This window comes from Pleurodeles waltl, chromosome 11 (genome assembly GCF_031143425.1).
Source record: "Pleurodeles waltl isolate 20211129_DDA chromosome 11, aPleWal1.hap1.20221129, whole genome shotgun sequence".
Classification (NCBI taxonomy): Eukaryota; Metazoa; Chordata; class Amphibia; order Caudata; family Salamandridae; genus Pleurodeles; species Pleurodeles waltl.
In genome coordinates this window covers 493,873,306-493,945,394 of record NC_090450.1, presented here as the reverse complement: position 1 = coordinate 493,945,394, position 72,089 = coordinate 493,873,306, and the positions used below count along the sequence as shown (strand labels likewise).

Here is a 72,089-nt window from a genome sequence, read left to right as displayed (position 1 = left end):
CCAGGGTGTTCCTGAAGTCCCTTGACTGAGGCTTCCTTCTGGTCCAGTTGCAGCTCAGGGGGAGCTGTTTTACTTGGTTTCAGACGTCCACTGACCAGTACCTGGGATAATGGCACGACTCAGCCACTGGAGGGCGCAGTGCCACCAAACTCGATTGTCCTGGCTGCTGATGGTGTGTTGTCAGGCCTGGCTGCAACTTTTGATTCAGGAGATATTGTCCAGTCAGTGAAGTGACCCTCACTAGCTTGTTGGTTCTTGCTTTGATGTTAAGTGGTGCCTCCACTCAGAAGGGAGATCTGGGGTGATTTGTGAAGCCTGGAGGTCCCCTGGGTTTTATGGGGTCAGTCCCATTCAGCTTCTCAGCAGCAGTGATTTTCAGGTCCTAGGTGCAGCAAGCAGGGTTTGGTGCCTTTTCTTGATGCAACAGGTCCACAGTTCTCTTGCTTTGGATCTTCTTTGGTGCTAGTCTTCTTTGTCCTTTTGAATCTGATTTCTTGGCCTATGGGTGCCCACTAAATACTGAATTTAGTGGGCATTTTAAGGGGAACATGGTAGTGTCCATTGGGACAGTTACCTTTGGGTGGCTACCCCCACTATAGTGACCACTTCCTGTGGGAAGGGTCAGGTCCCTAAACCTCATTGGCTATTTTTCTCCATTCGAAGATGGAGGAAACTGAATTTGAGGGTCCATCTAGTAGGCAACACTTTAGGGGTGGTGCATGCCAAGTGAGGCCAATCCTCCTACCCTTTGTTCTGTTTCCTGCCTTTGCTCCCACCAAAAGTGGGGGTTTGCAAAGGGGGATTGTTAGACCTGTCCACTTTTTGATGCCTCTCCCCTGTCTTTTTGCCTTCGGACCTCCTGTTTTTATGTTTTACTGGACTCTGTTTTTGCTGGTTTCTTGTCTCCGCGCACTTTACCACTGCTGACCAGTGCTAAAGTGCAAGCGCTCCCTAGGCAATTGTATTGTTGATTGGTTTATTACTGACATGATTGGCATATTTGATTTACTGGTAAGTCCCTAGTAAAGTGCACTAGTGCTGTCCAGGGCCTGTAAATCAAATGCTACTAGTGGGCCTGCAGCACTGGTTGTGTCACCCACATTAGTAGCCCTGTAAACATGGCTCAGACCTGCACTGAAGTGTCTGTGTGTGCAGTTTGAACTGCCAATTCAACTTAGCAAGTATACCCACTTGCCAGGCCTAAACCTTCCCTTTTTATACATATAAGGCACCCCCAAGGTAGGCCCCAGGTAGCTCCATGGGCAGGGTGCAGTGTATTTAAAAGGTAGGACATGTACTGGCGTGTTTTACATTTCCTAACCGTGAAATACTGTCAAATTCGAGCTTCACTGTTGCAAGGCCTATATCTCTCAGGTTAACATGAGGACTGCCTTTAAATACCTTTCAAGTGCAGTTTCCCTGTGAAAGCAGATAAAAATATGGAGTTTAGGGTCTCTGAACTCACCATTTAAAAATACATCTTTTAGTGAAGTTGGTTTTTGGATTGGGAGTTTGAAAATGCCACTTTTAGAAAGTAGGCTTTTTCTTGCTTAAACCATTCTGTGACTCTGCCTGTTTGTGGATTCCCTGTCTGGGTCAGTTTAACAATTGGGCTATTGTGAATTCTCTCTGGACAGTGTCACAAAAGGGTCTGGGGGGTAGCCTGCATATCCTGATGGGTCATCTGAGCTAGAGGGGAGGGAGGAGAGGTTGCTTACACCTGAAAGAACTGTGCCTGCCCTCACACAATACAGTCTTCAACCCCCTGGTGTGTGTCCGGGGCCTGGCCTGGACAAGGAAGGATCTGGCAAACATGTGAGACTTTGCTTTGAAGTATGCCAACTCTAAAGGCAGAAAGGGGTATAAGAAGAAGACCCAAAACCCCAGAATTTTAGAATCTTTCTGGAATCAAGAGGAGCTGCTGCCCAGGAGAAGAGCTGAAGAAGGAGTACTGCCCCTTTGCTGTGTTGCTTTGCTGCACTGGCCTGCAGTTGCTGCTTCTGCCTGAAAAGAGTGCAAAGGTTGAACTTTGCTGTGTGTCCTGCTTGAGAGAGTTCTCCAAGGGCTTGGAGTAGAGCTTGCCTCCTGTTGGAAGTCTCAGGCACACCAAAGACTTCAGTTTCCTCAACCTGCAGCACTGAGAACAGTTTGTTTTGTGCTATTCAAGAGGAAAAACCAAAGCAACACCACCAATGAAGCCATTGGCCTGCACACTGACCTGCCCACATCGCACAGAGTCTCATTGCCCTGCTTCGAACCGTGACCTTGGTCTCACCGACACCATCATCAGATGACTACACCGAGCCTCTGCTCGCACCGTGACCTGTGGGCCCGCACTTCGGCATCGTCTGCTCATACCACAGCCTGGGCATCCCCGACGCTGCCGCTCCTGCTGACAGTGGTGCTGCAGCCTGCACCGTGGCCTGTGGACACAGCTTGTGAGGTACACAAAGCACCGTGCCGTACCGCAGACCCGGTCCACTGATGCCAGCATCATTGACACCTGTTCCGCCACCAGGCATCCTGCCTGCACTGTGGCCTGTGGACACAACTCGTGAGGGTCACGCACCGCTGGCTTGGGTCTACAGACAACAGCACTTCAGTAATGACGACGACGCTGCCTACATCGAGACCTGGTGACAATGAACGTTGCACCGCCCCGCTTCACACCGCAGCCCTGGTCTCACTGACACCACTGAATGCTGTCACCGAGCCACTGCCTGCACTGTGACCTGTGGGTACCGCACGTCACATCGTTCCGATTCGCACCGCAGCCCCGATGCCATCCATACCAGCGCACCTGATTTCATCAGCCCGGAGTTCGATCCCAGAGGTGCGTAACTTCAAGAGCCCGACAACTCCAACACCGACTCCACAATCGACACTGCGACGCCAGTGAAGCCACTCTCCAGAGCTCACCACGAGGATCGCAACACCCCACAAATCCAAGGTACTGTTTGTGGGTCTTCCCACACCCTAGCTGGCCTGCGACACCCCGGCTGGCCTGAACTGTTGGTTTTGTTGCTCACAACGCCGTGATAGACCCAGGTGGAGCTATCAACTTAAAGGAACTGTGTTTTTAAGATAAATCTTAAGAGATTAATACCTTTACACTGTAAGTTGGAATTTTATAGTTTTGAGCTTGTTTTATACAGATAAATATTGGCTATTTTTCTAAAACTGGTGTGGTGTCCTTTTGTAGTGTTTTCACGTATTACTGTGTGTTATGTGCAAATGCTTCACACATTGCTTCTGAGATGAGCCTGACTGCTCATGCCAAGCTACCCAGGGGGTAATCAGGGGTTATCTAAGTGGATATCTCCCTGATCCCCTGCAAAGAGAGCCTAAGGCTGCTGAGCCAGGGACAGCCTGTGTGCTGGTGGTACCCCAGCGCTTCAGAGCATTCCTACTAGGTTTGGGTCATGATGTGCCTCTGGCAGGACATTTGGGGCAGGGCAAGACCTTTGACAGGCTTGTCACCCACTTCTATTGGCCCCAAATGAGAAAGCATTCAGATGCGTTCTGCAGATCCTGTCAGATTTGCCAAGGCAGTGGCAAAAGTGGAGAGAAAAGGAAAGCCCCCCTCCAACCCTTTCCTGTCGTAAGTAACCCTTTTGAGTGGGTTGGCATCAACATAGTGGGGTCTCTGGACCCCAAGACAGCCTTAGGCAACAGGTTCATCCTTGTCCTGGTGGACCATGCCATCTGGTACTCGAAAGCCATCCCTCTGAGGAGAGTGATGGCACCCATTGTGGCCAGGGCACTGATGGGAATCTTTACCCTCGTGGGTTTCCCCGAGGAGGTGGTATCTGACCAGGGTACCAACTTTATGTCTGTGTAAACAAAGGCCATGTGGAAGGAATGTGGCATGAACTACAAATTCACCGCTCCTTATCACCCCCAAAGTAACGGGTTGGTTGAGAGATTCAACTGAACCCCGAAAGGCATGATTGGGGGTCTGTCAGACTCCAGGAGGCATAAGTGGGACGTCCTCTTACCATGCCTTCTCTTTGCCTACCTGGAAGTACCACAGAAGGGGATTGGCTTTAGCCCCTTTGAACTGTTGTATGGGCACCCGGTCAGAGGATCATTGAGTCTGGTGAAAGAAGGCTGGGAGCAAGCTCATAGGAAACCACTCCAGGATGTATTTAGCTACATGCTGGCCTTCAGAAACCAGACCGCACGCTTCAGGAAGCTCGCTCAAGAGAATCTAGACGCAAGCCAATAGGACATTAAACACTCGTATGACCAGAATACCACTCTGGTTGAGTTTTAGCCTGGCCAGAAAGTGTGGGTCATAGCCCCTGTAGATCCTTGTGCTTTGCAGGACAGGCGGTCAGAGCCATTCAAGGTGAAGGAGCACAAGAGTGACGTCACCTACCTGGTGGACTTACAGTCTCCAAGGAACCCCTTGAAGGTTCTCCATGTGAATCACCTCTACCCACACTTTGAGAGGTCTGAGTTGATCATGCTTCTGGATAAAGATGATGGGGCGGAAGAGGAGAGTGAACCTCTCCCTGACCTCCTGTCTGCCAAGGAGCATGATGGGTCAGTAGAAGGCGTAGTCCTCTCCCCTTCTCTGACTCTAGAACAGCAGAGTGAGTGTCGCCAGTTACTGTGACACTTTGCCACTCTGTTCTCATTCATTCCTGGTGTCACACATCTATGCACGCATGATGTGGACACAGGGGACAGTGCCTGTAAAAACAAGGTTTACAGGTTGGCTGACCGAGTGAAGGCCAACATCAAGGAGGAGGTCTCCAAGATGTTGGCTTTAGGGGGTGATTAAGTTCTCCAGCAGCCCTTGGTCCAACCCAGTGGTTTTGGTACCCAAGCCTGCTTCACCGGGTGCCACGCCAGAACTTCGGTTCTGTGTTGACTACCGGAGGCTTAATGCAGTCACCAAAATGGATGCCCACCCCAGAGCTGTTGAGCTCATAGACTGGTTGGGGGAAGCCAAGTTCCTCAGCACGCTTGCTTTAACGTCTGGGTACTGGCAGATTGCCTTAACTGAGGGGCCCAAGGAGAGGTCAGTGTTCTCAACACCAGAGGGGCACTTCGCATTCCAGGTCATTCCCTTTGGGTTGAAGAACACCCCTGCCACCTAGGGATGTAAGATGCTGCTAGTGGCAGGTTTGGGGGTCGAGTTTCAAGGGCGGTAAGCGCTTTGAAGCTCACTACCAGGACAGTGCACATTCCTGAGGGAGAGGGTGTTAGCTCTTCCAGCCAGGAAGGGCATTGTCTTACAAACCAGAGAGGCAGGCCTCTCCCCCAAGGTTTGAATATTGGCTGTCTGGAGGTGGTAGCCGAATAAGACCATTCAGAAACCATGCCAGGATAGCTAGCTTTTACAGGGGGCACCACTATTGTAGTCCCTGGGTACATATAGGGATAAATCCAATACTGGCACCAGTTTGGATTTATCATTCTGAGTTGTTTGATACCAAACAACCCAGGGTTCAGAGTGGCCATAATGTAGCTGAGAAACTCGTGTTCACTAGTGTCCAGCACATGTATTTAAATGGATGCTCTGTTCACTCACTATGTCCCAGGTTTGGCAAGGACTTAGTGGGGGCATATTGCTCATGTAGCTATCCCCTCACATATAATATGGAGCACCCTGCCTTAGGGCTGTAAGGCCTGCCAGAGGGGTGACTTACCCATAGTAAATGCAGTGTATGGTGGACAGGGCACACAGGCAGTGTGCCATGTTGAGTTTCTATTTTAGGTTTGCACCAGGACACTCAGCCTGCAATGGCAGTGCTGGGTGCATCTGGATGCATGGCCCTAGAGTGTGGCACAATCAGTGATGCTGCCCCCAGGGGCCTACCCACAGTACCCCATGCCCGGGGTACCTAGATGCCCCTTTGCAAGGGACCTATAGTGGTAGCTAAGGGTTTATCCAATTGTGCCAATTCATCACAACAGATTTAGGGAAAGAGCTTTGGCCCAGGGAACCTGGTTAGCAAGGGCCCTGGCCACTACAATTTCTAAAACCCATCAACATCAGGCAAAAAGTGGAGGATAACCATGTCAAAAAGAGGCCCTCTTTCACAGTTCGTGTACCTGGGAGTTTAGCATTTGTGTAGTGTGGGGACGTACAGAGATGCCATGCCTATAACTATCAGTAGGCCCTGTTTCTTTAACTCTAATCAACGGCCAATGTGCTCTTGACAAAATACGCCTGTTAGGCCTCTCACAACTGATGTTCACGTACCTGGGAGTTTAGCATTTGTGTGGTGTGGAGGAAGTACAGAGAGTAGCATGCCTACAACTACCAGGAGGCCCTGTTTCTGTAATTCTGACAATCAGCACTTTGCACTTCTGACCAAATACACCTGTTTGCCAGCTCACAACCAATGTTCATGTACCAAGGAGTATAGCATATGGGTAGTGTGGGGGAAGTACAGAGAGTGACATGCCTACAACTACCAGAAGGCCTTGTTTCTGCAACTCTAACCAACAGGCCTTTCTGCTGTTGACCAAATACACATGTTTACCATCTCATTATTGATGTCCATGCACCTGGGAGTTTGGCATTTGTGTAGTGTTAGGAAAGTCAGCAAGTGACATGCCTACAACTACCAGGAAGTCATGTTTCTGCACCTTTAACCAAAAGGCATTTGTGCTCTTGACCAAATACACCTGCTAGTCATCTCATAACTGATGTTCGTGCACCTGGGAACTTAGCATTTGTGTAGAGTGGGGGAAGTAAAGAGAGTGATATGCCTACAACTACCAGGATGTCCTGTTTCTGTAACTCTAACCAATAGGCCATTGTGCCCATGACCAACACCTGTTTGCCATCTCACAACTGACGTTCATATACCTGAGAGTATAGTATTTGTGTAGTGTAGGGAAAGTCAGCTAGTGACATGCCTACAACTACCAGGAAGCCATGTTTCTGTAACCCTAACCAAGAGGCCTTTTTGCTTTTGACCACATACACCTATTTGCCACCTCACAAATGATGCCCATGCACCAGGCAGCTTAGCATTTGTATAGTGGGGGAAATACAGAGAGTGACATGTTTACAACTACCAGGTGTAGGAGGCTGGCCTGGCTTGTAGTGGGTACCAAAGGTACTTACACCTTGTGCCAGGTCCAGTTATCCCTTATTAGTGTAGAAGAGGTGTTTCTAGCAGCTTAGGCTGATAGAAGGTAGCTATGGCAAAGCAGCTTAGGCTGAACTAGGAGACATGCAAAGCTCCTACTATACCACTTATATCATATGCACAGTATCATACGAAAACACAATACACAGAGGGCCTGATTACGACCCTGGCGGTAAAAACCGCCAGGGCCGTGGTCCGCGGGAGCACCGCCAACAGGCTGGCGGTGCTCCTTTGGGCATTCTGACCGCGGCGGTACAGCCGCGGCCAGAAACGGAAAGTCAGCGGTGTACCGCCGGCTTTCCGCTGCCCAGGGGAATCCTCCATGGCGGCGCAGCTTGCTGCGCCGCCATGGGGATTCCGACCCCCATACCGCCATCCTGTTCCTGGCGGTTTCGGCCGCCAGGAACAGGATGGCGGTATGGGGTGTCGTGGGGCCCCTGGGGGCCCCTGCAGTGCCCATGCCAATGGCATGGGCACTGCAGGGGCCCCCCTAAGAGGGCCCCACTTAGAATTTCAGTGTCTGCTTAGCAGACACTGAAATTCACGACGGGTGCTACTGCACCCGTCGCACCCCTTCCACTCCGCCGGCTCCATTCGGAGCCGGCTTCCTCGTGGAAGGGTGTTTCCCGCTGGGCTGGCGGGCGGCCTTTAGGCGGTCGCCCGCCAGCCCAGTGGGAAACCCAGAATGACCGCCGCGGTCTTTTGACCGCGGTACGGTCTTCTGGCGGTTCCTGCTTGGCGGGCGGCAAGCTTGGAATCACCCCCAGAGTTACTAAAAATAAAGGTACTTTATTTTTATGACAATATGGCAAAAGTATCTCAGTGAGTACCCTCAGTAAGAAGGTAAGTACTATACACAAGTTATATGTACACAAACCAAAATTAGGTAAGTAAGAGCAAGAAAAGTAATGCAAACAGTGTAGAATTACAATAGGTTGCAATAGGCAAGCATAGGTATAGGGGCAACACAAACCATATACTCCAAAAGTGGAATGCGAATCACGATTGGACCCCAGACCTATGTGAGCTTGTAGAGGGTCGCTGGGACTGTAAGAAATCAGTAAGGGTTATAAAAATACCCCACCCCAAGTCCCTGAAAAGTAGGAGTAAAGTACACCTACTACCCCCATAGAGCACAATAGTCGTGATAGGGGAATTCTGCAGGAAGAACAAACACCAGCAGTGCACTGACAACGGATTTCCGGACATGAGTACCTGTAAGACAAGGGGACCAAGTCCAATAGTCACGACAGTGTCCGGGGGGGGCAGGAGCCCAGGAAACCCCGGATGAAGGTGCAAGGAAGCTGCCTCCGGTTGGAAGAAGCCTGGAGTTCTGCAAGAAAAAAGAGAACTAGGAACTTGTCCTTTGGAAGATGGATGTCCCACGTCACGATGAAGCTTGCAGAGGTATTCCCACGCAGAAATACCGCAAACAAGCCTTGCTAGCTGCAAGGTTGGTGGTAGAGGCTTTTGGGTGCTGCTGTGGCCCAGGAGGGACCAGGATGTCTTCACTTGGAGGAGGAGACAGAGGGGGTGCTCAGCAACTCAGAGAACCATCACAGAAGCAGGCAGCACCCGCAAAAGTACCCCAACAGGCACTTAGAAGAAGAGTGAACCAGAGTCCATGCGAAGTTACAAAAGGGAGTCCCACGACGTCTGAGGACAACTCAGAAGGATGTGCACTGCAGGGCGGAGTGCTGGGGACCCAGGCTAGGCTGTGCATGAAGGAAATCCTGGAAAAGTGCACAGGAGCCGGAGCGGCTGCAAATCACGCGGTACACAGCTATGCAGTCTAGTGTGAGGAGGCAAGGACTTACCTCCACCAAACTTGGACTGAAGAGTCACTGGACTGTGGGAGTCACTTGGATAGAGTTGCTGTGTTCCAAGGACCACGCTCGTCAGGATGAGAGGGGACCCAGAGGACCAGTGTTGCAGTCTTTTGGTGCCTGCGTTAGAAGGGGGAAGATTCCGTCGACCTACGGGAGATTTCTTCTGAGCTTCTGGTGCAGGGTGAAGGCAGGCTACCCCCAGAGCATGCACCACCTGGAAACAGTCGAGAAAGCCGGCAGGATTAGGCGCTACAATGTTGCTGGTAGTCGTCTTGCTACTTTGTTGCGGATTTGCAGGCGTCCTGGAGCAGTCAGCAGTCAATCCTTTGGTAGAATGTGAAGAGGGAGATGCAGAGGAACTCTGGTGAGCTCTTGCATTTGTTATCTCAAGAATTCCCCAAAGCAGAGACCCTAACTAGCCAGAAAAGGAGGTTTGGCTACCAAGTTAGGAGGATTGCCAACCAAGAGAGGTAAGAGCCTATCAGAAGGAGCCTCTGACGTCACCTGCTGACAATGGCCACTCAGAGCAGTCCAGTGTGCCTCCAACACCTCTGTTTTCAAGATGGCAGAGGTCTGGGACACACTGGAGGAGCTCTGGGCACCTCCCCTGGGAGGTACTGGTCAGGGGAGTGGTCACTACCCTTTCCTTTGTCCAGTTTCGCACCAGAGCAGGGCTGGGGGATCCCTGAACCGGTGTAGACTGGCTTATGCAGAGATGGGAACCATCTGTGCCCATCAAAGCATTTCCAGAGCCCGGGGGAGGCTACTCCTCCCCAGCCCTTCACACCTATTTCCAAAGGGAGAGGGTGTAACACCCTCTCTCAGAGGAAATCCTTTGTTCTGCCTTCCTGGGCCAGGGCTGCCTGGACCCCAGGAGGGCAGAAACCTGTCTGAGGGGTTGGCAGCAGCAGCAGCAGCAGTGGAGACCCTGGAAAGGCAGTTTGGCAGTACCTGGGTTCTGTGCTAGAGACCCGGGGAATCATGGAATTGTCAATGGTATTGGGGTGACAATTCCATGATCTTAGACATGTTACATGGCCATGTTCGGAGTTACCATTGTGACGCTATAAATAGGTAGTGACCTATGTATAGTGCACGCGTGTAATGGTGTCCCCGCACTCACAAAGTCCGGGGAATTTGCCCTGAACGATGTGGGGGCACCTTGGCTAGTGCCAGGGTGCCCACACACTAAGTAACTTAGCACCCAACCTTCACCAGGTGAAGGTTGGACGTATAGGTAACTTATAAGTTACTTATGTGCAGTGTGTGAAATAACGTGGACGTTATTTCACGCAGGCTGCAGTGGCAGGCCTGTGTAAGAATTGTCAGAGCTCCCTATGGGTGGCAAAAAAAATGCTGCAGCCCATAGGGACCTCCTGGAACCCCAATACCCTGGGTACCTCAGTACCATATACAAGGGAATTATTTGGGTGTACCAGTATGCCATTGTGAATTGGTAAATTTAGTCACTAGCCTGTAGTGATAAATTTGGAAAGCAGAGAGAGCATAACCACTGAGGTTCTGGTTAGCAGAGCTTCAGTGAGACAGTTAGTCACCACACAGGGAACACATACAGGGCACATACTATGAGCACTGGGGCCCTGCCTGGCAGGGTCCCAGTGACACATGGACTAAAACAACATACATACAGTGAAATATGGGAGTAACATGCCAGGCAAGATGGTACTTTCCTACACCAGGATACCCTGTTTCTGTAACTGTAACCAACAGGCCATTGTGCCTTTGACCAAAAACACCTGTTTGCCATCTCACAACTGACGTTCATACACCTGGGAGTGTAGCATTTGCGTAGTGTGGGGGAAGTACAAAGAGTGGCGTGGCTACAACTACTAGAAGGCCCTGTTTCTGTAACCCTAACCAACAGGCCTTTCTGCTCTTGACCAAATGCACCTGTTTGCCATCTCACAACTGATGTTCATGCCCTTGGCAGTTTCGCATGTGCATAGTGTGAGGGAAGTCAGCAAGTGACATGCCTACAACTACCAGGAGGCCCTATTTCTGTAACATTAACCCACAGGCCTTTCTGCTCTTGGCCAAATTAGGCCTGGACGGAGTTCGCAGAGTTTTGCTATGCAGGACTCCATCAAGTGCTGGAAAAGCTCCTCAGCACTTCGCAGAGTCCACAAGTGGCAGAGTTTGGGTAAGTCACTCTGCTTTTCAGCACAGTAGCTTCCTCAACGCGAACTGCAACTTTCTCACTGCGAGCGTTTGCGGCCTACTCTGCTCGCTCACATTCAGAAATCTTGCTCTCACTGGCCAGCTCAGCAATTTCTCTCTCTCACGCTCACCAACTTAACGTTGGTGAGCACGAGTGAGAGAAACAAACACTCCACATCACTTCACAGTTTTTCGGAACTCCTTGCAGAGCGCGGAGTGGGAAAAACTCTGCAAACTTTGCCGATGTAGCGGAATTCTTCACCCACTCCTAGACCAAACACCTGCTTGCCATCTCACAACTGATGCCCATGCACCTGGTAGTTTGGCATTTGTATAGTATGGGGGAAGTCAGCAAGTGACATGCTACAACTATCAGGAGGCCCTGTTTCAGTATCTCTAACCAACAGGCCTTTCTGATCTTGACCAAATTAGGCCTGGGCGGAGTTCGTGGAGTTTTGCTATGCAAAACTCCATGAAGTGCCAGAAAAACTCGTCTGCACTTTGCGGAGTTCTGTGAGTGGCAGAGTTTGGGTAAGTAGGTCAGCTTTTCAGTGCAGTAGATTCCTCAACATGAGCTGCAACTTTCTCATTGTGAGCAGATGCAGCATACTGCGACAGCTCACATTCAGAAATCTCGCTCATGCTGCCAACTTAGCAATTACTCTCACTCATGTATGCCAACTTAACGTTTGTGAGTGTGAGTGAGAGAAAAAACACACCATGTCACTTCACAGACTTTTTCAGAACTCCTCGCAGAGCGCTGAATGGGGAACACTTGGCAAACTCTGCTGGAGGAGTGGAATTCTTCACCCATTCCTAGAGCAAGTACACCTATTTGCTGTCTCACAACTGATGCCCATGCACCTGCCAGTTTGGCATTTGTGCAGCGTGAGGGAAGTGAGCAAGTGACATGCTACAACTACTAGGAGTCCCTGTTTCCCTTACTCTAACCAACAGGCCTTTCTGCCCTTGACCAATACCTGTTTGCCATCTCACAGCTGATGTCCATGCGATACGGACTTTGGCATTTGTGTTGTGGAGAAAGTCAGCAAGTGACATTCCTACAACTACCAGAAGGCCCTGTTTCTGTAACTCAAAGCTACAGACCAATCTACACTTGAACAAATAAATCTGTGTGCCATCTCACAAAGGATATTCACTCACATGGGAGTCAGCACTCTACATATCATGCTCAGCTCAGAAGTGTGTCTGTCTAACTAGCTTGCTCTTGTCCCGGTATCCCAAAATGAGACTATTAAGGACAGGAATGACACCTTACCAAGTTTGCACATGAAGTATTGATAAGGCATCAGGCTGTTTCATAAGATTGGTAGTGGCAGCTAACACATTGACTCAGCACTGCTTATATGATGGCTACAGCTACATCTACAACAGCATTGTGTGTTTGCCTGTATCTCACACAACTTGGATTTGGAATGGTCCAATACATGTTACCTCTCCTCTGTGTTGCCTTATATGTTTGTAAGATGTCAGCTTCATTCCCTCATCTAAAGTGCAAATGATCAGCAATTTTTGGCTCAAATGTAAGAGGGCCTAGCGTCTCCTTGAACCACATAGGCATCATTTTTTATGATGCTAATGAGGTTCAATAAGGCCAACTTTTCCACGCCAGATTTACATAGTGGCGCAATGCACACATTGCACCACTTTGTAACCCCTTATGCCACATTATGCCTTCGCCAGGCATAATGTATGCAAGGGGGGGGGCTTTTCCCTGTTAGGTCGACCTAAAAAGTGGTGAAGTGGAATCTATGAGATTCCACTGTGCCATTCTAAGCAACTATTTTTAATGCCTGCACAGAGCAGGCATTGAAAGGGGGTGCACCTTTATTTATGGACCCCTATGTACCTTGCAGGATCAGCACCAACATTTTTGGCTCTAATTTTGCAATGTACTACAATAGCGTCAAAAAGTTTGACACTACTGTCCCTAACCTGCGCCATGGTGCACCATCTGTTTAATATGGTGCACACATGGTGGCATTAGGGGGAAGCCGATGGGCGCAAGAAAAGTGGCACTGCATATAATGCAGTGCCACTTTTATTATATTTGGGCCTCAATAAGCTGCTTGAGTCTAATAGCTTCTGCAAGCTTCACACATGTCATGTCAACAACTTCAATACCATGGTAACATAGTACAATCAGCAAATCTACCACTTAAGATTGTCCAAGGTCTCTACTACAGTGGCACAAAATCTTTGGATTTTGTTTACACATTTCCAAAAATAACTATGAACACTGTTTCTCAACATGGTGAGCTGGCACAACACCTGGACAGACACACTCCACTAACCAGACTCCCAGCCCACCTCTGGATGAAGCCCTCAGTGTTGACGACACTCATGGACATACATATGTGGATGGTGGTCCAGGCCTATCTGGACAACTTGGTCAGATGGCAACAGAGAGTCTCACTGTGCCCAAAATGACCCCTTCTAACCCAGTTACTTCAACATCGCAGACAACAATGTGCCCCCCAAACTGTGTACCCTTCAGCCCTAGATCCTGAGGTGCAAATCCCAACTCCTGACGCTGAGGCTCCAAGTCCTAGTTGGAGAAGGCACCCAGTGCCAAGGGCACAGATTCGAGGGGGTAAGGTCAGTGGGAGGTATGCTGTGGGCCGGCAGAGTTAGGCCACTGGGGATGCTCCTGGCCAGGACACCATCAGCCAAGTCTTGGGGGTCTCTCATGTATCCCAAGGGGTGATGGGCCAGATGCTAACAGGACTCCGAGAAATCAATCAGCTGCAGAGCGACATGAACCAATTAATGAATGCACATAATTAACATATAGGCACCCTAACAGGGGTGCTGACGGACATCCATGGAACCCTGAGCAGGGCTTTCGTACCAGCATTTAACCCTACTTGTGGGCCAATCACATTAAACCCAAGTACATCTTCAACAGCCATAGGAAGAGAGTCCCTGCCTGAGGAGCAACCAGTCTCAGACTACCCTGCCTCTGCAGCACATGAAACCCCCCACCCACGCAAGCGGGGATGCCCATGCAAACATCCTGGGGGTGCGGATGGCAAGAGACTCAACACTGTCAGCAAGAAACCTCACTGTTAATGTCCTCCTTTGTGAGTCACACTCTGTGGGCCGATCCTGAACCCCTTTCATTTTGGATGGGAGGAGTACTCTGGACTTTGGATTTCCAGTGGTGTGGCATCTACTCCTATGATTTCATTCACCATGACTGACCCCTTCATTTATCATTTATGTTACTTTATTAACACATGTTTGTTTTCACCCTTAGCACTGAAATAGATCACAAGTCACAAAGTCATAGTCTGCTGTCTTAAATTTCACATTCAGGCATGTAGATATGTAAGAACATGTGAACCATATAAGCTACTTTTTGAAGCAGGGATCTGTTGCATGCAGTGAATGTTTCACTTAGGATCACTACCATGCCACACTAATGCCTACATACAAGTGTCTTGTCAAAGAAGAGTTTTATTACATTGTCAAAATCATAGGCTGTCAAGATGTCAGAAACCAAGTAAATCATACATGTTTGAATCATACTGTGTAAGTGTTCAAATATACAGGGACTGACCTCCAAAACATGGAAGGAAGGGATGTATCAGACATTGTCCTGTAGAACAGGCAAAAAGGAATTTAGCTGATGTCATCAGCTGGAGCCATGTCGCTACATCATAAAAGGAATCCAACATCATTTAATGCAAAAATCACACAGATGGCAATACAACAGTTCATGATCATGCGGTCCTTACAATCCAGTGATCTGCATCTGGTGGTATGACACAAACAAATGCCAGTGATGTGCCTCAGGCACTTTAGCCTACAATGATGAAACACATCAACAGGTACATAGAGTTCATACAAAAAGAGTGTTTAGCCAATGTGAAGGGAAACTAACATGAATTAAGTCTTTGATGACATATTGTCTGCCCACATGATCACACACATGATGCATCATGGCCACCACATGACAAGGAACAAGTACAATGGAATCTTGCTAACTTCCATCCTATCATTGTGCACGCTGTGTAGGTACAGGTCTTGTACACCCAAAGTCTGTGATATACATTCCCAGGAACAATCCATGCCCACTTCATATGTCCCAAGAGCATCATATCCTTGCCAATATCACAACTCTGAAATGTTCAAATGAAGATGCCATGATGAAGATACCTACATAAACATAAAAACAATGAGTAGAGTTGTCAAACCATACATATGACACAATTCGCATAGCAAATGTAACTAAAATGCTGTCCAGAAAAAAAAAGACACAAACAAAGCAGCATCAACAACATGTGATTGTGTCTAAAGCTTCCTCAAAAAACATCCTTTGAAGATACTGCAAGAGCTTTGGATTCCTAACATTTACAATAATTATACTCCTCACATCATCACAACAATAGTCCATTGTACAGTCAAAGTTATGAGGTCTCATGACGTAATTACACTCATGAGAAGAAACTGTTGATGAGATCTTGTTACAAATCAGCTCCTTCCCCTTCACCACTATCATCATCATTTGGCATTTCAGGACTCTTACCTGGTGGCACCTCAGGCTCTCTATCCTCTGTGATGTAAAGGATGTTATGGAGCATGCAGTAGACAATGGTGATTTGACACACCATCCCGGGTGAGTAGAGGAGGGGTCTCGAGTCTTCTCCAGACAGAGAAATCTGGCCTTCAGGAGCCCAAAAGCCCATTCCATTGGTTACTGTGTTCTTCCACGGGCCTCATTGAAGCCGACTTCCCTTGGCGTAGTTGGATTCCTTAGCACTGTTCACAACCAATGACCGTTGGAATATGCTGAGTCTCCTGTTTTGTGATCAAGCATAAGAGCTACAATGAGTCACACACTTCCTGATCATAGCACCTGACATTGCACACACAAAGTTAGAACAGATGTTACTAACCAACAAACTAGACCCTCTCCAGTTCCAGCTGTGACATCAGCTGGGGTATGGTGCTGTTCTGCATTACAAAGGAATCATGGGCTGAAACTAGGAATTGGGCACACAACGTTGGAAATGTACGAGTCTAACAAGCGGACAACTTGCAAATTAATAGAATGGAAGTTCTTCCTGTTTTGATAGACTTGTTCACTGGCAATTGGTGGCACCAATGCAATATGTGTGCCATCAATAGCTCCCACCACATGTGGGAGGTGACCAAATCCATAAAAGTCAACCTTCACATTGGCTAAATCCTCACATGCAGGGAACCTGTTATAGCTGTCAAAGTGTTTCATCATTGCTGATAGCATGTTTCTTTAAAACACCACTGGACATGGGTTGTGACATACCACCAGATATAGCCACTCTATATTGAAAGGACCCTTTGTCCAGGAAGTGTAGTACTACCATGAGTCTCACAATGGGTATTATACGTCAGATTAGTGTTTTCTGACATGAGATCTAGCTTCAACTGATGGCATCAAATCTGGATGGTTTGCCTACTCAGATAGAACTGCTTGATCACATCACTTTCTTCCATGGTCTGAAGGTCTGGAAATGGATGGTAGACTGGAGGTTGTCGCCACCTCCCTCTCCCAGGGTATGTATTTGTGGAATCAAATGAGTTGGAGCATTAGTCACTGTTTCAAGACCACATATCTAATGAGTGACACCAAAGAACATGTGACAACACATTACTGACTGAAAATACAATACAACCATAACACATCAGAACAGTCTGATACTGAAGGTCCAGCTATAATCCCTATTGTTGTCTAAACATGTGTCTATAACATTTATGTACACATATCACACCTATCTGTGCCTCTTGTGCTCCTTGCTATTGTAAAGTATGTAGTGACGCAAAAAAAAACATCACCATTGTGTTATAATGCACCATACTTCACTGATCATTGTGTCGGGGAATTTACACATCAACGGACCTTTACCTATGTTGAGATGTTATCACACATTTATGGGAGTTGTGACACATTTAACAATCTTCAAAACTGTATTTTCAGCTGATACAATGGCAGATGCCTGACCTCTATCATTGGACCTTGGGAAACTCCCTCGGCCGGTAAAAAGTCGAGTGCGCGGAGGGCAGTTTCAACCGCAGCGGACACAGCCATAGGTTAACGTTGTGAACTGTGGTTCGGGTTAACTCACCCCAGGAACATTTTTAGAAAAAGATGGTAAAACTGTGAATGTTCAGCTCACTCTCCCACATGTGTACAAAGCCAAAGGTGATACAGATACTTAAGAAAATGCAACTTCCCATGGCCTACCATTTTGAAAACATCTTCCTTAAATTCAACATTTTATTCCTGTCTTACAGGACCCATCCCAGTCATATGTCATGACTGAAAGTCTCCTTGGAAGGTGCACAGTGGAAAAATAAAAATAGTTGCACAAATATCACAATCATAGGCCATAAACATCAGAGCTACATACAGTATGGGATCAAACACCAGTGATATCACTCAGGTTATGAAGATATACAGGTTCAGACAGCATCAATGTTACCCCAGTTTTGTTCTTGGGCCAATGGCTGTGCCCATTAATGTTTTTGATCACGTACATGGTGTACATGTACACTGCGTTTTGGAAAATTACTCACTTCTTCTGACGCTTCGGCCATCAACACCTCCACCACTTCAGCTGCTGTGTGCCCCCTCTGGGAGCAATCATGCCAGGCCAAGAAGGTGAAAGGGCCCCTGTCTTCTCTCCAGAGGAGCTGGAGAGGCTAATGGAAGAGGTTCTTCCCCTGCATGGCCAGCTCTATGGCTCACCAGAGGAACAGGTAAGTACCTCATTGACAGACAACTTTTGACTCTGTTCAACACAATCCTTCCCTTCCTCACAAGTTACGTTGTGCCTCAGAGTCCCAGTGAGTTATTTAGATGCCTGTTGTCACAATCTGTGGTCCATACATGGGATGTGCAGGTTGTGGATTGTGGAGCCCTGTACTCTGTGTGTTAGAACTACCCACTATGCTGTGTGATGTGTGATAAGCCCTAGATCCTCCTTGTGTTGCATTCACATATCTATACATGTATGCTTTACAGACAGATTATGATATATCTTATGGTGGTAAATTACACAGTAAATGTATTAGTATTACAGCATGAGCTGTACATGTATACTGTTTCAGTCAGTTGAGGATGTTAGTAGCAATGTGGAAAGTCCCACAGATTACTCAGCCCAGATCTGGCCTTGGCAAACTGTGGTATGAGAACAATGTACAACTCGCTGAGCCCTTCAGAGTACCACACAACCCTGAACTCACATATGGGATAGCCACATGATGTACTGTCATGCATGGAAGTGATGGATATGTGATCGTCATGTAGGTTATGTATGCTGAGCATGGAGAGGACAAGGCCTTTTCATAGTATGGAACATAGCCCAGGCTGGTGCACAGTAACTGTGGCTATCCAACTGAGGTACTGGGCTCACTCCTTGTAGACCCTCAGATCCTTGGATGTGGCCAAAATGAGTCTCCATAAGCAAGATTTGTCTGGAATGCTTTTACATTGCATACATGAGGAATGGGGACTGAGATAACCACCTGACTTGGTACTTATTTCCATTGAACCTCATTGTCAATGTGCATCATTGACTTATGACAGGCCGCTTACCTCCACAGGTCTGTTGTCACCTTTCCATAAGTCATGTTTGTACAGTGCAGGCCTAGGGCATAAATGTCAAACACATATTGCGAATACTTGATTAACTCATGGGGAATCATGACATGAGAATTACTAGCTTTGTAACATTTAACCAATCAGACCAAACATACCTAGCTATTTTGGATGTCATTGATGTCGAAGTTCCAGATATGGTAAAATGTGTCTCTTGTGATACCAGTACATACCACACAAACCAACTCAGAAGTGGTAGGAGATCCCATTAGGAAGGCCACGTGTCCACACATCCACAGAGAAATAGCTTTCAGTGACACCTGTGCCAGCCCTTTATTTGTCAACTAAGTCTTAGAATGTAGTCTGTACCATGGGGGTTGCCTGTGTGAACTGTATGCAGCAGATCATTGTGCCTGGATGTAAAAGTGTCTGTACAGTAAGGCGCAAGTAGGTTGCTTTTTAGAAGGTCACAATGGTGTGTTGTGCTTCATGGTGGCTTACATCATAGTACCTGCTGCTTGGCCCTGGGCTACATAATGTCAGTTGGCTTGCTCAGTCAGTGTAGGCCATGACCATGGTTGTGGATAGTCAGAAGATGACTCCAAAAGTGTGTCTTTATGTCCCTGTACTTATCACTATGTGTGCTTTACACATGTAGTGTGTTGACAATTTAAAAAGTGCTTGTGCTAGGTGATACAAAATTGTGTGTTAAACAGCCAGTTACCCTTAAATATTTCAATTGTGACCTCTTAATTTGTCTACTGCATCTGTACAGGTCAATGTCCATCAGAAGCAAGGGATTTGGAGAGCCATCGACCGGACGGTGCGGACCACAGGGGTCTATCAATTGCAGAGCGTCCACTGTAGGAAAAGGTGGGAGAACCTGAGACACTGGGCCCGGCAGATCATGGAGATCTAGCTAGACGTTCCTCCCAATGTGGGCATGGCGCACACCGGATCATGACCCCCTTGATGGCCCGCATATTGGCAGTGCATACCCCGAGTTTGATGGCCATTTAAGGGGAGCACAGAAGCTACAAGGACGTGAGTCCTGGGTAGACTCCTACCTGTTACGTTGCCAGGTTGATGTGTTAGAGGCAGCCATCTCCCCATGAATATTGGAGTGGCTCATGTGCGATAGACAAGATGCTTTGGTGTTTGTATAGGTATGGTCGTTGGTGCATGTTACTGTGCCTTGGCTATTGTCCAAGTGACCAGGGACACAACAGAGTGCCATCCACTTCCAATATACTGTCTTGGCCAGACACATGGCTGAGTACAGTGGTCAATCATCTCATATTGTTTCATGTTGTGGATGTCAACTGTACCCAACAATCCCCCTGTCTTCAGTGTGTCATCCCCAACATCAAACAACATGCTGTAATTAATCACTATACTCAGCCATGTGTCTGCTCAAGTGAGCATAGTGGCATCTGTAACCAACAGGCCACTTGTCCTCAGTGTCAAGAGTGCTGGTACATCACAACTGTCTCTGATGTGATGGTGGCCATCATACATGTGACATGACATATACTGTCCTTTGCGTGCAGTCACTGAGCAACATTTTCCCTAGTTAAGTAGGGAATGTATTGTTACATGATTAGGGTAACATCATTGCTGGCATCAGTATTTGTGCCTACATGTTGGCATGTGTACCATGAACTTTAGTAGTATCATTTCCACTACTGTTTCACACATGATCTAGCTGTCTTCATGGGATGATGTCTAATCCCATCATATATGTGTATATGACAAAATCTCTCGGGAAATAGTTTTACATGATGGGTATAAAGTTCATGTGGTACCACAGACAGGAGTGTGTCAACACTGTTTGTTGGGTCACACATAGCCTAAACCATTGCTTCATGTCATTAACCATGAACAATTGCAGAAGTAACGAAGGATATAACAGGCAGATCTACTGTACTTGTGCATTCCCATGCCATAGCTGTGGAATCATTTGGCTAAGTGCTTTGCACATATTATTTGGTAAAGCCTCATTACCTCACTGTTGACATGCATCAGAGAGGGATATGCAGAAATGACTGATTCATATGTGAGTGTGTACACTCAATAATCCTTTGGAATCTGTGTGTGCATGACAAAAAGGTACAGTGATGTTAAAGGCCCTCTTCAGATTGTGGAGATTCCCTGAGCCACAACAACATTCAATGGACTATTGACTTTCAGTTATGCAATGTTAGAACTGTGTTCTCAGCAGTTCCAATCGAGGTGATTTTCCTAGAACTAGCTGATTCATTGTCCTGTGGATATTCGTAGACAAATATCCCAGACATTTTAAACATATTTTCTCTGTCGTACATTTCTGTGCAAGGTGTGTTTTCTAGCAAAGCAATATTAGTATTTCTTCCCTGAGACTATCTAGACAACGTACATATTGTGCAGTTAGCATTGGTGAGGTTTTCCAGTGTGAAATGAGTGTTTCCATGTCATCTTCTTCCGCCTGCTATACTTCTTACTGCAACATATTGGAAAACGGTAGTAGTGGTCAGAGAAAATGCACCTCCTAGTAGTGTCCACAGTAAGTATAGGAATATGTCTACTCCAAAATGGTGCTCTATGGTCCATTGCCCTACTACCTAAGGCAAAGAATTATCATATATAGGAGAATATATACAATGTATAAAAGATATAGCTGGAACCACAGCACTCATAACACAAACATTTGTAAGTGCGGAAATAAACTCCGATGTAAACAGTACAAGGTATAAAGTACAGTAATCCTCTCAGGATTCACAAAGTGATTTATTCGGATTGGCAAGTACTGCTCTTCATTCCACCTTGGCCATGCATGTTCCTTACCTCATCCATATTCGTGACTACTTTGTCTTATTTTTCCATACTTCGGTCGAGACATAGATGTGTACTTCGTCCTATTTGTAGTATTTATGTAACACTTTTTTCTTTAGTATTACACATTTTTTCTTTAATTTTTCTCTCTCCTTTCTTACAATCCTTTGTTTATGAGTTTTTCAAATTTCTCAACATTTTTATCTTTTTACCACACGTTTATTATTGCTCTCTCTTCCGATTTCTTCTTCTTATTCATTTGATTCTTTATGACTCCTGCACACAACATGGCCGCTTCCATTACCTGCCCCTTCTTATCTCACTCGCATTAGTCCCTTTACTCTTTTTGACACACAGGACCTGTGACGTCTTGACGTCACTGGCCCGTCGTGCTCCGAGTCCTTTTTCACTGTTTACTGCTTTCACTTCCTTAACCCCTTCGCTGCCAGGTCTTTTCCCCCTCCTGTGCCAGTCCTTTTTTTGCCTATTTGGGGCAGTTCGCGCTTAGGCCCTCATAACTTTTTGTCCACATAAGCTAACCAAGCCAAATTTGCGTCCTTTTTTTTCAACATCCTAGGGATTCTAGAGGTACCCAGACTTTGTGGGTTCCCCTGAAGGAGGCCAAGAAATTGGCCAAAATACAGTGAAAATTTCGTTTTTTTCAAAAACAATTGGAAAAAGTGGCTGCAGAAGAAGGCTTGTGGTTTTTCCCCTGAAAATGGCATCAACAAAGGGTTTGCGGTGCTAAACTCAGCAGCTTCCCAGCTTTCAGGAACAGGCAGACTTGAATCAGAAAACCCAATTTTTCAACACAATTTTGGCATTTTACTGGGACATACCCCATTTTTGCAATTTTTTGTGCTTTCAGCCTCCTTCCAGTCAGTGACAGAAATGGGCATGAACCGGGAGCGGTTGCCGGGGGAGGGCGCGGAGGCGGTCGAATCTCCCTCGGCCCCGCGGACACGGCAAAGCTGCTGCCAGGGGGGCTGTAACACTCTCCGCCGGAGCGGAGAGCCACCTGCCACCCCGAAGCCTTCCCAGCCGACCCGGAGCCGGTCGCGGCGCACCGCCGCGGAGGAAATGCGCCCTGCGGGGGCCGGGCGCGCCCGGGCGGCGGTCCCTCGGAGGGGATCCGCAGTCCGGGCGACCGACCGTCCCGCTGTGTTGAATCCTCCGGGCGGACTGCACGGACCCCACCCGTTTACCTCTCGACGGTTTCACGCCCTCTTGAACTCTCTCTTCAAAGTTCTTTTCAACTTTCCCTTACGGTACTTGTTGGCTATCGGTCTCGCGCCCGTATTTAGCCTTAAATGGAGTTTACCACCCGCTTTGGGCTGCATTCCCAAGCAACCCGACTCCGAGAAGACCCGATCCCGGCGCGCCGGGGGCCGCTACCGGCCTAACACCGTCCACGGGGTGAGCCTCTATCAGAAGGACTTGGGCCCCCTGAGCGACGCCGAGGAGTCGGTCTTCTGTACGCCACATTTCCCGCGCCCGCCGCCGGGCGGGGATTCGGCGCTGGGCTCTTCCCTCTTCGTTACTGGGGGAATCCTGGTTAGTTTCTTTTCCTCCGCTTAGTAATATGCTTAAATTCAGCGGGTCGCCACGTCTGATCTGAGGTCGTAGTCGGATGCCGAAGCAGCGGGGGCGCGGGCCAGGACCACCACCACCGTCCACTGGGCTGCAGGGGACGAGAGGGGGGAGCCGCGGCCAGCTCACACCCTTTGGTTATTTTTTTTTCCCCACGGATCGGAGGCCAGCGGATGGCCCTCCGCCGCCCCACGGGGGGTGACCGGCCGCGGAGGTGGGCGCCCGAGGCGGTGAGCGCGGGCAGCCGTGGGACACCACAGACAGCCACGTGCGGCACGCAGCCAGGCGCCCCGGGACAGGCCCGGGGCGGCCCGGCGAGCCCAGCCCGCCCTCCCGCCGAGGCGGGGTGGCGAACGCTGGGCGCGCCGGCCGGCGTACCTCCGCGGCAGGACCCAGGAGCGGGGGGTCGGGATCCTGCTGCGGGCGATCGGGGGTGGTCTGACCTTGGAGTTGGGGGGACGAAGGGAGCGGAGCTACCCTGCGACGGCCCCAGCCGCGCCCCGGGAAAAGCCCCGGGGCGATTGACGATCGAGCGACCCTCAGACAGGCGTAGCCCCGGGAGGAACCCGGGGCCGCAAGGTGCGTTCGAAGTGTCGATGATCAATGTGTCCTGCAATTCACACTAATTCTCGCAGCTAGCTGCGTTCTTCATCGACGCGCGAGCCGAGTGATCCACCGCCAAGAGTCACAGGCAACTTTTCTCAACGTTCGCCCACCTGCCGGGGCAGGAGAGGCGGGAGGAAGGCGGCGCCGCCCGTCCGCCGACCACGCGGCGTGACGGCCCGGCACCCCGTCAGGCTTCCCCTCTTGAGAGTCAGCCTCCACGATTCCAAGAACGTTTCCAGGCGCTCGGCCCGGGAGCCTCCTCCACACGCGGGCGAGGGGTGTTCCCGGAGCGGCTCGGGGCCCGGGCAGCCCCGCCGCCGCCAGTCCCTCCCGGAGGACCGGGAGGAGCCGCGCGAGTCTTCAAAACCCTCGGCCCGGTCGACGGGCCAGGGTACCTGGCAACGAGGGGGGGGGTCTCGGCCCCACCTGCACGCCGGCCGTCCGCCCGCCGGGGTCTCGACCCCTGCGGGTCGTGAGTCCCCGGGCTCAAGGCGGGCGGCCCGAGCCGTGCCAGCCGGCTGGGACTAGCCCACCCACCTGCCCTGGTCGGGTGGAGCCACGGTTCCCTCGCGGGCCCCGGCTCCTCCTCGTCCAGGCCGCCCTGCCGCCCGAGGACGGCAGGACGTTCGGGGGTGGTCCCAGCCCGGGGTGGCACTTCGATTCGGTTTTCCCTCCCAGGGTCGTGCCGGGTGGGCGTGGGTTCCGTCTCGGGAGGGGCTTCACTGCCTCTCCCGGAGGGTCCGGAGCCGGGGAGGCGCGCACGCGCCCCCCTTCCGCTCCCCGGTCCCTCCCTCGCGAAAGGGTTGGGTCCTCCTGGCCGGAGGAGCCCGCACCTGCGCCTGGTCCTCTCTCCCGGGCGCCCCGGCGGCCGCGGACCGCTCCGCCAGCCAGGGATGCGCCAGGGCGAGGGCCGGGCCCTGTGCCTAGGGGTGTTGCTTTCCGGGAGGCAGACGAGGGCTTTCGGGCTGGCGCCCTGGGTCGCTCGGGCCGCTCCGCCGTTAATGATCCTTCCGCAGGTTCACCTAAGGAAACCTTGTTACGACTTTTACTTCCTCTAGATAGTCAAGTTTGATCGTCTTCTCGGCGCTCCACCAGGGCCGTTGCCGACCCCGGCGGGGCCGATACGAGGACCTCACTAAACCTTCCAATCGGTAGTAGCGACGGGCGGTGTGTACAAAGGGCAGGGACTTAATCAACGCAAGCTTATGACCCGTACTTACTGGGAATTCCTCGTTCATGGGAAATAATTGCAATCCCCAATCCCTATCACGAACGGGGTTCAGCGGGTTACCCGCATCTGTCGGCGAAGGGTAGACACACGCTGATCCGTTCAGTGTAGCGCGGGTGGAACCCCGGACATCTAAGGGCATCACAGACCTGTTATTGCTCGATCTCGTGTGGCTGAACGCCACTTGTCCCTCTAAGAAGTTGGACGCCGACCGCTGGGGGTCGCGTAACTAGTTAGCATGGAGGAGTCTCGTTCGTTATCGGAATTAACCAGACAAATCGCTCCACCAACTAAGAACGGCCATGCACCACCACCCACAGAATCAAGAAAGAGCTATCAATCTGTCAATCCTTTCCGTGTCCGGGCCGGGTGAGGTTTCCCGTGTTGAGTCAAATTAAGCCACAGGCTCCACTCCTGGTGGTGCCCTTCCGTCAATTCCTTTAAATACACCAACAAGCCGTCGCACGGACCTATACTCACTTACTAGTTTCACTTCTGGATGTGACTTCTCCGCATACAGGTAAGAGAGCGTTCCGTTACTCTTAGGCTCTCTGACTTTGTCGGAAGGCTTTACTTAATTACATAACCACTTGTTGATTATTTTTCTTCGGGATAGCGTTATCTCACCTCCCTTAAACAAGACATGCCGGATCCCTCGAGGGTTTGTTTTTGCCTTAATGGGACCACACTTATTTTTGTCTTTACCGTCTATTTAACATTATTATCTTTCTAATCATCTAGTTTCCACCATCTTTGTTTGCTCTAGCTTTTGCCTGTTTCAGTTCGACTACCATAAGTTCTTAGAAGTGCTTCTCTATGTAATTACGGCCCGATTTTACGTTTAAATAGTTTCACTCTAACTGTACAGTCTCATTTTAAATTTGACTTTATCACCAACACCCGATATGGGCGTACCAAGCACATGTATTCTGATTAAAATATCCTTTGTCATCTCACTTTCTCTGTATACTCTTTTAGCTTTATGTAGTACCTTCTATCCATGTTTTTTGCTTGCTCTTAGGACTTACCATGGTCCCATATCGGATCCTTTGATGACGATCTTTTCGTACCCTCAGAAGGCTCATTATACAGTTTCCAATAATTTTCTATACTGGTACCTTTTACCTCTACATTTGCCCAAGTTGGAAAGAGGTATTTTCAATCATTTAGCTTTCATTATTACCCTATTTGAACTTTTTATACTATTAAGTATCCTTAACCATTTATTATCTTTCAAATTTTGATTATTACTTCTTCTCTTTCTCTCCGTCTTGATCTTGTTTACAGTGTCCTACAATTTTTTTATGTAGTTGGACATTTATTCTAGTCTTCATTTTGGGTAGGTTCGTAACATTGCATTACTTTTCTGTTTTTTCACTATCTATGGGTGGTTTCTTTAACTTTTTGTTTGATGGCTTTTTGGACCTCACACCCTTTACTACTCATCTCTACTCTCACTGTGTCTATTTCATGTGGTTTGGTGTTTTTTCATTTTTTTCCCTACTCAGACTTGTTGGAGATTCCCACACTGGCACTACAATAAGTTTTCTTGGTGTATAATTTTTTAGTAACTTCAGAAAATCGTTTTTGGACATTTTGCCTTCAATTTATGCCTAATCACCATTGTCATGTCTGTTTTTTCCTTTTCTCTATGGGCAAGTTATCTTTTATATATATTGCTTCTGATCTGATGTAGAACATTTTGTACTTAAATTGGCTTTCATTATTATTGCACCTTCTTACTAGGTTACTATTACTCATGTATACTACGTTTCTTACAGCCTTGAAAAAGTCACCGTGTGAAGAAACACGTGTTGGCTGTTTATGAATACATCGTTATCACATTGCCGATCCGAATAAATCACTTTGTGAATACTGAGAGGATTACTGTACTTTATACCTTGTATTGTTTACATCGGAGTTTATTTCCGTACTTACAAATGCTTGTGTTATGAGTGCTGTGGTTCCGCTATATTTCTTACTGCAACATGGCTGGATTATTTGCCCATCAATTCCTCATTTTTTTTGTTTGAATCTTTTTCATGAATTTTCAAAGAGAAAATACAAATGCATTTCATGTACGTCAGTTACTGTATGGGGGTTAGAGTTACAACATCTGGGGCGTATCATTTACGTGTTCCTTTGCCTTTCAGTCCTTTTGGTTGGTAGTAAATCCAGTCTCTATTAGCAGTTAGCACATGCAATCAGGGCAATGGTATAGGAGGACTGAAAAATATATCAAATGCCGCCAGTTTACATTATCAGTGTGAGAAAGACAATATATCATTGCATCTCCTCAGTAGGTGGCTGTCGCACATCACACAGTAAAGGATTTAAGATTCAGCATAAATTTCATATACAACAACAATACAGCAACATAACAAGAACTTTGGCTTGAGCCTGTTCCCCGGTCACCCACTCCACCCTTCTCCTTCCATAAATCATTACATCTACGCTTAGTCATTCAATCGAAGCATACCAGTCCACCAACGCAAGGCCCCATGTCGCTTGTCCCACCCAGTCCCACCCCCAGAGGGTGGGAGAGCACGGCACGCCGCCCAACAGGGGCACTATCGATCCACCACTCCTAACTAACCCAGCTCCCCGCAACCAGCGCAATCACCGCATGCGCCGCATCTTCGTCAGATCATTACTCCGGTTCCTGGAGTTTCTGCAACATCACATCCTAGCTGGAGGCCAAGGGAAATTTCCGCAGCCCCAGGTTGTCGTTCCTCTGCAGCGCCACCCCCCTCTGCCTCTGCCCATATCATAAACGACTTCCTCCATGCATCTATCAGAAGAGGGCTTTGCAGATTTCCATCTCTTGGTGATGAACCACTTAGCCGTTAAGAGGCCTAGATCTAGAAACCTCGTGGATGCTTAATGCTTTTTAGCTCTGGGAAAAAGGCCCAAGATACATGCCTCCCATGTGGTTAGTTGCAGGTGTGTCGTGCAAACTGATAGTTGTGCCAACACTGCAAGCCAATAAGTACTTAGTGAGGGACAGAACCATGTGCAACAGATTGGCCGTAACTAACGCCCAGCGAGGGCATGCTGCATCTGTGCGCTGAAAGTATTGGTTAATCTTCGCTAGCGTAAGGTACGCCCTACGTAGGATATAGAATTTGGATCAGATGAAAGCGTGCATTGTGTGGCACATTAATGTGGCTTTTCAAGGCAGCTTCCCATTCCTTATCCGTACAGGGCCTATCCAGGTCGTCCTCCCAGCCAGTCCACAGCGAGGCACAGGTGTGTACTGTGTGTGTTTGAAGTGCCTCTGTGAGCCATCATACTAAATGGCTACCATCCCCTATAACATGCAAGTATTGTATCAGGAGGTGCATTGGTGGTTCTCCCCAGTGTCGAGAAAGCGAGGCATGCAGGGAGTTATATAATAGGAACTCTCCCAGCGAGAGGTTTGCATCCTCCGCCAGTGTATCAAATGGGGTTAGCATTCCCTCGGTTTACAGGTCTTGCAACGTGTGCAAGTCTGCAGCATGCCAAGACTCCAGCTCATCTGAAGTCATGCATTGCGTTCCCCATGGTGTGCCCAGTAGGGCCAGTGCCAGTGCATAAGGAGTAACTGCGTGGGTGAGGCACAGACTCCGACAGTAACAATGGTGAGCCACATCTACCAGGAGCAAGTTTGGTGCTTTAGCCCGTGCAGCCGGGTGGAACAGATGCAATACCTCCGAGAGTGGCCAGGGTTGTGTCCCCGCCACTGTGTCCGATAACTGAAGCCCGGAAAGCCATTTGACCACCTATTGCTTCTGGGAGGCCAGATAGTAGTGCTCCATGTCTGGTACCACTAGTCTGCCTTTTTCCAGAGGGGAATATAATTAGTTAGTGCCACCCTGCAGTGGTTTTTGTTCCAAATGAATTCCCTAATTCTGGACTCCAGTTCTCTGAAAAATTTGGTCAGGACGTACAGTGGTAGGTTGGAAAAATAGTACAGCATACGGGAGAGGACCACCATTTTCAGGATAGCTATTCTCCCTATCACAGAGAGCGGCAGCATCTGCCAAAAAGTAATTTGGGAATGAATAGATGACACTGCTCGCTTGAGGTTTCCACCCTGCAGGTCATCTGTCATGTGATAGACATTAATGCCCAAATATCAAAACCTCCTGGGCTGCCATGGGATGAGTACTCCCGATCGGGCGAGACCAGGGTCTATCCGATCGGGACTGAAAGGGAAAAGGCACTACTTCGCCCAATTGATTCGCAACCCTGACATCATGGTAAACCGCTGCAGTATATCTGCAACTTCCTCAGGAATATTGGAAATGTCACTGAAATACAGGAGGAGATCGTCTGCGTACAGGGACACAGTATGTCTATGATCTCCTAACGGGATATTCCAGGCTGCTCCTAGTCGGCAGAGTTCTGCTGCCAGGGGATCTATCACCAGCGAGAACAGCAACGGGGAAAGGGGGCAACCCTGCTGAGTCCCCCTGCCGACCTCAATGTGTTCCGAGATAGTTGAGCCAGTACGAACCCTGAACTGCGGACGTGTGTACAGCAGCTTTACCACCTTCAAAAATCCTGGGTTACCACCCAACTGGCACAGCACCGCAAACAGGAAGGGCCATTCTAGGGAGTCGATGGCCTTCTCCAAGTCCAGCACCAGGCAGCCTGCGTTAGGCGCATCCTCTAGCATCTCTACGCAGGGTCGCAGTGGGACCACATCCAGCCACCGCAACAAAGAACTTAGGGCCTCATAACAACCCTGGCGGTCAAAGACCGCCAGGGCTGTTTTGTCAATTGCACCGCCAACAGGCTGGCGGTGCAATCGCGGTCGCACCGCCGGGACCGGCGGTTTTCCGCCACAGTAGTCCCGGCAGATTTAATCCTCCAGGGCAGCACTGCTTGCAGCGCTGCACAGGGGATTACGAGTCCCCCTCCCGCCAGCCTTTTCATGGCGGTAGGAGCCGAATGGTGGAAAAGGGAGTAGCGGGGCCCCTGGGGGCCCCTGCACTGCCCATGCCTTAGGCAGTGAACTAATATTTGATGGCAACAAGTTAGTGCAGGATGCTAAGTGAGCCAATCCTTTCAAAGTGACTAGGTCTCCTACTTGATCCATCGGTATTGTGATTGGACAACTTCATTCATGCAATTGAAGTTGTCTGTGAATCTGATTTGCCTGTGTGCTAATGTTTACGGTTCATGTAACATGCATGCATGTGGTGTTACAAATGTTGGAGGCACTTTGGAGGACCTGTTGCCTGGGGGCTACTGTACATTATGGCCATGTTTTGTAATCAAATCTGTTGTTCAAGTGTGTTGAGGCACATGGAATGGTCCTATTTGTATTTGGCATTTTAGCATCATCCCAGGCAGGCGGATGAGACAGGGCTGACATTAGTAGGGAAGCAGCTGGCCACGGTACCTCTGTGGGACCTAGTGGCTTAGAGGATGAGGTTAGTGCCATGGAGGAGACCGACTCCACATCACCATCTTCAGAGTCAACCTCCAGTGGACACTCCCTAGTGGTGGTGGAACAGTCAGTACCTGCACCTGTACCATCCTTGTCTGCCACCCCCAGTTCCATCTCCACCCTCCTTGTTGCTCTCCACCCAGCTGCCTGGCCCACTCTCCCTACAAGGAAGCCATCCCCTTTGCACCAGACACCTCACCCCCTGCCCCTATTACCCCTGCTGCCCTGAGTGAGGAAGCTATTGACCTCCTGAGGAGCATCTCTGTGGGTCAAACTGCCATTCTGAATGCTATCCAGGTGCAAGGGCCCATCTCCAGCATATGGTTGCGCACCTGCAAGGCATTTATAGTGCTATGTCTGGTCTATAGAGATTCTTTTAGGCTCTGGCCTCCTTTCTCACAGCAGCCTTCCACTTCCTTACAATACACCCCACATTCCTCTTACCCATCCAATTTACCTATTCCCCTACCTGTCCAAAGCAAATTCACACGTAAGCATGCACACACCTCAACAGGCACAAGCAGCACACATAAACACAAATACCACAAGACACACAATCATGCAAGCAATCAACAGCCACTCACCCCACTCACAACCACCACCACATCCACCATACCCCCAGATACCACCCCCAACACCCACAGACACAGCCACCACTCACACCATACCCCTAGGTACCACCCCAACATCCAAAGACACCGCCACCACTCATACCATGCCCTCAGAGACCACCCCCACCAACAAAGACACATCTACTTCACAGCCCACAAAGAAATGCAAACGACCACACCCACACACCTAATAGACACCAATAAAACACATACATACCTTAGACACCAACAACACACAAAGGTGCAACAGTCACAAGCACTTCCTCAATCTCCCAACCCCTAATCCCTCCTGTACACCCTACCCCTGTTCCCTAAGAAAGTTTCCTATTTGGCCTTGCCCTTACCCCTGTGAACTCCTCAAACCAAAAAGGACCCCACCCACAACCCAAACCATCCCTTCCACGCCCAAGTCCTCCCCTGTGACCCCTGCCCCGACTATGCCATACCCCATCCACATCCAAGAAGAAGCCCACCCCTCCCAAAGTGAAGCCACCCCTCCCAAAGTGAAACCCACCCCTCCCAAGACCAAACCCACTCATCCTGAACACCAACCCACCCCACCCCAATCAAGGCGGATCATGGAGGTGCCTGGCATGTCCATTAGATGACCCTTCCTGTGGAGGTTCCTGTGGCAGTGACTTTGAAGGCAGGTTTTGGGGCACAGAAGTATGTGCTCTGCACAATGAATCTGTGGACTGGCCTTTATTCCAAGTTTGGAGTATTATAAATAAAGCACAGTTGTTGGGTATTGCTACACATTGGGTTGCCTTTACTTTCAACCTTTTTGATGTTCATGAATAATTTGTGTTGTATAACTATAGTTGTGTCTGTTCACCCTGATTGATGATCCATTTGATGTGGTTGTTAAGATCTGACTTTGGAACCAGTGCTGGAGCCAACTGGGGAAAAGGGAAATGTTGGATGGATGGGTGTGTGGGATGTAATCCAGTTGGGTGGAAATGCATTGGGTGTGCTTTCCTATGGTAGGCTACCAAGGCGGTGAGCCAGAGTTATCTTAGCTGTGTGACGCCCTTACCCTGACTAGAGTGAGAGTCCCTACTTGGACAGGGTACAAATCACTGCCAACTAGAGACCCCATTTCTAATAGTGGGGTTTCCTATGGTAAATTTTTCATCTTGGCTTAACCATTGTCAATATGTATTGGATTTAATTTCTTCCCCGATGTAGAGTTTACATTTGTATCATGTATGCAAGCTAGAGGTTTGTTTGTCCACATATGAAGCAGGCATGAAGTTGGTACTCCTGTCAGACACCACTTCCTTGGGGAATCCCACCCAGGTGAAAATCCCCATCAGGGATCTTGCTACCACAGGTGCAGCAGTGATCCTCAGAGGTATGGCTTCTAGGTACCGGGTGGCATGGTCCATCAGAACCAAGATGAACCTGTGACCAGAAGTGGTTTGGGGATCCACAGGGCCAACACTGTTGAAGCCCACCCTTTCAAAGGGGGTGCTAACGACTGGCAGTGGTTAAATGGAAACCTTCAGCTTCTGCCTTGTCTTCCCACTGGCCTGGCAGGTCACACAGGTCGTACAGAACATGTTTCAGAAGGTCCTCATCTTGGGTCAATAAAAGTGGGGGACAAGCCTTGCAAAGGTCTTATCTCGGCCCAAGTGTCCTGCCAGGGGTATTTCATGAGCCATTTCCAGTATGAAGGCCCTGTAGCATTCGGGGACCACCAGGGCTCTTGTTGTCCCATGTACAGAAGCCTTAGGCTCACTATATAGGAGGTCATCCTCCCAGTAAATGTTATAGCTCCCAGAGATATCATCAGCTGCTTGGGCTTCGGTCTGTCGCCTCCTGCCCTCAAGGGTTGGACACTCCCTGTGTATCCTACAGAACTCCTTCTTGGCCGGTCCTCCTTTCACCGGCCAGTCTACAGGGGTAGGTAAGTCATCTAGGGAAGCAGTGCCCTCCTAAGTGGCCCTGGGTTGGCCTTAGTGGGCACCCCATCCATCTCACTAGGAATGCACTCAGGGGCTAGCTGGTTTACCACACCCTCTGCCTCTCCCCTTTTTATCAGCTGGCTGGGCCATTGTTTCAGACTCCAGCCCTTCTTGACTCCTCTCCCGGGCAGCCATGGATTTTGTGGTAGCACAGATCCAGTCAGGTAACACCAACATCTCCAGACGATCCTTGAGTTCTACCTCCTTCCAGGCAGAATACGCTAGCTCATCACCTAACAAACAATCCACAGGAATGGCAAGACTCACAGCAACTCTCAGATGTCCTGAAACCCCTCCCCACTCAAATGGAACCAGGGCCACTGGATAAGGACCCTCCCTGTTGTTAGCCACCACAAATTGGTGGAATGGATTGGGACTCACCTGCTCTGGGGATAACAGGTGACTCCTTACCATAATCATACTGGCACCTGTGTCCCTTAGAGCCTCAACACCTTGCCCATTGATGGTGACTCATTGCCTATACTTAGTACTTGATGGCACATGGATCTTAGGGACCATTTCCCGGTCACCCAAGGACACTAGAGTAACCGCACTAAACTCCCCCCCATTAACTTGGAGAAACTCTTCCCCAGCATTATGCTAGCCACCCCTGAATTCTTACCTCCACTGGGAGGGTGTGCTGTTTTTGGACAGTTGGAGTCTGCCTTGTAGTGTTCCTTTTGCCACACTCATAGCACTTGGGCATATTCGGCTGATGATTTTTGTGGGGGTAGTTTGGTATCTGATGGCCAGACTGGGAATGTGACCCATACACTTTCCCTTGTGAGTTGTTTTTGGGGCCTTTAGAAAACTCCTTCCTTTTATCTCCCCACTCTTTCCTCTGGTGGGAACCCCGACCACCCTTTTGGGAGTCCATCCCAGATACTTTTGTGGACACCCTGGTGCTGACTCAGGTGTCTGCCTTCTCAGCAAGCTTCCTGGGATCAATCTGCTTGCTATCCACCCGGTGTTGGCACAGCTCTGTAAAACAACTATCAAGCATGTGCTCCATCAAAAAGAAGCAATATAGCCCATCAAAATAATTCACATTGTTGTCCTTCACCCAGCCCTTCAGCACCCTAACAGCATAATCTAGAAAATCCACCCAGTTTTGTGTGTTGAGTTTGGGACTGGCCCTGAACCTTTGCCTGTATCTCTCAGGTGTCAGACCACAAATTCTTGACTAAGATGGCTTTTTATAGCAGTGCAATTGGTCTGCCCCCCCCACATCCATAGTAAGAAGGGCGATCCTGACCAATGGTGGCATGAACTTATACAAATTACCTCACCAGCACTGCTCTGTTACCCTGTGCACACTTGAAGCTACTTCACAGGCTGACAACCACTTATCTATGTAATCCCCCACATTAAAACTAGACACCACATCTTTTGGGATGTGGACTTGAAGGCACTGCTGGTGTGCTGCCACCATTTCCATTGCTGGACCTTACCTTCAGGGCTTTTATGTCCAGCTCTCCTAAACTGAGCTCATGGGCCAATTTTGTCTCCTAAAGAGCCAGTTCTCTCTCTTTGCGGGCCTGCTTCATTCTAGCAAGGAGTTTTCTCTCCTACCTCCGCTCTGCTAGCTCCTCTTGTGACAGATATCTGGAACAGACACTGCTCCCTGGTCTGGAAACAACTCTGTTGCCTCTGGCAAACTGTTCCACAGGTGGTTCCCCTTCCTCATGGGAATCCAAAATCAGGTAATCTTCCTTCTCAGGAATTTCTGGCTCCTCTTCTGGGATGTCTTCCCCTGCAGCCTGGGCTTCTGCCTAGGCCCTCAAAGCTTTCTCTAGTTCTATTTCCTTGTGAAACCTCTTGTAGACACTTGAAATTCTCAGCAGAAATCCTTTAGCTGTTGCACAGTATACAATTCCAACCAGATCAGCTCACAGTCAACTACTAAAGGTGCGGCTTCTTTGGAGCGATGGGAGGTTGTATCAGGTGAAATACGGTAATCGTTCTTCCTCCCTCCACTGGGGAGGAGCACCAGGTAATCAATCCAGGACCTCTTGGGTCCACCCCTCCCACAGGTCACAAGCAAGATGAGCCGTGGCTGGGACAATACCTGTGTGCAGGCAGAGGAAAGCAGATTCATTAGACCTCCCCTCAACATGGTGTCTGTGCTGTAGTGAGACAGTCACACCTCACAGTGCCAGGCGGGGCTGGGGGAGTGAGCAGTGCACAGATGCTGGTGTGGTGTGCGCAGTGCAGCACAGCCCAGCTCAACCGATGGAATGGAATGTGTCCATGTATTCCTTGTAGGGAAAGTGTGTCCTCCTTTCTCCCCTTTAGATGCTGCCTGCAGGCCAGAAACACTGTCATTACTTGATCACTCCCTGGGCAATCAGTTCCGGACACTCAAGCAGCACCGTGAATGCTGGCAAGGAGATGCGTTGGTTTGTAGAGAGATCCTTGATGCTCCTGGTGGCTCAAATAGGACAGGGATTAGCTAATGGATCCCTGGAGTCACTCTGGAGTTGGTTGGAGGTTTGTGTTGCAGGGCACAGGTCAGCAGGCAGCAGAGTGACTCAACATGGCAGGGCACCAGTCCCTGGGAACAGTCAGGCACAGCAAAGTGGCAATCCTTCTGACACAGCAGCCTTTACTCCAGCAGAGTTTCTTCTTAGTCCAGTAATGTACTACTGAGTGAGTCAAGAGACCCAGTAGTTAGACGTTACACTGGGACGCTTATCAGAGAGAGAGCAGCGCCCACGCAGTTACCGGCCCAACCGGAGTCCCTGGAGCAGGCCAACAAGCCGGGACAGCAATAGGAGGACGGCAGCCCAATAGCGGCTTCAGAAGGGTACGGGTAACCAGGAATGGTGTCTCAGAAGCACAGAAAGAAGGAGGGCTCCTTTAAAGACCTCTTCAATAAAACCCCTGCCAAAAAAACGGCACAGTCAGGAACACCAGAGGTGGAGAACAGAGACACGGCTGGGCCAGGGCCATTGGAAGGTGATGAAGCACCCTTGACAAGAGCATTCATGGAACAACTGTTTAGGTCCCTAAGCGAACACTACGCAACACTGAAGCAGGAAATAGCGGCTGATATTAAAAGCTTAAAAGAGAGGTGATCAATCTGGGACAAAGTATTGACACAATAGAACAGACACACAACACGCAAGAGGAAGTAATGGACTGTCACAGGAGAGAACTCCTCACCCTACAAGACAACAACCAAGACTTGCAATAGCAAACAGAGAACCTAGAGAACAGATCACGTTGCTTTAACATTAGAATAAAAGGAGTACCTGCGCAGGCAGTGACGGGGACCCTGGAGAATTTTAGGGTGCATCTTTTTCGCCAAGTGGCACCGGCCTTGAAGGAACAGAACATTGTGCTTGACAGAACGCATAGGCAGACTGGCCTGCTCGCACGCCGGGCTAGGCACAAGACATACTAACCTGCCTGCATCACTATAAACAAAGGGAGGTCATAATATAAGCGGTCCCCGACACAACATATATTGAGTTTGAGGGCCATCGGATCGGCCTATATCAGGACCTCTCGATGATAATACTGCAGCAATGTAGATTGCTCCGGCCTGGGACAGACCTCCTCAGGGAGGAAGGCATCAGATACAAATGGGGCCGCCCATTCAGGCTACACTTCAAATGGCAAAACAAACTCCATAGTATCCGCACATTGGAGGAGGCACAGAGACTCATTGGGGTGCCTCCGAACCTTGAGGATCAAGCCCAGAAAGCAACATCACAGGCGCAATTGCCGGGCATAGACAAGGGACGCCTGAAAACGAACAACCGGCAACGCAAAACCCACAAACCTTCAATGGCTGACAGCCAAAAGGAGAGGGCAGCACTGCTCATAAGTCTATGCAGCCAGGATAGTATATCGGAAGTGGATTCAGACGATTGAGATGAATTGAGCCATTATGTGAGATCTCCTCCGGCTCCCAAGTTGATGCAGCCTGGATGGCCTCAGCGGGTGACCGTGAACATTACAGACATGGAAACAATAGGCTGGGATAACCGGTTGGCAGAGCTCCACCTTATTGGAGCAGTGATTGAATTCTCGACGGACTGATGAACAAGCACGGATCCAGGCTTTGCTGATGACTGCTCCCAGGCGGGGAATGTTGTTAATAGTTTATCCCAAGTTGAATGTTAATTTCTTCTTCCCTCCCTACACTATCCTAGGGGGGGCGGCTTCCTCTTACCTTATTATTCCCAAGCATGTGTATGGGGACCCTCACACACTGCACCCACAAGACAACATACAGCACAGCGATACCCGTCACCTTTCCAATGATAACCATACTTATTCTTAATGTGAGAGGCCTTAACGCCCCAGTGAAGAGGCAAGCTCTATTACTACAGCTTAGAAAAAAAAGGACGCGCTGGTTTGACCATCAGTTTCGTTCATCCAGTCCTGGATGGCGGACGGGGGTGACGACCTTGCTGGCCACAAACTTCCCAGGGAAAGTGATACGGGTGCAGGCTGAGATCCCTGGGAGGCTCCTTTCACTACAAATTGAGATGCAAGGGCAAGGCCTGACAATAGCTAATGTTTATGGGCCAAATGAACACCAAGAATGCTTCCTAAAAGATGCACTGGGTAGAGTACTGGTGACACCTGATGAAGAAATTGTAGTGGGTGAAGATTTTACCATAGCGCCAGATCCTCACCTATACAGGTCCGCCCAGAGATATGGTCAGACTGGTGCCTTCTCACAGGGCTTTCAGGACTGGCTTGGGAGGGCGAGACTGACGGACATTTGGCACCAACACCACCCAGCAGACAGAACGTTCTCTTTCTTCTCAGCTGCTCACCAGACATATGCCCATATAGACCTCTTCCTCACTTCACCACGGATTACCACCCTGTCCACCAGCTCTGCTATTGGAATGGCCTCAATCTCAGACCATTCCCCGCTCACGTTTTCCCTCACTCTACCTGCCTACAAACCAAGAAGACAATACTGGAGTCTTAATATAAGACTTTTAGCCTCTGAGGACACGCTGGCAGAGATTAGAGACACAATCAGCCACTTTCTAACCATAAAGATGCTCCCACAACCAACATTGTGACCCTCTGGGAAACCATTAAAGCAGTTGTTGGAGGTCAGTTTATAGCGATAGCAGCGAGACAGAATGCCGTACGTCATAACAAGTGCCAGCAGCTAGAGGACAATATACGGGCTTTAGAGGTGACACATAGACAGACTGGGTCTCTGGCCGTGAGAAGACAGCTCACCACACAGCAAAAGCAGCTACGGGCCTTGGATGAGGATAAGGCAGAATATGCCATACTCCACACCAAGCAAAAGTTCTACCCTGGGGGGAATAGGACAGGTCGTCTGCTGGCTCATAGACTCCACACGCAGGCCACAGAGCGACGGGTGGCAGAACTAAGGTAGTTCGATGTTACCCTGACATGTCAGGAAGAACTGATCCGTCAACAGTTTGAATGGTTTTATTCAGACCTATACTCCACAGAAGGGATCGACCATAAGGGTGTGGAGGACTATTTGGACTCCGTGCCTGTGGCTCAACTTCCACCCATGGACAGTTCCACTTTGGAGAATGATATTACACCCACAGAAGTCCTTGCAAGCATGCACCGGCTGCAGCCAGGTAAGACACCAGACGCGGATGGCTCTGGGGCGGAATCTTATAAATCTTTTGCCACTCAGCTATCCCCTGTGCCACCCAGACTCTACAATGCGCTGGGCTCATCTCTCCCCCTTCCGCCCACAATGCAACTGGGTATAGTGACAATCATCCCTAAGCCAGGGAAGGATCCACAGCTCTGCTCATCCTATCGCCCCATCACACTACTGAATGTGGACGCGAAGATCTTCATGGGTATTCTAGCACATAGGTTGAACCTGTACATGCAGCACCTGATAGACCCGGACCAAACTGGGTTCATACCTGAATGGTCCTGTGGCGATAATACCAAGAGACTATGCCACTTGATAGATAAGGTCCATTGTTCTAAAACCCCATCTCTTCTTTTCTCCATTGATGCAAAGAAGGCATTTGACCGCATGCACTGGCAGTATCTCCAGTATTAAGGAAAATTGGGCTTGTCCCCAGGTTCCGACAGTGGATTTGATGCTATTGTGACAAGCATAGAGCAATGGTCGCTGTGAATGGGGGTCTGTCCCAGCAGTTCCCCTTACTAAGGGGTACATACAGCAACATCCGGATATTTCTGGAGTGCCAATGGGCGGTAGATCGCATAAATTGTCTCTCTACCTAGATGATATGCTCCTTCATCTGATCTGGCCCCAGACTTCTCTCTCCAGCGTCTTGGCGGAATTAACAGCCTTTGGCAGAGTATCAGGTTTTAAAACTAACCTTACTAAATCATCCATTCTGAATCTTACCACCCCAGAGGCTGAGAGGACGTCCTTGGAAGCACCCTCCCCTTTTTGTGGGCCGCACAAGGGATCACATACTTGGGAATGTGAATACTCCCCACAATAGAGGCACCAGTAGACAGTAACTACAACCAGATACTTGACACTACACATTCAAAATGGAAGTCACATGGCCTCTCCTGGCAGGGGCATCAGGCTGCTGTCAAGATGAAACTCCTGCCTAAGATAATCTACCTCATGCAGACCCTGCCTCTGCAGCCACCCTCTAACCTTGTAGACAAAATGCAAACACTCATCTGGGAATACATTTGGGGCGGAAAGAGGGCCAGAATGTCAGGAGCCCAAGTATACCTTCCTCAGGCTGAAGGCAGGTTGGGAGTTCCACACCTATTGAACTACTACCATGTGGCACAGTTGCGCTACATGGCTGAATGGAACCGACCCCTGACAGAGAAATACTGGTGTTTTATCGACCAGGAGGTGATGGGAGTCCACACCTGGAAGGTACCATGGTTGCCTAGGAAACACCATCCACCAGAGTTGTATGTCTCACCGATTCTGAGGGCCACGATGAATGCATGGGACAAAGTACAGGTGCTGAAAGGGCTCTCCACACCGGTATCCCCACAGGCACCAATCATTGGCAACCCGGATTTCCCCCCGCACTTGACAAACCTGCCTTCTTACTTTGGCAGGAAACTAATTGCAAGAGGATAGGCGACCTCTTTGACAAGGATGGAGTCATGCACTTCCACAGCCTCCAAGCGGAGTACAGTCTCCCGACTTCTATATACTGGCAATTCATGGCCGTCCATCATTGGATGACCTCGCCCGCGAAACGTCTACATGCTAGTCGACCCCTTACGAGATTTGAGCGATGTTTACTGACCAAAGATACGGACAAACAGCACTTGTCCGACATCTATACTCTAAAGATCACATCACCTACTCTCTCCTTAACACCAGCAAGACGCAGATGGGAGAGGGAATGCAAGCCTACATTTACAGATCGTGAATGGTGCGATAATCCTTCACTGGGCACAGGTCACAGCGCAAGCCACAAACACCAAAGAAATCTTCTGAAAATAGCCCATTACATGTACTATACACCTGCACGGGTGACCCAGTAGAGGGTGCACAGCGATGGCGAATGTTGGCGTCGGTGCGGACAAGAAGGTACACTTACCCACATATTATGGCACTGCTCAAAGATCACCTCCTTCTGGCGGTCCATCCTCCAAGCAATTGAGGACATATATAACACAACCTTACTGCGCTTCCCAAGCTACGTACTACTGGGCCTCCCCAACCCACAAACATATCCTCTCCGCACACCCAAGGGTAAGGCTATTACATTGGCACTGGGGGCACCTAAACTACTACTGCTCTCACATTGGTGTACCGCGACCTTTCCCACCCACACCGATTGGATGCATAGGCTATGGACTCTAATGGGTATGGAAAAATTGACAGCGGCAGCAACTGGCTCATGCTCCTCTTTGATAAAACATGGGGGCCCTGTATCCAATAATTGTTGTACAAATTCAGGGAACTAACCTGCCCTTCCTACCTGCGCATCCTTAGACTGATGAATCCTCCCCAGACATCCCTTTAAAGAGGCTGACTGTTGAGACTTTCCCGCTCGCAATGTACGTTTTGAGTATGCATACTGAGGCACATATTTATACTTTTTGACTCAAATCAGCGCTATGGCAGATTTGTGTCAAAAAGTTTACTGCCGGCTAACACCATTCCAACGCGCCAGCCAGGCACCTTATTTATGGAATGACGTTAGCCGGCGCTGCGGCCTGGATAGTGTCAAAATAAATTACGGTAACTGGGCAGCAGAGGCGAACGGAAGACTGGGGGTTGTGTGCCAAAGAATGGTGCAAGTCAGGTTAGAGTAAAAAATATTGGCTCTAACCTGACTAGCGCCATTATTTGACGCACAACCCCCATGGAAATGACTCCTGTCGTAGCAAAGACAGGAGTCATGCCCCCCTGCCAAATGGCCATGCCTAGGGGACTTCTGGCCATTGGGCACAGTGGCATGTAAGGGGGAACAAGTAAGGCACCCCTATGCCACTTAAAAAAAATAAAAAATTATACTTACCTACAGTTACCTGCACTCACCATGGATGGGTTCCCCCAGCCATTGGTGTCTTCCAGGGGTGGGAGAGGGTGGCTGGGGGTGTCCCTGGATGCAGGGAAGGGCACCTGTGGACTGCTTCCATGGTCTCCCACCATGGAAATGAGCCCACAGATCACTTAACGCCTGCCCTGACCCAGGTGTTAAAAAACAGTGCAAATCCGTCTGGGCACCATGTTTTAAGGCCCGCCTCCTCCTGTGCGTCATTTTGACGCCAGAGGATAAATAAGGCGCACATGCCTTAGAGTCATTTTTTGCACGAGAATGCCTACCTTGCCTGTCATTAGCGCAAGGTAGGTTTTCACGTACCAAAAATGACTCAAACTCCATAACTTTGGCACTAGACGGGTCTAGCGCCAAAGTATAAATATGGAGTTAAGTTTGTGCCAAATTTGTGTCAAAACAATGACGAAAATCCGGCACATACATAGTATGATTATGGGCCTGAGTGTGGTAACTATTGCATTGTAGGTGCAGTATCCCCCCTTCTACCTCCTCCTCCACCTTCCCCATCCTCTATGTTACCTATTTCCCCAAGGTACATGTCTTACCTTTTGCTTACATGGCACCTTGCCCTATGGGCTACGTAGGGCTTACCTTAGGAAAGACTCATATGTAAGAAAAAGGGAAGTACCGGGCTTAGCAAGAGATTTTAGATGCAAAGTTGGGGTGACAATAAGACTGTACATGCAGGCTCTGCATTGGCATGCCCGAGGCGTGTTTACAGGGTTACTTAAGTGGCTGGCACAATCAGTGAGGCATACCCACTGGTAGCATATATATATGAACATCACATATCCATCACTTCCAAGTATGACAGTACATCTTGTGACCATACCATATGTGAGTTCACGGTTGTGTGACACTCAGTTTGCCAAGGCCAGATCTGGGGTTGAGAGATCTGTGGGATTTTACACATTGCTACCAACATCCTCAACTGACTCAAACAGTATACATTCTCAGCACACGCTGTAATGCTAATACATTTACTCTGTCATTTACCATCATCCGATTATCAGAGATAACATAATTTGTTTGCAAAGTAAACTTGCATACATATGTGAATGCAACACAAGGAGGATCTAGGGCTTATCACACATCACACAACACAATGGGCAATCCTAACACACAGAGTACAGGGTTCCTCAATCAACAACCTGCACCTCCTATGTATGAACCACAGATTGTGACATCAGGAACCCAAATAACCTACTGGGAATCAGAGGCACACTGTAGACTATGGGAAGGAAAGGGTGGTGTTGAACAGAGTCAAAGGTTATCAATGAGGTACTTACCTGCTCCTCTGGAGAGTCATAGAGATGGCCATACAAGGGAAGAACCTCTTCCACTGTTCTCTACAGCTCCTCTGGAGAGAAGGCAGGGGCCTTTTTCACCTGCTTAGCCTGGCATGATTCCTCCCAGAAGTGGCGCACAGAAGCTGAAGTGGTGGAGGTGTTGATGGCAGTAGTGACAGGAGGCAAGTGAATAATTTTCCAAAATGAGACGTACATGTATGTCATGTATGCAGTCATCACTGTCGACGAGGCAAAGCCATTTGCTCAAGACCATCACAGTCCACAACGTTAGCCTATGGCTGTGTCCACCATGGTTGAAACTGCTCACCATGCGGCTGACTTCTGTGTCAGAGGGAGGTTCCTAAAGTCCAATGAACAAGGTCAGGCATCTGCCCTTGTATCAGTTGAAAACACAGTTTTGAAGATTGCGAAATGCATCACAACTCCTATAAATGTGCTGTGTTGGAAAAGGGGATATTGGTAAGGGCAGGTAAGTACCTACACTTAGCAATAGGCCACTAACCTCCACTTATGTCCAGTTAGGTCTCAGTAAATTAAACCCAGCTCAACCCTTGGTAGCTTGGCAACGAGCGTCAAGGCTTAACTTAGGAGACAAAGCGTAAAGCATTCAAATATCACAAAACAGTAATCAAATAAAACACAGGAAACAGTTTAAAAATCCCAAATCAATTTATAAAAATAGGAAATATTTTTAGCTTTAAAATGACACCAAAACGACTAAAATCGGATAAGGGGAACTGGAGATATGATTTTTTAAAGAATTAAGGCTTTCTAGCGCATAGAAACAAAAAGTGCCAATCTGGTCATCTGGTCGCACCTCGACCGGGGCAAAGTCAAAGTTTAAGGCCGACCGCGATGGAGCCCGGCTCGTCTTCAGCCCGCAGGAGGCCTCGGTCAAAAGTTTACCTTCGGACTTAGTTGTTTTTCTGGAGATTTTCTTCAGCGGGATGAACCTGCCAGTACAATCCGACCTCCTGGAACTCTTCCTTGAATACGTGTCGGGGGAGCCCTTGGTGGAGATTTTTACCGGCGGGCTTAGTTGTTTTTTTTTAGGTCAAAATCCTTCGAATGGGGCAAACCTGAATCTTGATCCGATGTCCATGGAGCCTCCTTCAGACACTGGCTGGGAAGTCCCAGTCAACTTCCTATGTTTGGACTTAGTCACTTTTTTGGAGATTTTTTTCACCGGGACAAACCTGCAAGTCAGGCCGAGTCGCAGTTGAGGCAAGCCGGCTAGAGTTGTTGCGGTGGGTCGGTCCCTCTATGGAGCTTTTTTCCAACAGTTCTCCAAAGTTCTCCAAACATCTGGATCTTCTTCCAGATGTTCTTTTGAAGTTCTTTTGAGGTCCACAGTTCACCCCAAGGTTCCAGAAGCTCTGAGATGCTCCTGGAGGGTGCGCACTACAACTCCCCGAATGCCCCTGGCGCAAACTCCATTTTGGCCACTAGACAGTGGTCAGCTGGTTGGTTTCTTCAGGAGTTGGTGCAGGGACTCTGGTTAGCAAGTTTTCAACTGTAGCAAACAGGGAGTCCCTCCTTGAACCAGTTGACGCCAGGCAACGTCCTTCTTGTGGTGAAGCCCAAGTGTGCAGCTGGTGCAGTCCTCCAGAGTGAAGTGTCCAGGTGCAGGCCAGGGGGTCCAGCAGGGCAGTCCTTCTTCTTCTGTAGCTCTTCCTTGTTGGAATCTGATAGAGATCTGGTAGGGAACTGAGGTGTGGGTGCAGGTCTGCTAGTTTTATCCTTGCTGCTGGGTGAAAAACAGAGGGATCCTGGTTCTCCAATCAGGGGCAGGGTCCGTCCCCTGTTATGGCCACTTCCTGGGAAGTGTGGCAACAATCAATCCCAGGGAGCAACATTCCTCAAAAATCCATTATGGCTGAAAGTGATTTTTGGAGGTTAGATCTGGCTGAGCCCACCCACTGTTGTAGCTAAAAATCCTAAACACACCCCTCTCCTGCCCTCTCCTAATCTAATCAACGGGGCACCTAATTGTCTGGGTTTGCAGGATGTGAGGGTGTTACTGGGTTGCTCCAAATGTCCTTCCCTGCCTTTGAAGACCAGTTGTCAGGAATAAGGCTGTGCGTGGTCCAGGACCCGGCCTGACCTCTGCTTCGCGTCTTTGCGACGCGTCATGCGCGACACTTGTCATCCCCGCTTGCTCCAGAAGTGGTCATCAGCGTCGCCTGCCCTGTGGTAAAGCTCATGTAGTTGCAGGATCAGGACATTGGTGGACAAGATACACTTATCAATGCCATTCTATGAATGGACTACAACTCCCAAGTTTTTAGAGGCAGAGGCCATCTTGGGGTGTGGCAGGCCTATAAAGCACAGCCACACCCAAGCACATTGCTCACTATTTTGAAGACTTCGGTGCAGTCGGACCTTGTGGGGAGTTCCTCTGAAGAAAGCGGATTCCCTGCATGGCAGAGTGGCAACATGTCATAGTATCCTTGTTTCTATGGTGAATTCAAAAACGAGTAGGTCGTACTCGTATCAGTAAGGTCTTGATGAGTCAAAACTTGAAGGGGGTTGTTTACTCCCAAAAGTAAAGCGCCCCTTAGCAAAATGAGCAAAACGCTTTAGACCGAGTAAAGCGCTCCTGGCACGACGATCAAAAGCACTTCAGGCTAAACGAGTAAAGGGCCCTTGGCACGATAATCAAAGCGCTTCAGGCCACACAAGGAAAGCACCCTTGGCACGACATTCAAAGCACTTCAGGCCATACGAGTAAAGGGCCCTTGACACGACAATCAAAGCACTTCATGCTAAACGAGTAAAGTGCCCTTGGCACGATAATCAAAGCGCTTCAGGCTAAACGAGGAAAGCACCCTTGGCAAGGCAATCAAAGCGCTCCAGGCCACACAAGTAAAGTGACCTTGGCACGACAATCAAAGTGCTTCAGGCCACATGAGTAAAGTGCCCTTGCCACGACAATCAAAGCGCTTCAGACAAAACAAGTAAAGCGCCCCTTGACACAACGAGCAAAGCGGTTCAGGCAAAACAAGTAGAAGCACCCCTGGCATAATGAGTAAAGCGTTTCAAGTTCAATTAGTAAAACTTTTCAGGCCTCAGTTGCAAATATGAAAGTGCTTGAGAAAAGCAAGCTGTAGTTTCATTGTGTTTTCGGAAGTACAATATGTGAGATACATATTTAAATATTTGTGCATTTCTAGGCTGAGATCAAACGTTTATGCTATGAAAGCATAATTGTTACATGGTTAATATTCAGAGTATGATCATAGTCCAAAGCTCTTGCCATCTTTAGGTATAGTGATTGCAGTTCGTTCTTGTTCCATGATTCAAAGAAGGGGCTACGTCCAGTTCACAAAGGGTCTCAATCCGATATCATGGAGACGCCTTTGTTCCAGAGTCTATTGGTGAGTTTATACTGTTATGAAAGAGTATATGCATATTCGTCCTAACCATTTTCTTTTCAGATCTCTCTCCCTGCAGTTCCCTACCCTAATTCCCTTCTCCCCGCCTGGCTTTATCAATACTCTGCGCTCTGATAGCTTTCTGAGTTGGTGATGCCGGGAGGTGGGCCTTTTGGTTAGCAGCATGCAGATCCCGAGGAAATGGCACTGTGACAGAATAGTGAGCCTACGAGTTTATACTTTCCTCTTGGTCTGTACGTGAGCTGCACAAAATGGCCACCTTAGGCACGCTTATGCAAGTAGTCACTCAAATGCAAAGGGATTTAACAGACTAAAAAAATGTTACAGCTGATTTAGTTAACAAAGTAACCCAGCTACAGAGTAAGGTGGATGGGTCAGAACCTGAGTCTCGTCCTACGCATTCCACACCTACTAACATAGCCGTGAATGTGCCGACACAAATTCCTCTGGCTGCACCAGAAAGGTTTTCTGGGGATCCCAATAAGGTTCAAGTTTTTCCCACACAGGTGGAACTACACCTTACGTGCCGTCCCAGTGCTTTTCCGGATCCACAATCTAGAATTGCATTCCTTATATCCTATCTGAATGGTGATGCAGCTACTTGGGCAGTGCCATTAGTCCGATTAGATAGTCCCCTTTTGTATAATTGGCGTCGTTTTGTGGAGGAATTTGAAAAGGTATTTGACAGGCGCTCAATTACCATGTCTGCAGACAAAGAGTTACTAGAGGTACGCCAAGGAAACAAAGACTTGACAACGTATTTGTCAGACTTCAACCGGTTAGTTGTGGAAACCGCTTGGCCAGAGGAAAAAAGGTCAGCAGTGTATTATCAAGGAATAAAAGACGAACTGAAAGATGTTTTGGCCCAAATAGAACCGCAACCAAAAACTTGTACTGATTTAATTAATCTAACCCTGCGGCTAGACCATAGACTCACACAAAGAAAAGGAGAAAGGAAAAAATGGGAAAGGGCCAACTGGCGAATGGAAAGGTTTAGACACCCTCAGTTGTCCTCAGACCCTAATATAGAACCAATGGATATCGGAACTATTCGTCCACCTTTGACCAAAGAGGAGAAAGACATACGACGAAGAAATGGACAGTGTCTGTACTGTGGAAGAAAGAGTAATTTCATAAAGGAATGTCAAGAGAAACCCAAAGGTAAACTTGATCCAACACTTGTGGCAAGGAAAAAGATAGTGGTTGCTTTGGAAAATACACAGGAAAACTAAAGTGCCCAAGAAAAAACGAAGGGGACCTTTTGGGCAAATTGACGAACCCTTCAGTGTGTTCTTGTACAAATCATTAAGTCAAACATTTTCGAATTCTAGCACAACTAACTGTACAGGGAAAATGTCATACTGTACAAGTTCTAATTGATTCAGGGGCAACAGGAAATATTGTGGACCAACAAACTGCACTAGACTTGCAAATACCCAGTGCCAAAAAAAGGTTCCTGAAGTTGTTTATGCAGTCAATGGTAGTGAATTGGCAGTAGGCCCTGTTAATATGCAAACCTCACAAATGCAAATGATTTGCAAAAATGATGGGAATCTGAACCACTGTGAGATAATTCGCTTCAAGATATTCCAAGCACCCCAATATGGTTTTATTTTAGGAATGCCGTGGTTAATGTTACCCAATCAATGCATAGACTGGCGCAACCAGGTTTTGTGGTTTCCTTCTTCCTCTTGTTTAAACAAGTGTCTTCAACCAAGAAGGGAATCCTCAACACTCTATTGCTACTGCAGCAGAGAAGGAAATTGATCAGCCACAACAGTATTCAGAATATACTGACGTTTTCTGTGAAAAGAAAGCGAGCTCATTACCACCTCACAGGTTGTACGACTGCCAGATCAATCTTGTACCCGATTCCAATATATCAAATTGTAGACTCTATGCATTATCGGAGAAAGAAAACCAAGTCCTACGAGAATACCTCGATCAATGCTTAGCCAACGAGCTTATTAGGCCATCATGATCTCCAGCGGCTTCTCCGCTGTTTTTCGTACCCAAAGTCAATGGCGAATTGAGACCGTGTATTGACTTTAGACCGATAAACAAGATTATTGTTAAAAATAAATACCCACTACCCCTCATACCAGTCTTATTAGATCAGGTAAAATCAGCAGTTATTTACACCAAACTTGATTTATGAGGTGCTTATCACCTAGTTCGAATTTGAGAGGGAGATAAGTGGCTTTTAAAACTCGTTATGGTCTCTTTGAGAATCTAGTGCAGCTTTTCAATATTTCCTAAACGATGTTCTGAGAGGATACCTAGACATCTTTGTCATCGTTTATATTGACGATATATTGATCTATTCAAACTCCGAAGAAATTCATGAAGAACATGTAACAAAGGTGTTACAAACTCTATGAAACCATAATTTGTTATGCAAATTAAGTAAATGCGAATTTCATACCAAAAAAGTCGAATTTTTGGGAGTCATTTTAACACCTGACGGCATGCAAATGACTGAGAGAAAAATTCAGGCTGTAGCAGAATGGCCCACACCTAAATCAGTATGTGATATTCAATTTTTTTTGGGCTTTGCAAATTTTTACCGCTGCTTCATCCATCACTTCTCCCAAAAGGTAGCACCAATTACCAAATTGCTAAGGAAAAAGGCCGTCTTCAACTGATCTTAAGAGACAGAGAAGGCATTTCAAGAGTTAAAAAAGGCTTTTACATCAGCTCCCATGCTAGCTCATCCCAATGTGGAGGAACCATTCATTGTGGAAGCCGATGCATCCGATGTCGCTGTTGGGGCCAACGTTTCCCAACGTCACCTAGAAACTGGACAATTGCATCCCATAGCATATGTATCATGAAAACTGAATGAAGCGGAACAGAATTACACCACAGCGGAAAAAGAATTACTAGCAATCCGCAATGCTTTCAAAGAATGGAGACATTATCTGTTGGGAGCAAAAAACACCATAACTGTATACTCTGACCATAGAAATTTACAATTTATGAGCTCTGCCAGACTACTAACTCCCAGGTAACTGAGATGGATGTTATTCTTTGCAGAATTTGATTTCATAGTGACTTTTAGACCAGGAGTAGATAACCACAAGGCCGATGCATTGTCTAGGTAAGATTCTTCAATCACACATACTGAACAAAAACCCATGCCTATTATAATGCCTTCAAAAGTGTTGTGTTTAATAGTGGCTGAAAAATTATTTGATCTCATTCGTAATCATTTTCATATCACCAAGTGGCAAGAATGGTTACAACAAGACACCAAAAGGTCCATTCAACAAGGCCTACCTCTACACGAATCTTGAGTGTTTCTTCCTACTGAAGAGTTAAGAGAGACAGCTTTTCATCGGTTGCATACTCATCGTCTGGCAGGTAATCCAGGTCCTAAAAAAACACTAGAATTAATGAAAGGGTATTTTTGGTGGCCTACATTTGTTTATGACTTAAAGCAAATGTTGCAATCATGCGAAGAATGTGCAAGATGCAAAAGTGAACATAGCAAGCCTAAGGGTCTATTGATACCTCTACCCGTTCCCAATCATCCATGGGAACATATCTCTACAGATTTTATTACTGGTCTTCCCCAAGTGAGGCAATATTCAACCATTTTAGTGGTGGTAGATAGTCTTACCAAATATTCTCATTTTATTGCATGTAAAGGTCTCCCAAATTCTGACACTTTAGCAACTATCATCTTAGAAAACAGTGTTCACCTTCATAGACTTCCAAGAGTCATCCTCTCTGATAGAGAAACACAATTTTCTGCACGTTTTTGGCAGCAATGGTGCAAGGCTTTACGAATTGATTCAACCTCATCCACTAGTTATCATCCTCAAACTGATGGACAAATAGAGAGACTGAACTAAACTCTAAAACAATATTTACGATGTTATGCAACAAAGTCTCCAAAAACCTGGCTGGATCTCCTGTGGCTTGCAGAACTGTCTTATAACAACTCTCACCACTCTTCAATAAACTCAACTCCCTTCTATGGTTTATATGGGTGTCATCTGCACATTTTGCCAGTTACGCTACATGCTTCTACGCAAACCACTCCAGCAGTCATGGATATGTTACCACACATGAAAAAGAATATATTCACAACTACAAGCAAATCTACACCAGGCAAAGACAAAATATAAAATGCAGTGTGACAAAAAACACCAGCCTGGCCCTCAGTCTGCAGACAAAGATAGAGTTTGGTTATCCACGAAAAACTTTGTATTCAAAAATAAAAACATGTTTCATCCAAAATTCATAGGGCCCTATGAAGTTCTGCGACAAGTGAACCCTGTGACATATAAACTAAAATTGCCATTGTCCTTGAAAATCCATCCAGTGTTTCACACTTCACTTCTTAAACCTGCTTCACCCTTAAGTGTCGCACAACCTGCTCCTCTACTAGTCCAAGGTCATTGGGAGTATGAGGTGCGAGCTATTTTAGACTCCAGATATCGTGGGTCTTCCCTTTGGTATTTAGTGTCCTGGAAGGGATACAGACCGGAAAATGACTCATGGGAACCTGCACGGCATGTCCATGCACCACGTTTGGTGTGACGCTTTTATCTCCTCCACCCTGATAAGCCGGGTCCTGGACCGCGCTTGGGAGAGGGGTGTAATGTCAGGAATAAGGCTGTGCGCGGTCCAGGACCCGCCTTGACCTCTGCTTCGCGTCTTTGCGGCACGTTATGCGCGCCGCTTGTCATCCCCGCTTGCTCCAGAAGTGGTCATCAGCATCCCCTGCCCTGTGGTGAAGCTCATGTAGCTGCAGGGTCAGGACATTGGTGGACAAGATGCACTTATCAATGCCATTCTATGAATGGACTACAACTCCCAAGTTTTTAGAGGCAGAGGCCATCTTGGGGTGTGGCAGGCCTATAAAGCCCAGCCATACCCAAGCACATTGCTCACTATTTTGAAGACTTCGGTGCAGTCGGACCTCGTGGGGAGTTCCTCTGAAGAAAGCGAATTTCCTGCATGGCAGAGTGGCAGCATGTCAGAGTATCCTTGTTTCCATGGTGAATTAAAAAATAAGTAGGTCGTACTTGTATCGGTAAGGTCTTGATGAGTCAAATCTTGAAGGGGGTTGTTTACTCCCAAAAGTAAAGCGCCCCTTAGCAAAATTAGCAAAACGCTTTAGACTGAGTAAAGCGCTCCTGGCACGACACTCAAAAGTGCTTCAGGCGAAACGAGTAAAGCTCCCTTGGCACGATAATCAAAGTGCTTCAGGCCACACGAGGAAAGCACCCTTGGCACGACAGTCAAAGCGCTTCAGGCCACACGAGTAAAGCGCCCTTGGCACCACAATCAAAGCACTTCAGGCTAAACGAGTAAAGCGCCCTTGGCACGATAATCAAAGCACTTCAGGCCACACGAGGAAAGCACCCTTGGCACGACAATCAAAGCGCTTCAGGCCACACGAGTAAAGCGCCCTTGGCATGACAATCAAAGTGCTTCAGGCAGCATGAGGAAAGCGCCCTTGGCACGACAATCAAAGTGCTTCAGGCCACACGAGTAAAGTGCCCTTGGCACGACTATCAAAGTGTTTCAGACAAAACAAATAAAGCGCCCCTTGACACAACGAGCAAAGCGCTTTAGGCAAAAAAAGTAGAAGCGCCCCTGGCATAATGAGTAAAGCGCTTCATGCATGACGATCAAGGCGTTTCAAGTTCAATTAGTAAAACTTTTCAGGCCTCAGTTGAAAATGTGAAAGTGCTTGAGAAAAGCAAGCTGTAGTTTCATTGTTTTTTGGGAAGTACAATATGTGAGATACATATTTAAATCTTTGTGCATTTCTAGGCTGATATCAAACATTTATGTTCTGAAAGCATAATTGTTTCATGGTTAATATTCAGAGTATGATCATAGTCCAAAGCTCTTGCCATCTTTAGGTACAGAGATTGCAGTTCGTTCTTGTTCCATGATTCAAAGAAGGGGCTACGCCCAGTTCACAAAGGGTCTCAATCTGATATCACAGAGACGCTTTTGTTCCTGAGTCTATTGGTGAGTTTATACTGTTATGAAAGAGTATATGCATATTTGTCCTAACCATTTTCTTTTCAGATCTCTCGCCCTGCAGTTCCCTACCCTAATTCCCTTCCCCCGGCCTGGCTTCATCAATACTCTGCGCTCTGATAGCTTTCTGAGTTGGTGACGCCGGGAGGTGGGCCTTTTGGTCAGCAGCGTGCAGATCTCGAGGAAAGGGTACTGTGACACCAGTTTGGCAGCCCTTCCCTTTTCCTTCTTCCCCATCTGCTGAGGGAAGATCTCCTCCCCCTCTTTGTGTTGAGCCAGGCCACTTCACACCTCATCAAGGCAGCCTGGCGAGGATGCCAGAGGCTGACCAATCAGAGCAAAGCAGCAAAAACACTGCAGGGCTGAAGTTGGCAACTTTCCAGGTGAAGTATAAAACTCCTTACCTGAACAAGTTATATTAAATCCCACAACTGGAAGTTGTGGGATTTATTATAACAATTAATTTGATACCAAACTTGTGGTATCTGTTACTTAAGGGAACTTTTAAAATTAAAATAAAGTCTCCCCATTCTAGCCTATGGAGGCCATTCACTACAATGAGGGAAAAACGAATGTGGCTGTTTCACCTCACCAGGGCTTATATAACTATTTTTATAAGGTCCCTGCTTATAGTTACATGGCACCCAGCCCTAGGGGCACATAGGGCACACCTTAGGGGTGACTGATATGTAAAAATAAGGTAGTCTAAGGATCTGGAACTACTTTTAATTCCAAAGTCAAATTTGTATGTAACACTGGGCACCTCAGCAGTGCACTACCTATGCTGGGTTCCCTAAACCTACATGCCCTACCATATACTAGGGACTTATAGGTAGGTTGACTTAGCCAATTATAATTAGCCTAATTTGCATACTGATTTTACACAGAACACAGGCCCCGGGACTGGTTAACAGTCCCCAGGGCACTATCAGAGTCAGGAAAACACCAGCAAAAAGTGAAAAATGTGGGCAAAAAGTTATAGGGCCTCTGCAATCAGCCCAGTTTTCTCACATGCTGTAACATCTCAACATAGGTAAATGTCCCTTGATATGTAGATTCTCCTACACAATGATCAGTGAAGTGCGTTACAGGTCACAGATGCCATCTGACAATGGTGCACTGTAACCAGACAGTGACTTTTTTGGGGCAATTTGTACATAGTTTACAATAGCAAGAGGCACAAGAGGAGCAGATATCTGTGATATGTGCACATATATGTTGTATTCATGTCTAGACAACCATGAGGATCAAAGCTAGGGCTGGAGTAGTGGACTGGTTTGATGTGTAATGGGTGTAATGTATTTTCAGTCAGTAATGTGTTGTCACATGACTTTGGTGTCACTCATCAGATATGTTGGTCTTGACACAGTGACTTATGCTCCAACTCATTTGATTCCACAAATAGGTAGCCTGGGTGAGGTAGGTGGTATCAACCTCCAATATACCACCCATTTTGAGACCTTCAGACCATGGAAGAGCGTGACATGATCAAGCAGTTCTGTCTAAATAGGCAAACCATCCAGGATTTATGTCATCAGTTGGAGCCAGATCTCATGCCAAAAACACTTATCTGACATGTATACCACCCAATGCAAGACTCATGGCAGTAGTACACTTCCTGGCAACAGGGTCCTTACAGTATACAGTGGCTATATCTGGTAGTATGTCACAGCCCATGTTCAGTGGTGTTCTGAAAAATGTGCTACCAGCAATGATGAACTTTTAGAAATGGGGTCTTTGGTTGGCAGCCAGGTTGCCCCCAGTCCAAGCAAGGACCCTCACTCTAGTCAGGGTAAGTCACACACAATCCAAATTATCCTGTGCCCACCCTCTGGTAGCTTGGCACTGAACAGTCAGGCTTAACGTAGAAGTCAATGTGTAAAGTATTTGTGCAATAAATCCTACAATAACACAATATAGCACCACAAAAATACACCACACAGTGTTTAGAAAAATATATAATATTTATCTGGATATTTGCAGGTCAAAACGATCAAAGATGCAGTAAGTAAATGTAGAGATATCACTGAAAAGTGATATAAAGTGTCTTAAGTCTTTTAAAAGCAAACAAAGTCTCTTTCAAGCACAAAGTACCTGGGTCGCATGAAAAATCTCTGCAAAGGGCCGCAGAGGAAGAGAAGCGTGGAAACAAAGGGGTGCGCATTGATTTCTCGGGCCAAACATCCGATGCATTGTCTAGTTTCCACACAGGGACAGCTGTGTGTCGATTTCCGGTGCTCGTTCGTGGTTCTTCTTCGGGTTGCGGGGTTTTCAGATGCCCTGGGGTATGTGTGTGGAATCCTGGGCTTGCGGAGCGAAGTCACAAGCGCTGTGTCGATTTCCCCTCTGGAAGTTAGGCTGCTTCATCTCAGGTCAGCTGTGTGTCGATCCGGTGGGCCATGCGTCGAAGTTCCGGTCGTAACACAGGCGCTGCGTCAATCTTCTCCTTGCAAAGTCACACTGCGTCGTCCCGGTTCGGCGTGCAGTGAATTTCTCACCGTGGGCAGCCTGTGCATCGGTTTTTAGCAAGCTGTACTTCGAATTTTCACTGCACAAGGAGTCCAGTTGCAAGAGAGAAGTCTTTTTTGTCCTGAGACTTCAGGGAACAGAAGGCAAACTCTATCCAAGCCCTTGGAGAGCACTTCTTCACCACACCCAGAGAGCAGCAGGGCAACAACAAGGCAGCAGTCCTTCACAGAAGGCAATCAGGTGAGTCCTTTAGGCAGCCAGGCAGTTCTGCTTGGCAGGATGCAGGTTCTGGTTCCAGTTATCTTCTCCAGGAAGTGTCTGAGTTGGAAGGGGCAGAGGCCCTGTTTATATACCTAAATGTGCCTTTGAAGTGGGGGAGACTTCAAAGAGTGGCATAGAAGTGCACCAGGTCCCCTTTCAGTTCAATCCTGTCTGCCAGGGTCCCAGTAGGGGGTGTGGCAGTCCTTTGTGTGAGCGCAGGCCCTACACCCTCCCAGCCCAGGAACACCCATTCAAAATGCAGATGTATGCAAGTGAGGCTGAGTATCCTGTGTTTGGGGTGTGTCTGAGTGAATGCACAAGGAGCTGTCAACTAAACCCAGTCAGACGTTGATTGTAAGGCACAGAAAGATTTAAGTGTAGAGAAATGCTCACTTTCTAAAAGTGGCATTTCTAAAATAGTAATATTAAATCCAACTTCACCAGTCAGCAGGATTGTATATCACCATTCTGGCCATACTAAATATGACCTTCCTACTCCTTTCAGATAAGCAGCTACCACACAAACAATGTATGAGGGCAGCCTCAATGTTAGCATATGAAGGGAGCAGGCCCCACAGCAGTGCAAAAACAAATGTTGGAGTTTTACACTACTAGGACATGTAAACTACATAGGTACATGTCCTGCCTTTTGACTACATAGTACCCTGCCCTATGGTTTACCTAAGGCATTCCTTAGGGGTGTCATATGTAGAAAAAGGGGAGTTTTAGGCTTGGCAAGTACTTGTAAATGCTAAGTCGAATTGGCAGTGAAACTGCACACGCAGGCCTTTCAATGGCAGGCCTAAGACAAGGTTAAGGGGCTACTTAAGTGGGTGGCAGAATCAGTGCTGCAGGCCCACTAGTAGCATTTAATCTACAGGCCCTAGACACATATAGTGCACTCTACTAGGGACTTATAAGTAAATAAAATAGTCCAATTGGGTTGTTCCAATGTTACCATGTTTAAAGGGAGAGAGCATATGCACTTTAGCACTGGTTAGCAGTGGTAAAGTGCGCAGAGTCTAAAATCCAGCAAAAACAGTCAGTCCAAAAAGTAGAGGAAGGCAGGCAAAAAGTTAGGGGTGACCACCCTAAGGCTGTCAGGTCTAACATGAACCTTAACAGCTGTATCAGGTTCCCCACATGTCATGGGAGCCATTGATGGTATGCCTATTGCATTGGTGCCATGGCTTGCCAGTGAACAAGTCTATTGAAACAGGAAGAACATCCATTCTATTAATGTGCAAGTTGTCCGTTTACCAGACTCGTACATCCCAACAACTGGGCTCAATTCCCAGCTTCAGCCCATGATTCCCTTGTAATGCGGAACAGCACCATACCCAGCTGATGTCACAACTGCAACCAGAGAGGGCCTGGCTTGTTGGTAAGTAACATCTGTCCTAACTTTGCATGTGCAACGTCAGGTGCCATGATCAGGAAGTGTGTGACACATTGTAGGTCATACGTCTCATAAGCAGGAGGTCAGCATATCCCAACTGTCCTTGGTTGTTAACACCGCTAAGGAATTCACCTACGACAGGGGAAGTTCGCTTCAATGAGGCCCATGGAAGAACTGTTAGGGTTTGTGCACAGCAAAGAGCATGTCCCCTCTCACTGCACTAGTGGGTTCTGTAATAGCTCCCTTTTAAACTTACTATTGAAAGCCTTTCTTGTTATCTCACCTTCTCCCCCCCCCTAGGCTTCTGTGTATGTTGTTTAATGTGCTGTTTTGTTTACACATTGGGCCTTGCTTTTACCAAGGCTTCTTTAAAACACTCCTCTCTAGGCCATGTGTTAATTTAACTCATTTGCATAATAACTGAAACTCTGCACACCTTTCAAGAACATGTGCAGCATGTGAGGACCACACCCAGCTCTTCAAACCACACCCAGCTCTGCACACCTTTCAAGAACATGTGCAGCATGTGAGGACTACATCCAGCCCTGTCTATAAAAGGCAGCCCCCGAGCCTCACCCAGTGCTTGTGCTCGTCTACCTCCCGCTTACCTGAGGACAGATCCCTCGGCGCTGGCACTCCTGCTCTCTACAGACTTTCATTGGCTTCAATGGGCGCAGCTGCTGGCTCTTCCTTCTTCCGGTTTCCGGTTCCTCCTTGCCTCAGCCTCTCTCCTACAAGCAACCTGCAAAAGAGAAAGAAGACAAGGTTAGACTGATCAGTATCTCTTGCCAGCAACAAGTAAGTGCAAAACTTTTATTACCTGAAAGAACTTTGACAACAATTTCTGGATTCGTGTATAGACAATTTGAAACAAGATACCTTCCACGAACATTGTGATTCAAACTCTTTGTTACAAGAATACATTGCGGAACTTTGTGAAGCAAACATTTTTTTATGGAACTTTTAAGAATCGAACCGTGGAAACTATTAACAGCAAGGCAAACAGTAAATCAAGGACTTGCACAAATTACATGCTGTATTTTGACGTAAAAGTACAGTATTTGTTTTATAAAAGATTCTGGAAATATGGGAAAAGTGAGTCTGCTATTGGCAATTTAGGCTTTAGTTATATTAAGATGAATGTTTGATATTGGTAATTCTGATAACGGTATTTGTTTAATGTTTTAGAAGCTTTAGAGTAAAGGAAAGCACATCCCAGAGCAGTAACACATTCCAAACCTGGAAACTAGAGACCAGGATCCAAGAGGTACTTTTAGAAGAAAATTTCTAATAAATAAAGGGATAGTCAGGAACACAGTTAGGAATAGGATGTACTTATCTGTTCTTTGTTTATGTTTCATTAGGCACCAGTTTCTACAGAAGTCAGAGAGGGCCGCAGATTTGTGCAGCACTTCAACAGTGGAAACGCAAGAACGCTGTTGTCTCTTTATTTTATTTTATCCACTTCCCCCCTTCCCTTGAGCTTCTGTTCTTAGTGCACTGTTTTAAAAACTAGTGTGCTGGAACAAGCAGTTTCAGGGTGGGGTCGGATTGTCTTCAACCTCCATCAGAACTGAACAAGGACTCAGGTGAGCTGGGCTTTGACAAGAACACAGTGACCAGTGGAATGGGCCTTTGGGCTCCGTAAGGCCAGATTTCATTGTCTGGACAAAACTGGAGGAGCTGCTGAAACTCACCCAGGAAGGTGTGTCAAATTACCATCCCTGCTGCATGCTACATAAAATGGGCCTGCAAAGGAACATCCTTTACATTGCAGAGAACAGAGAGCCTGAGGTGCCACTGAGTCAGAATTCTGAAATGCCAAGTAATGATGATATTGGTGAAGAGAAGGGAGCTGATTTGCAACAAGATCTCATCAATAGCTTCTTCTCATGAGTGTAAGTATGTCTTGAGACCAATTAACTTTGAGTTTACAATGGACTCTTGTTGTGATGATGTGAGCAGTATATTTATTGCAAATGTTAGGAATCTGAAGCTTTTGCTAAATCTGGCAAAGGTGTTTCTTGAGGACTTTTTAAACACAATCATATGTTTTTGATGTTGCTTTGTTTGTGTCCCTATTTTTTCATGGACTGTATTCTACTGATGTTTGCTATGTGAATTGTGTCAAATGTAAGGTTTGATAACTCTACTCATTGTTTTTGTGTTTGTGTGGGTACCTTCACCATGGCATCTTAATTTGGACATTTCATAGTTGGACAGTGGCAGGTATATGATCCTGTTGGGACATACAAAGTGGACATGGATTGTTTCTGGGAATGTATATGACAGACTTTGGGTGTACAAGACCTGCGCCAAGACAGCTTGCACAGTGATAGGATGAAAGTAAAGGAGACTCCATTACTCTTGTTCCTTGTCATGTGGTGGCCATGATGCATCATGTGTGTCATCATGTGGTCAGAAAATATGTCATCAATGGCCTAATTCATGTTAGTTTCCCTTCACATTGGCAAATACTCTTTTTGTATGACTTGCATGTAGCTGTTGATGTGTTTCATCATTGTGGGCCAAAGTGCCAGTAGCACATCACTGACATTTTTTGTGTCATACCACCAGATGCAGATACACTGGTTTGTAAGGACCCTGTGATCATGAACTGTCGTACTTCCATCTGTGTGATTCTTTCATTATATGATGTTGGATTCCTTTTGGTGAGCGGCGACATGGCTCCAGCTGATGACATCAACCAAATTCATTTTTGCCTATTCTGCAGGAAAATATCTGATATACCCCTTCCTTCAATGTTCTGGAGGTCTGTCCCTGTAAATATGAACATTTGCACAGTATGATTCAAACATGTATGGTTTCCTAGGTTTCTGACATCTTAACAGCCTGCGATTTGGACAATGTAATAAAAATCTTCTTTGGCAAGAGACTTGTATGCATGTGTTGGTGTGGCATGAGTGTGGTCCTAAGCAAAACATTGTGTACAGGAAACATATCCCTGCTTCAATAAGTAGCTTGTTTCTTCATTGTATGGTTCACATTTGTTTCTACATGGCATATGAAATTTAAAATAGCAGACAATGAGTTTATGACTGGTGAATTCATTACAGTGGTAAGGGTGAAAAGAAGTGGTGGCAAAAAGTACCATAAATGATAAGTGAAGGGAGTCAGTCATGATGTACAAAATCATTGGGGTAGATGCTACACCATCAGAAGTCCAAAGTCCAGAGTACTCCTCCCATCCCAAATGGAAAGGAGTTGCAGGATCAGTCCACAGAGTGAATGGGTGGCACACAAAGGAGGACATTTAGAATGAGGGGCCTGATTTATACTTTTTGCCGCCAATGCAGTTTTATGGCAAAAAGTATACCGCTGGTCTGCGCCAGCCAGGCGTCCCATTAAAGGAATGGCAGAGGCCGGCGCTAAACTTGGGCTAGCATCTTAAAAGAATTCACTAGCCGGATGGGGGTGGTGGTAGGGAAGGAGGGGTTTGTGCATAAAAAAATGACGCTAGGCTGGTTAGAGGCAAAAAAAATGTCCCTAACCAGACTAGTGCCATTTCCTGGCACACAACCACCATAAACATGACTCCTGTCTTAGGAAAGACAAGTGTCATGCCCACCACCCCAATGGCCAGCACAGGGGACTAAGTTAGGGCCACTGATTGCACAAAAAAAATATATACTTACCCAGACTTACCTGGGAGGGGTCCCCCATTCTCTGGTGTCCCTCTGGTAGTGGTGGGGGTGTTCCTGGTGCATGTGGAGGGCACCAGTGGACCCATTCCATGGTGTTTAACCATGGAAATGGGTCCACTGGTGGTAACACCTGCTCTCGCCCAGACATTAAATAATGGTGCAAAGGAAGCTTTGCACCATTATTTGGCCCCTCCTCCCACCTGTGCGTCATTTTAGCACAGTGGGTAAATATGGGGCTATGGGGATAGCACCATTTTTTAGATGAGAACTCCTACCTTACAACCCATTGACGCAAGGTAGGTGCACGCATCCAAAAAATGGTGCAAACTCCTATATTTTGAAGTTAGACGTGTCTAACGTCAGAATATAGAAATATAGAGTTAGGTCTGCGGCAAATTTGCATAACAAAATGACACAAGTTCGGTGCATCAGAGTAAAGATCTGCCCCAAGGTTTCTTGCTAGCAGTGGTGGGTGTCTTGCCATCCAGCCCTCTTTGATTCTTACATGGATTTCCTCACTTGCAGGCAGGGGGGTTCAGCTGCTGCAGAGAAAGGGGTGTCTGAGGCTGGCTGTTCCTCTAGCAGGGCCTCCCTTCCTGTGGTTGTCACAGACATACTTGGGTTTGATGTAATTGGCCCACAGGAAGGGGTAGATGCTGGTGGAAAAGCCCTGCTCAGGTTTGTATGGATGTCCCTCAGGAATCCTGTTAGGGTGCCCATGTATGAATTACGTGCATCCATTTGTTGGTTCATGTCCCTCTGCATCTGCTTAATTTCCCAAAGTTTAGTTAGCACATGGCCCATCAAGCTTTGGGACTCCTGATAGACCCCCAAGACTTGGCTGTTGGCATTCTGGTCAGGAGAGGCCCAGTGGCCTCACTCTGCCAGCTCACAGCATCCCCTCCACGGACCCTACCCCCACAAGCCTGTGCCATTGGCACAGGGTGCCCTCTCCAACTGAGTTATGGACCCTCAGTGTCAGGAGTTGGGATTTGAACCTCAGGATCCAGGATTTGGGGACATAAGATGATAGCATTTGTGTTAGGTTCACAGGTTGAGGGGCACTGTCTGAGATGATTAAATAACTGGGATGGGAGGTGTCATTGTGGGCATTGTAAGACTCTCTATTGCCATCTGACCAGGCTGCCCAGATGGGCCAGGACTGTCATCCACGTCCATCTGTCCAGGAGTGTCGTCATCACTGAGGACTTCATCCAGGGGAGGACTGGGAGTCTGATCGGTGGACAATGTCTGGCCAGATGTTGCGCCAGCTCAACCTGTTGAGAAACAGAGTACATTGTAAATGTTTGGAATGTGTAAACTACATCCAAAGATTTTGTGTCTTTGGACAATTTTAAGTGCAGATTGGCTGATTGAGCTCTGTTACCATGGTATTGAAGTTGTTGACCTGACGTGTGAAGCTTGCAGAATCTTTTAAACTCAAGCAGCTCATTAGATGTTCAGATTAGTTGCACTTTATATGAGGGACTGAACATGACATCTTGGAAACATTTAAGGCAACACAATGGAGAGGTAACATGTGTATTTGATTATTGCAAGGCTGAGTTTTGTAAGATACAGGCAAACATACAACCTTGTTGTATATGTAGCTGTAGCCATTATATGACCAGTGCTGAGTCAATGTGTTAGCTGCCACCACCATTCTGATGAAGCAGCTTGATGCTTGATGCTTGAGTACTTGATCTCTAAACTTTGTAAGGTGTTGTTCCTGTCCTCAATAATTTAATTTTCATATACCAGGACCAGAGCAAGCTAGGTAGACAGAAACGTCTCTGAGGTGAGCAAGATATGTAGATTGCTCACTCCCAGGTGTATGAACATCAGTTGTGAGATGGCAAACAGGGGTATTTGGTCAAGAGTACAAAGGCCTGTTGGTCTGAATTACACAACAGGGCCTCCTAGTAGTTGTAGGCATGTCACTTGCTGTCTCCCAACACTACACAAATGCAAAACTCACAGGGGAGGGTACATCATTTGAAAGATGGCGCTCAGATGTATTTGTGCAAGTGCAGATTGGCCTGTTGGTTAGAGTTACAAAAACAGGGCCTCCTGGTAGTTGTAGGTTTGTCACTTGGTGACTTCCCCCACACTACACAAATGATAAACTCATAGGTGCATGGACATCAGTTGTGAGATAGGTAACAGGTGTATTTTGTCATGAGCACAAATGCCTGGTGATTGAATTACAAGAACAGGGCTTCCTGGCAGTTGTAGGCATTTGACTTGCTGACTTCCCTCATAATACACACATGCTAAACTCCCAAGTGCATGGACTTCAGTTGTGAGATGGCTAACAGGTGTATTTGGTCAAGAGCACAAAGGCCTGTTGGTTTGAGTTTCAGAAGTATGTCACTCTCTGTACTTCCCAAAATTCAACAAATGTTCATTCATATATGTCTGTTGCCACACTGCAGTTAGGTGGGATGAGATGTTTATATGTTAACATGTACCATAAGTCTTGGGATGATATTTTGAAGTTAGAACAGTTACAGACCCTATTAGACATATGGCATGTAATTGGGATTGATACATGTGATGTTATGTGGGTCAATACACATTGAAGAGCTTACATCTCAACTACTCAGGGCATTGCATGTTGGGGACGTAGATGAACAACAAAGTGGCAAAATGTGAGATGTGTGTATACATGACATTGGAGATTTGTGACAGATTTGTGTTGTAACTTACCAGACTCTGCACCCCCAGCTATTCCCGTCAGGCCCTCAAGATGCAGGATGGACAAGACCTTCTCCAGCCAGGGAAAGTTATAAGGGGGTACTGGGAGGACCACCACTATTCTTCAGGAACTCCAGGTGTTGGCTGGAGGCCAGGGAATGCACCTTGCCCTTCAGGTCATTCCACCGCTTCCTAATGTCCTCCTTTGTTTGCAGAGTGCTGTCTACAGCATTCACTCTGTCAACAATCATTTGCCACATTTCCATTTTCCTACTGAGAGGAGAATGCTGGACATGGGCTCCAAGCAACTATGGCTCTACTCTTATGATTTCATCCACCATAACTCTCAACTAATCATCAGTGAAACGTGTTTTTTTTATAGGTGACATGGTGATAAACGAACAGTAACATGTGACAGTGTCTTATTAAAGTGGGGAAGAGCAAAAGTGTGTGACTGGAAAGTGTGTGCAGGTTGTGGTATGTGTTGAATGAAATATTTAAGGGGTGCCGATCATATATATATTTTTTTAATGTGGTGTGTCTTGCTAGGTCTTTCTGTGAAAATGAAAAGGATTGTGGTGTGTGAAGGGGTGTGTTTTATAGTGTGATTTGCAAGTGTGTTGAGTGGGGCAATGTGTGTCAGCTGTGTTGATTTCTAAATCACCCAATGTGCAGTTGTGTATCACTTTGGTGACCGCGGACCGCCGTGGTTAGGATCTCCATTGGCTGACTGCAATGCGTGCCCACCACTATAACTTTGGACTTGTAATACAGTCAGTGGTTGGTCACTGGGCTGTTGAGGCTTGATGTCAGACACTCACGGTCTGCCTTTTTTGGTTGCGGTCCAGCCTGTTTGACTCGCATAAGGGTGGTCTTGCCAACATGGCGGTCTGGCAGTTCAACTGCCAAACTTGTAATGAGGCCCTTAGTGTTATTATTTAATATTTTAATATGCCAATTTGCACTCTTTGGACTATCTATGCTTTTCTCTAGTGGAGTCTTAGACTCTGTTTTCCTCAGGGATAGCTCTTCTCATAATTTCATCCAATGTCAGACATTTGTATCTGTAACTGCAAATGCACTTTATTCTGTCTCAATCTGCACTTTTTTGCACTTTAATGCTGGGTTTATCTGCTACAGCGAATTAGGTATGGGGTAAACAGCTACAATTGAATGTCGATAATATTGCACACTGCAGCAAAGGATGGCTGCTTTTTTTACTACATATTGAATCAATTTCCATGCATTTTACCTGCTCTTTTTTCCATTGTGTCAAATAAAAACAAAACAAAGGGCTTCAGTAGCAAGTTCTGGATTGCCTCGTGTGTTAGTGCATTACCTTTCAAGTTTAAGATAGATGATTGGCCACAACGCAGTGCAAGTGGGCCTTCAGTTGAAGAAGACTGGAGCATTATCAGAATACTGGTAGTTTGGACTCTCTGTGGTTTCATCATTAGTTAACTCTTTGTTGGAAATGTATTGTTAAATATCGGAGTAAACTGCTTAAGAGATAGGTTATGTGCATTATAGGTTGGGACATTGGTGCTTTCAGATTTTGTAATTCTTTCAAAGAAAGTATCTCATTTGAGAGTGGTCTGTTAATATTGTCAGACTTGCTCTCCAGCACAGGTACGGTTTCTATGGGGGCAGGTACACTACTGGTGCTTTTCTTTTGTTATCAACGACAGGGGTGCCTTGATGTTGGTGTTTGTCATCTGTCTCAGACATTTGCTGCTTGTGTTGTGTTGGTTGTTGTCACACCTAAGTTGTACGCTAGGGGCACCTCCCTGTACATAAAAAATAATTCCCTGCAATGCAGGCCTCCTTACACTATGGTGCAAGGGCGCCTGTGTTGGCGCTAGGCATCTTAATTTAGCGCCAGCACTAGGGAAAGCACAGGGGTGTGCCGTATTTGTGCAAATCCGGCGCATCCCTGTGTTTCTGAAGTGACGCAGTGCGGTGGTTCCAATTTTGGCACAGCTTCACTTCCTTGTTAATATGCCCCTAACAATTTCAACATGGCAGATAAGAGGCAATGTGGAAATAGACAATTTTTAAAATATATACAAGACATACTCAGTTGTTCCATTGCTCCTAGCAGAAGGAGGATTTAGGGCCTAATTCACATGCTGGTGGGTGGGGGCGACGTTGCACCTCCAGGGCAGAGGAGTAAATTACATCTTCACCCTGATGGAGATGACACTGCCAGATTTAGAAATAACCACTAAGTAGGTCTACAGCATTGCCAGGAACCACCGCCACAGCGGTTCCTGTCAATGAATTTTCAGTTTGGTGCAGGGCACCATCAACATGATGGAGCATTGCACCAATGTATTAGTTTTTATTTTCAAAAACAAAATCCCGAAGTAGAATTTTCTTTTTGAAAAAAAAAAAGATAATTAAACCCTCACCACAGGAGTCCTCTTCCATGGCAAGCGGGGCACTTTGTGTTTTTTTACAGTCCCTTACAGCCTGGATTTATCTGAGCCATTGGAGAAGTTAGTTGACGGAGTAGTCACTGCAGTAACCAAACTGCCTACACTTAAATCGGGAGAGTGGACCACTGTGTTGGGCAGGAAGGAACTCCTTCACCATTGCGACGAAATTCCCCCTCCACCATCTTTAATATTTAAATGGGCAGACTGAAAAGGCTCAGCAATTCACTTTTACAAAACATGGAAAAAACAGAGTTTGAGAATTATAACTTTCTCATGTAAATTTCTCATAGGCTACAATTATTATGAGCTTCCTTGTTATTTGTGAAAGGGAGTATTTTGGAGTTAAATAGTGAGGTGGGAGTATTTTAAAGGTCTATTCTGGAGATAATTGGAACCAGCAGAGTCCTTTTGTGTCTGGGTATAAATGAGATCAGTTTTGGGACAACAAAAAGTGGACCTTTGTCTGCAGATGGGAAATGTTTTGTTTGATGTTCATTCGTGTTACAGTAAAATATATTTTTTATGCTCCTTGACCTTTTCAAATTCTTTTCTTCAGACTTTTAGGTCTATGCTTTCTGACAGACGCCCACACTAGGAATCAGCTATTGAAAAAGTATTTTACATTGAAATCTTTCATGTTTACTTAATTATTTCCAGAACATGCTATTTAAAACAACTTTGTTCTGAACATTTAATTGCTTCAAATACATGATGCGCACTACCTCCAAACTAATAGCTACTGGAGGATGATTTGAACATTTCCAAAACTTTAACCCACACCTGTTTTTTCTGTGAGAATTGTACGTTTTACACTGGAGAATCGTGTTAGGCTCATCGATGGGTATTGTTAATGTGAAATAAATAAATAGAATGCAATGTAACTGAGAAAGTACCAGGAATTATGATTATCACAGGCATCTTTTACAGAAAGCTTATTAAACTTGTGCATAAGGGTACGTTTGACGTTCGGTTTGTGGGGGTGGTGCAGACAATAAAGTACAAGATCATTTGGAGGGGATACTTGAAGTCTTCATGGTATAGAATACAAAACTAACATATTTCATCAAGTAAAATTCAGATTGATGAGGAATTGTGAGACAAATTGATTTAAGTCTCACACAACAAGTGTAGACATAAATCTGTAATGTATTTGTGCTGAGGAGAGTCATTTAGAATCTGCCAGCAAATGTGATGGTAATTGACTGCAGTAGTTGTGGTTCAACAAATCATTACCACCTTCTTTGGATGTTTTCAGTGTTTATAATACACATACATAATACTTTTAGTGGTGATACTCCACTTTTTTGTAGATGTCTCGCTTTTAGCTACTGGAAAATGTTGCCGATGATTACAGTGTAGTGTCACAAAATTCACCCTTCAATGTTGTGATGTACCATAGGGATGTATGACAAAATTATTGAACTCTTTAAATATCGCCAAGAATATTGATTACACCAATATTGGCATACTATACTTAAAAACAGAAAACACATCAGGGATTGTAATAACGTATAGTATAATCCTGTTAAAAACCCATAGAAATTCACACAAAAAAAAATAGTTACAGGAATGTTATAGTTAGGTTCTGAATTTACTCATGCAAAACCATAGAAATTCAGCAGTTATAGTTAAAGCTCTTTCAAATAACTATAACTAGTGCCCTAAGATAACTATAACTTGCGCCTTCACCATGCACAGCTAATTACTTCACATATTATACCATTAATGAGATCTTGTATGGCATTATTCACATTATCACTGCAACATTTGCAATTAAATTATTGATAAGAAAACTGTGCATAGCAAGGGTACAAGTGGGATTTCTGCCCGGGGGGGAGGGGGTGGGGAAGAAATCCCACTAGGCACCAGGGACTATTTTTTTCTTTGTGTAGGGGTGGGGACTGCCCAGAATGAACACAGTCTGGTTATTACACCCAATCCCCCCCCCCCAAGGGGGTGAGAAAGCCCACTAGGCTGCAAGGATATGTTTATGGGCAGGTCAGGGAGTGGCCCCATAGGAAAGGGTTGTTCCCTTTTTTGGGGCACATATTCGGGTTTGAATAAGTTTGTGGCTCCCAGCAGATTCCAGAGCTTTCCCACACAGAAATGTGTGGAAAATGGGTTTCTTTAAACAAATTTTTAGAGGAGGGATTCTGGGCATCCTGGATTCCCCTGGGTTTCTAGGTTTAAAAAATGTACAGGTTTGCTAGGTTTCCTTAGGTGCCGACTGAGCTAGGGCGCAAAATCAACAGATAGGTACATTGCAAATAAAGGTTCAATTTTCAGTGGAAAAAAGTGATGTGTCAACGTTGCATTTTGGACCATTTTCTGTTGCGGGCTCTAGGCCTACCCACACAAATGAGGTACCATTTTTATTGAGAGACTTGGGGGAATGCTGGGTAGAAGGAAGGTTGTGGCTCTCCTCAGATTCCAGAACTTGTCAGCACAGAAATGTGAAGAAGAAGTGTTTTTTAAGACATATTTTGAGGTTAGCAGGGGATTCTGGTTAAGAACCTGGTGAAAGCTACACAGATCACCCCATTTTGGATTCCCTGGGTGTCTATTTTAAAAAAATGTACATGTTTGATAGGTTTCCCCGGGTGCCGGCTGAGCTAGGGCAGAAAATCCACAGCTAGGCAAATTGCAAATAAAGGACCAGTTTTCAGTGGAAATCGTGATGTGTCCTTGTTGTGTTTTGGGCCGTTTCCTGTTGCAGACACTAGGCCTACCTACGCAAGTGAAGAACCATTTTTATCGGGAGACTCAGAGGAACACCGAATAGGAGAACAAGTGTTATTGCCAATTGTATTTCTCTGCAAGTGCACTTTCCAAATGTAAGACAGTGTGCAAAAAAGAAGTCATATTGACAAATGCCTACTAATTCACATGCTGGTATGAGTACCCACAAATTCATAGATATGCCCTTATCGTAAACCCTTAGGTCTCCGTGATACCTATTCTTTCACTCTTTATATTTTACCAAATGCATTGCTGCCTACCCAGTACCCAATGAAACCCATTGAAAGGTGCAGCTCAATTATTGGCTCTGGCTATCTAGGGTTTTTGGGCAACCTACAAGCCCTATATGTCCCTGCAACCAGAGGGGTCCCGCGGATGTAACAGTATATTCTTTCGAAAATTCTACCATAGTTAGAAGAATTTACAGATAAAAATGTGGACACAAATGGCTATTTCTTCAACTTTATTTCAATATTTTTTCATTTCAACTGTTACTTTCTATAGGAAAACCTTGAAGGACCTACAAAAATGACCCCTTTCTGAATTCAGAATTGTATCTAATTTCTAGAAATGTAAAGCCTTCTGGGATCCCGCATTGGTTTCATACCCATTTCTACCACTAACTGAAAAGAGGCTGAGAGCACTAAAATAGGGAAAATGGGCTGTGTACCAGTAAAATGTCTATACTGTGTTGAAATTTGGTTTACTGGCTCAAGTCTGCCTGTTTCTGAAAGTGGGGAAGATGTTGATTTTAGCACCAGAAACCCTTCACTGATGCCTTTTGTAGGGAAAAGAACATATGTTTTCATATGCAGCACTTTTTCCCCTCTTTTCTAAAAAAACAAACAAATTTACCTGTCTTTTGTCTAACTTCTCGATCCACAAACATTAGCTACCTTTAGAATCCCAGGATGTTGGGAAAAAAGGATTCAAATTTGGTGTGGATATCTTATGTGGACAAAGAGTTAGGAAGGCCTAAGCACAAATGACCCCAAAAAGCCAAAAAAGGGCTCAGCACTGTAAGGCGGGGGAAGGGAGGCCTAACAGTGAAAGGGTTAAAGTTTGCGGTTCGAAGTGATCCATAGTCTACCTCAGAAAGATGCTGCCACTCTTTAATATTATATCTACAGTTAGTTGACTGATGGACCTTAAGCAAGAGATCAGGAAGTACAGCCTTACTAATCTGTTGACATAACAATTGATACCAATTGGCTACTCCCCCAGTCTTGTTTCATATTTACGAGAAATAATATCTCTTCCTTCATTACTACATAATTTTTTTTTTTAAAGCTGGATATCTGGGTAAAACTAAACCATAATGACGTATTCTAATAACCCAATTGTTGGATTAGTGATTCCCATGAAATCAGATTCGACCCATTATAAAAGACCCCAAGTTTTATGAAACCTAACACTTGCCATAACTGATCCACCTTTTTAGATATTGCCATCAGCCAGACTTCACAATCCTGCAGTGGAGTATAAGCATGCCATTGCAGGATTTCCCAAGATTTAAGAAAGACTGTGGGGTTCATTTACAAGCGACCTTCTGGTGGCGCTCTACCCTTTTTGATAGTTACAAGGCAGCGCACATAGAAAGAAAGAAATGCCATTAATGATTGTTTATGTGCAGGAAGGTGTCTCTTCCTACACATAAACAATCACTAAATAATGACGATTTGCTACTTTTGTGTGTACCGAATGCAGCACACATAGAAGTCACAAATTGCCATTATTGATTGTTTCTATGTAGGAAGAGGCACCTTTCTGCACATAAGCAATCATTCCCTGCAACGCAGGATCCCTTGCAGTACATTGGCGCTAGGCAGCTAATTTAGCGTAGGTGCAGGGGAGAACACAGGGATGCTCTGTATTCTTGTAAATTTGGGGCATCCATGCATTCTGGAAATGATGCGGCTTGGTGCAGCAAAATTGCTTGCAGCACCAAGCTGCACCATTTTCCAGAGATGAGGCCCTAAATACATGCGGCAAAGGCCTTCAGGGTCTTGTACTTCATTTTCTTGGGGAGTTTGGCAGTTCGAAGAAAGACTGGCAGGTGTACTTGACTTTCCCCATCATACAATCTAACAGAAAATTGCCATAGACTGTAGTACCTGCAGTCAGCCGAACCAGAAGATCTATTAGAGCGGCCTGGTAATAAGTTCTAAAATGTGGCAAGGCTAGGCCTCTCTGCATTGTGTCTAGCTGAAATATAGGCATTTTACCACAAGGTTGTTTTTTAGCCCAGACAAAACTTCTAATAATGGTGACAAGTTCTTGAAACTAAACACTCGTGATTTTTATGGGAAGGTTTAAAAAAAGAAAAAGGACCAGGGACGAATGGACATTTTAATCAATGCATCTCTGCCAACCAGGGAGAGAGGCAATAGTGCCATCACTCCAATAGCTCTCTCGCTTTGACAAGGGTTGCACCATAATTAAGACAAAATAATTTGTAAAAAAATATGGAGTAACAAAGATCCCTAGATACCTGACGGGATGCTGTGCACCATCTGCAGAATAGATGGGAGATCGGAACGAGGTGAGTTGAACAGTAAGAGTTCAGTCTTCGCCTGATTAACTTTATACCTACCTACTCACATAAAATGATCAACTTCATTCATGGCATTCAAGATATTAGAACTGTCGGCTCTCAAATATAAAATCATATCTGCAAATACCTAGATTTTTGCCATCCCCTCAATAAGTGGCAACATTTCTTGATTATTCCCAATCCTAGGGGGCGTTTGTTTAAAAATAGTAAAAAGAAGCGGAGTGAGGAGGAAACCCTGACAGGTGCCCCGGTTAATCTCTACTTTCCGTGGCTCATGGGAAATAATAATTATCTTGGCTTCAGCCCCCGGTAAAGCCTCCTAATCATAGTTATAATGAAATAAGGGATGTCAAATCTATCCAAAATTTTAAAAAAGACTGACCAATCAGCAAGAGCAAATGCCTTTTCTGCATATAGCATTAGAATAATCACTTTCTCTCTAGTAACTGAGAAATAATCAATGGCTTGTATCAATTTGTAGGTATTAGCTGCCATCAACCTTCCAGGAAAACTATTTTGATCTGGATGGCTCAATGATTGGGCATATAAACCGAGTCTATCTGCCCATATCTTCATTAATAATTTACAGTCCACATTCAGTAGAATTATGGGGTGATATTAGTTGGGATTTGTGAGATCTCTACCTTGCTTAATAACACTGACCATGACTGATTCTTTAAATTTTGGGGGTATTTCCTTTCCCTCTTTAATACTATTAAAAAGGGCTAGGAGAAATGGGAGACGTTCATCTAAGAAAGTGTTATATACCTCTGTAGGAACGCCCATCACTTCCACTTGCCTTGGCATTGGCCACACTCTTTAAGGTAGTAGCAATATCCTGAGATTAGAATACATTTTTGCATATCTGAAACTTGCAGAAGCTGCAGCCCATTAAAATATTGTTCTAAATCATACTCCGTAACCAGCTCTGCTTCTTCATAAATAGACCTATAATATTTAAAGAGGACCCTGGCTATTTCCGTATTTTGTATCTCCAATGTTCCTGATACGGGATTTCTAATTTTATTAACTATTTGTTTGTTTCTCTAAGTCTTGTTTGACCTATCCAGAAATTTCCCCACCAGTTGCTCTCCTTATAGAGAATCTATGCAGCATTTGAGAAAAATGCTGCTCGATTTTAGATAGTCTTTGATCTGGTAATTCATTCTTGCAATCCTGTTGTTGCTTCAGCTCTCTAATTGTTATCAAATTTTTTCCAACAAGGTTTTTAAGGTCTCTGATTGCATTACAGTGGCTGAGTCATACCTTTCTTTGCTGCCCGTGGCAGAACCCGTCGTAGCTAGCCGACCCTGAGCCAATGGTCTTTTAAGTCTCTCAGCTGCTGATGTATTATGTACTGATCCTGATGCTTTTAAGTGCAGCTGCTGCATCTTCAATGAGGCTAGTCTGACTTCTGGGGCCGACTTCTGGGGCCGCCTATGGCATACCCGGGGATACTTTTGAATCCCCAGCCACAACTCCTCGTGACCAGCCCTCACTCACCTCAGGAAGATGGGTAAACTAGAGAAATCCGCATCACAGCCTGCTGGTTACATCCAGCTTGTCGCAGCCTCACTTCGCCATGTGGTCTCCAAAACAGTCCTTCAATCACAAATTATTCAGCACTTCGTCAGAATCAGAATTATGTCAATACATGAAATAGACTTTAGCGCC

The 72,089-nt window shown here is 46.7% G+C and overlaps 1 non-coding gene across 1 annotated transcript; it reads right to left on the bottom strand.

Annotated features, from left to right (window-relative positions):
* Positions 1 to 23,662: 23,662 nt before the first annotated feature.
* On the bottom strand, positions 23,663 to 23,816 carry LOC138266794 (5.8S ribosomal RNA). Its single transcript, XR_011199712.1, has one exon. It is a non-coding gene; the product is annotated as a 5.8S ribosomal RNA (ribosomal RNA).
* Positions 23,817 to 72,089: the final 48,273 nt, after the last annotated feature.